This window comes from Gopherus flavomarginatus, chromosome 2 (genome assembly GCF_025201925.1).
Source record: "Gopherus flavomarginatus isolate rGopFla2 chromosome 2, rGopFla2.mat.asm, whole genome shotgun sequence".
Taxonomy (NCBI): Eukaryota; Metazoa; Chordata; order Testudines; family Testudinidae; genus Gopherus; species Gopherus flavomarginatus.
In genome coordinates, this window is record NC_066618.1 from 131393195 (window position 1) to 131464674 (window position 71480).

The window sequence follows — 71480 nt, forward strand, 5'->3', positions numbered from 1 at the left end:
CTCCCTCATACTCCGTGACAGACCTTAAGCCCCTCCGAGACCCCTGCAGCCTGGACGTAGGTATCTGTGCCTCCGACCAAACACCTAGGACACTCAGAGACCCTTCCAGCCTGAACTTAGGTATCTGTGCCCCGCACAAACTCCCTAAGCCCCCGAGGGACCTATACAGCGAGAACATTGGTATCTGTACCCCATATAGACACCATAAGCCCCCTGGGACACTCCAGTGTGCACGTACGTATATGTGCCCCTCAGAAACCCTCTAAACCCCCAGGAACCCCTACAGCCTGGACATAGGTATTTGCACTCCCACAACCCCCCTAACCCCCCCCCCCCAGGACAACTACAATCTGGACGTAGATATCTGTACCCCTCATGAAACCTCTAACCCTCCCTGGGAACGATACAGCCTGGACATACGTATCTGTGCCCTCCCGAACCCCAAAAACCCACTGGTACCCCTACGGTCTGGACATAGGTGTCTTTGGCCCCCACAAATCCCCTAAGACTCCCAGGATGCCTCCATCCTGGACGTAGGTATCGTTGCCAACCACTAACCCCCTAAGCCCCCCTGGTAACCCTACAGCCTGGATGTAGGAATATGTGCCCCCCCACGAACCCTCTAAGCCCCCCTGGGACCCCTAGAGCATGGAGATTGGTATCTGTGTCCTCCCCAAAATCTCTAAGCCCCCCCGGGACCCCTATGGCCTGGACGTAGGTATCTGTGCACCCCAAGGCCCCTAAGATCCCCCGGACCCCTGCAGCCTGGATGTAGGTGTGACGGTGCTGCCCGTGGGAGCCAGCTCAGCTCACTCAATCAGAGTGAATTGCAAACAAAACAGGGCAGACAAATCCCAAACGCTGCTGGTTATTTCAATACTTAGATTTACCAAGCCAGCACAAAACAGCTTCTGTAGTATCTCACTGGTTACTTAGAAGTTTAAACCACGCAGTTCCCTTAAAGGACCCAGCCTCAGGCCTCCGTCCAGACACAGCTGTTAGATAAGATGATGATTCCTGAAAATCTTACTTCATCATATAAAAGAAAAGATTCTTCCGATCTCAAAGGATCAGCCACATAACCAGGTTCAATTATAACTTAGATTTTACCTAAAATACATGCTATAGCCAATTCTTATTAACTAAGTTAAAATTTATTAGAAAAGAAAAGAGAGAGAGTGGGTGTTGGTTAAAAGATTAATAGACATATAGACTTGAATTCAATTTTTGAGGTTCAGATACAAAGTAGAGATGAGCTTGTAGTTGCCAAAAGTCCTTTTAGAAATAGTCCACAGGTTATAATCCAATGTCCATATTCAGGGTGGCTCCAGTCAATGACTGGGGATCTCAATCCTTGTGGCTTAAGGTTTCCCCCTCTTGAAACCCAAAGCAGATCTGAGATGAACAAGGATCGTGTCCCAGGTTCTTATACATTTCCAGCAGCCTTTCCGCCTGAGAAAACAATAGGCTTAACTCTTCTTCCAAACATCCTGGCAATTAGTACATCCATCAAACAGTTCAGATACAGATTACCACAACCTTCAAAGAGACACAGACAATAATACCATTTCACTCAAGTATCATCATGAACGTTAATATTCTTTTTTTGATCTTTGAAATAAAACTATGGCAATAGACAAGACTTGATTGCTGACATCACAAGACCTGAGCAAACACCTCCCCTTCTACCTCTAACACTGCAGACTTGCATTTCAAAGCTCTGTTCATTTACATATCTTTTTAACCAGTTTTTAAGGTTCACCCACGGGTCAGGTCAGTCGGTGAGGTGAGTTAATTAACTCTTTCTGGCCCTGTCACCTTTCAATGAGATATTAGATTATACTTATAATGTCACAGTCGCGGTGAGTCGACTGCTGCAGCTCCCCGTAGACTCTGCCTGCACCTCTCACCGAGCTGGAGTACAGCAGGCAAGGGGAGAGCACTCAATGTATTGCATCTACACTAGACGCGATATATCAACCCCCGCTGGATCGATCGCTGTCTACCGATTCGGCAGGTGGTATAGACATACCCCGAATATCTGGTGATCGGAGCTGGACCCCCGAGGGGGACACATTGAAGGAACTCAGGGGTTAAGGTGCCTCTATTGTCAACTGTCAGGGCTGCTGTGGCTCAGAGGAGGGTGCTTGACTGCCTGGCAGGCTTAGGCGCCGCAAGCCTTGGAGGTGGGAGAAGTGAAGCGGTCACGGCGTGCTCGGGGTGCTCGTGCTCGGAGCAAGGGTGGCTGGGGCGAGGGGGGTGCCGCAGGGCAGAGCAGGAGAGTTGCCACAAGAGGGGAGCCTCAGGGTGGAGGGGGGAGCTGCCACGGGTGGGGCGCCTCAGGGCAGAGGTGCAGGGTGGGAGGGTGCAAGGTGGAAGTTTCGCCTAGGGCATGAAACTTCCTTGCACCGCTCCTGCACAATGCCCTGCCTGCAGTCAGCCTGCACCCCCTGCCCTGCCCTGCCAGCAGTCAGCCTCTGTCTCCCGCCAGCCCTGCACCTTCTGCTTTGCCTGCACCAGCCGCATCCTCCCTGCCCTGTCTCCAGCCAACCCCTGATGCACCCCCCTGCCTGAAGCCAGCCAGCCCCGCACCCCTTTCCCTGCCTGAAGCCACATCCTACCTCCAGCCAACCCCACATCCACTGGTGCCCTGCACTTCCCAGGGCAGTAACCCTGCACATCTGCTTCAATGAGGGGGGCAGGGAGCAGCTGGGACCCACACATGTGCACACCCTAGGGTGACCAGACAGCAAGTGTGAAAAATCGGGACGGCGTGGGGGGTAATAGGATTCTAGATAAGAAAAAGACCCCAAAATTCGGACTGTCCCTATAAAATTGGGATATCTGGTCAGCATAGCACACCCCCAGGACTCCTGAGTTCCATTGCTGGGTTTCCTATTGGTTCCTCTGCTGGTTGTTTTCCTTCTCCTGGGGACTTTGGGCAAGTTGCTCCCCACTCTAGGGCTCTGTCCCCAGCAGTCAAATGGGGATTTCATACTTTCCCGCTATTGGAAAGTGCTGGGAGAATCCCCCAGCAAAAACTGCTCTGACAGTGCTAAGCAGCATCTGACCAATCAAGGTCGGAGCTCACGGCCCAGGAGGAGTACTTGGCTCTGGGGTTTCACTTCAGCCCAGTGTAGAGAGAGAGCCCTAACCATGGAGTTTGGCTCAAGAAGACCAAGTCTCCAATTTGTTAAGGGTGTTTTGAATTTCAATCCTGTGCTCCAAAGTGCTTGGTGTCAGTTGTAAACTTTAGGAGCATGCTCTCCACTCCATTTTCCAAATCATTCATGAAAATATAGAATAGTACATGACAGCAGACTGATCCCTGCCAGACCCACTAGGTTCACCCTCCCCGTTGGGCAGCTAAACATTGAGAAGGGCTCCTGGAGTCTTGGCTTTCAACCAGCTCTGCACCCACATTACACTGATTGCAGCTGGACTACATTTCCCTCGTTTGCTTGTGAGAATGTCCTACGGGACTGTGTCAAAAGCCTTAGTAACACCAAGCTAGATCCCATCTATTGTTTAATCACCTATACCAGGCCCAGAACCCTGCCAAAGAAGGAAAGAGGATTGGTTTGGAATGATTTGTTCTTGACAAATCCACGCTCACTAGTCATAAGAACCAAATCATCTTGTAGGTGCTGCTGACAAACTGAGTGTTTAAGAATGTATTGCAGGCTCTCTCCAGCTATGGCAGTCAGGCTAGCTAGTCTGTAAGTCCCAGAGGTCTTTTTGTTCCCCTTTGAAAGATGGGTCCTGTCTTGTTCATGGATGGGAAGATGTTCTTTTTCAGGGGTCTCAGACAAGAACTGGGGCACAACACCTGGTTTGCTAAGGCCACAAAAAGGGGGGCAGGAACCTCTTCTCTCCTGCTGGCAAAGAACCCCAGGTACCTAAAAGATAGGGACTCATATCTTTGAATGGGCTTTAAAAAGGAAGTGGTTAATAAGTTTGGCCCCGACCATTTCTTGTTTCCACAGACTAGACATTTTAGCAAACTTTAGAATTCCTTGGTGCTAAACACTGTGAAACTCCCCTTTCTCCTTCACAGAGGGCTTTAACGCCCCTTATCTCACTTGGGCTCTAAACTGCCCATAGTTCGAGAACTGTTCCTGTTCCCATTGGACAGATGGGAGAAGGGAAGTGACCTACCCAAGGCCTACACAACAAGGCGATGGCAGAGCCAGAAAGAGAAGCAACCAGTTCTGACTCCTCTTCTAACAGATGAAAACACCCCAGAGCCCAGGAATCGAGATGGTGGGAAAATTTCATTCAAACCGTTTCTGTCCGAAAATCCCATTTAGACTAAACCAGTTTGTTTCTCAAAATCATAACAAGTGGGATGAAAGTTCTTTGCAAAAATATTTTGTTGCAAAACAAAAGCATCTCCTGTTTGTCAGAGTGTGTTAAATTGTCTCCTCGCACACAAAGAGGAGACACTTACATCTCAACCATTAGATAAGATGCTTCAATCTCAGCTAAACCGTTGCTACTATTAACAATTTCAAAATAAAAAAATACAAATAAAATAGACTATTTCAGCTAATCTATTATGTCAATATCTGCTCTGAGTAAACATGATGGGACTCTTCATATTATGCACTACTTCTAGTGACACTCCCAAATGGATCCGCATCCTTCACCCACCATGTGGTAGGTAAGAGCGGATCATTATTATCCCTACTTGAAAGAGGGAGAAGCTCAGGCTGAGAAAGGAGAATTGACTTGTCTTAGGTCATATAGCCCGTCAGAGGCAGTGTTGGGAATAGGTCCGAAGAGCCCTGATTTTCAAACAAACCATCGGATCTTGAATTTCAGACATTGAATGACGTGAATACTGTGCTCTCAGATGAGCTCCAGACCAACAACAGTGACAGTAATTATTCACCAAGTATTTGAGGAGAACTGCAATGTTAGAGAGAATCATCAACTGCTCAGATACAATTAATGCAGAGAAGCAGCAAAATTAATCAAAGATAGAACTGGTTCTGACTTATTTACTTGATCTTAAAAGAGAACAACAAGGACCTGAGTCTCCTCCCTATCAATAACCCCCTGCTCAGCAAATCAAGGTAGAGACTGAGGACGGGAGGCTGAGGGTTCTCACCAGAGAGCCCAGGTCACCGGTGGGGATCACTGCCCGAGCACTATTTCAGTCCCACATTTTTGGGTGGACCTTCCATAGTGGGAGCTGCAGAGGACTTCCCTGCAACACACACACACACCCCTCCGTCCTGTTGTTGGGAAGGGAACAGGAGAAAGGACAAAAGAAGCAAGAGAAGAAGAGGAGGGAGGGATGGAGGAAGAGGTGAAACGAAAAGGACAAACCCTAATGTCCCCAGTAATTCTAAGGGACAAAATCCCAGGTGCGCATTAAAATTCTGCCTCCTTAAGCTCGTGTTTTCCATGCCTAGAATTCACTTGTCACCAGATGGATCAGATTGAACAGGTTTCAAACCTCCAGGAGGTTCTTACCTTCTAAACAGGGACGGCTGTTTTCTAGTAAAATCACTAAAAGGGAAGGAGGAAACTCGAAAGAGGTTCCTCCTTTCACTCACGTCCATGACCCCAAATAATCTCTCAGTCCTCAAAGAGAGACTTGGAGAAGGAAACGTGCTGAAGCAAAGCCACAGAGGTCTCTGAGATTTCTCTGGCCCCTCGCCCCTGTCCTGCCTGGCTGATGTCAGCATCTCTCTGTGAGGTCACCACCTCCCCACCACCTTTGACCAATAGTCTGAGGTCCTGCAAAAGGCCTTTGTGATGTCACTGCCACACCCCTCCCTTGCTGGGCTAATGTCCTGCCCCTGTCTAGGCACTTTGGAGGTTTGAGCTTCTCCCTGTGGATCACCCCACTCAAGGAGCGTTCGTTCTAGGCAGCAAGCCGGCTAGACAGGAAAACATCAGACGCTGCTCCCAATGCTACACTCAGTTTTTCAGAAATTAGTCGACTTCATGGTCAGAAGAAACCATTAGAGCGTCTAACCTGCATATCACAGGCCTCCTGTATGACACAACAGCTACTTTGGGGGCAAACACATTCCAGAAAGGCATCTAGTCTTCATTAAATGACATCAGGAGATGGTGAATCCACCACTTTCCTTAGTAGCTTGTTCCTGTGGTGAATCATCCTCGCTGTTGACTATTGTACCTTAGTTGTAATATGAATTTGTCTCTTTTCACTTTCCAGCCATTGGGTCTTGTTATGCCTTTCTCTGCTCCATTCAAGAGTCTGTAAATACCCAATCTTTTCTCTCCATTAAGGCACTTCAACACTTCAGTGAAATCACCTTTCAATCTTCTTTTGATAAGCTAAACAGGTTGAGCTCTTTCAATAGCTCACTGGAAGGCATTTTTCTCCAGCCCTCAGAATATTTGGTGGCTCTTTGCTGCCCTAGCTCCAATTTCACAACATCTTTTTCAAATGAGGACACCAAAACTGGAGGCAGTATAAAAGTTGTATAAAAGGTCAAATTAAATAGGTTGCAGAGGAGTTTTTTTTAATTTCGGCTTTTGTTGCTAAAAATTTTGTCTCTCTGCAGTGAGAAAAAAACACTCCCCGAATGCCAAAATTTGAGCCATGAAAAGCGGCAGTGTGAACAGCACTTCATAGGTGGAGCTGTGCTCCCGGTGACGAAGCTCCTTCCCCTCATTGGAGGTAGTTTGGCTTTGTTGCCGGGGAAGCTCTCTCCCAGCAATAAGGACGGCCACACAGCGCACCTTACAATGGCATGGTTAGAGTGGCACAGCTGCACCGTGGTAAGGTGCGCAGTGTAGACACAGCCTCAGAGCTGGGGAAAACCGACAGGTGCTGAGGAGCACAGGGTTCAGACAGAGACATCCGGTAGGAGAGGAACTATTCACAGGGATTCTCTATGTCCTAGTAAGGTGGAGAGGATGGAAGATGATAATGTACAGGTAGGTTCTGATGAGAAACAGTGAAATGAAAGAGTCTCCCTCAATTACATCATGTAATAGCAGACAGCTAAAATGGGACACATTTTAGAAGTGCTTAAATACAAAAGCTAAATGTCTAAGTACTAAGACTGGTGAATTTGAGTGCCTGGTATTGAGTGACGATATTGATAGAATAGGCATCACAGAAACCCCTGCACCCCCTCCTGTACCCACATGGGGAGACTGACCTGTGTGCATGGAGCAGCTGGCATTGCTGCCCCCCACTCCTCCCTGGAACGCTGCTCATCTGGGCACCCCTACGGGCTGTGGGATGTGGGGGCAAGAAGTGAGATCATCCGAGCTCCCTGCATCCAGGTCACTTTCCTCAGCCGGGCTGCATAGCGGGAGGGCAGAGAGAAGCAGTTTCTGGTACTCCCCTCACAGCACAGCCCAAGTAGGAAAAGTGACCAGGACTCATGGAGCACATCGGGTTGCTCCTTACTCCCCTCAAACCTCTATGGACCCATGGAGGAGCATTGGGGCAGGGGAGAGCAGTGAGCTCCTTTGCACTGCCACATGGTGCCCTTTGACCCCTGAAGCCCTGGGCGGCTGTCGGGGGGCACCACCCCTAAGGCCGGCCAGGCTCCCCAGAACGAGCAGCAGAAAACACAGAGACTGGCCACACACTGAGCAGTGGTAGCCTGGGCGGCTCGTAATGGAGGCTCAGGGGGGAGGGGTGTCATAACATTTTTTCCCAGATTTGGACCTTAGCGTCCAAAATATGGGTGTTAGCATGAAAACCTCCAAGCTTAGTTACCAGCTTGGACCTGGTAAAGCTGCCACCAGCCAGGGATTTATACAGTGCCTGGCTCACTGTGGTCTCCCCAAAACCTTCCTCGGGGGACCCCCAGACTCAGATGCCTTGAGTCTCACAACAAAGGGGAATAAACCATTTCCCTTCCCCCTCCTCCCCTCCAGGTGTTCCCTCCCTGGGTTCCTGGAGAGATATACAGAAGCAAGCTCCGTGAATCTAAACAGAGGGACTCCCACCTCCCTGTTTCCAGTCCTGGAAATAGAAGTACCAAGATAGCTAATCTCTCTTCCCCCTCACCCAGAGGGTAAGCAAAGTCAGGATAGTAAATCTAACACAACGAGATTTTCCCCCTGACTTCTTCCCCCCACCAATTCCCTGGAGAGCTGCAGACTCAATTCCCTGGAGTCCCCACTAAAGAAAAAATCCAACAGGTCTTAAAAAGAAAGCTTTATATAAAAAGAAAGAAAAGGACATAAAAATGGTCTCTCTGTATTAAGGTGACAAAAATAGGGTTATTTGCTTAAAAGAAAAAAATGAATAAACAGCCTTATCCAAAAAGAATACAATTTAAACATTCCAGCAACTACACACATGTTTATACCAAAAAAAACAATATAAACTTATTGTCTTATTATCTTTGTACTTACAACTTGGAAACAGAAGATTAGAAAGGCAGGAGATAGAAAAATCACTCTCATAGCCGAGACGCCACAGACACAAGACAAAGAACAAAGAACTCACACACAAACTTCCCTCAACCCAGATTTGAAAAAGTCTTGTTTCCTGATTGGTCCTCTGGTCAGGTGTTTTAGGTTACTGGTGTTACCCCTTTATAGGTAAAAGAACTTAAACCCTTAGCTATCTGTTTATGATAAGGGGGCTCAGCCTCCCCAAACCTTGCACTGCCAAGGGGATAGTGGGGCCCATGAATAGGGGCAATGGCCAAGTTAGGTCCACCTGGAAAAATCTCCCCTATGTCAGCCCCAGGGCTGGAGGAGCTCCCACTCCCAGCTACAGCCCAGGGGCTGAGCAGGGGCACAGAGCTTCTCTGGTCTCAGGGCCACAGCGGGACAGGGGTAAAGGAGTGATAGGGTGGGGCTGGTGGGGGAAGGGGTGGAACAGAGGTGACAGTGGATGGGGCCATGGGTGGAAGGGGGTAGAGCCACAGACAGAAGGTAGGGGCATTGTTCTGGTGCTGGGGCCCCCACACTTGTTCTCCCTTTCCCGGGGGTTGGGCATCACTAGCTCCGGCTTAGCGAGTAGGGTTCAGTGGTCCCCATAATGTGGGGTGCGACTCCTAGGGGGACACTGAGGAACATTCCTGGGGGCACCTCAGGACCTGAGCCAGCCCACATGGAGGGCAGGGAGGGAGCACCACTCTGCCACAGCTCTTCCCCAACCCCACCCTCAGCCTGAGATTCTGGCTCCCAGCCCGGCGTCGACCCCTTTACCCCTGTCCGTACCCCTCTCCCCAGCAAGCAACAGCCCCACTCCTCCCAGCCCCGGTTCTTGACCGTGGCTTCCGAGGGGCCACAGCCATGGCTAAGAGGGCACAATGTGAAATGTTTGGGGACCACTGGTTTAGGGTGACGTCCTCAATCACTTCTCTGCAGTCCAATAAAAGCTATTCCTCACCCACTTACCCCTCCGTCAGGACGGACTAGGTATGTTCTGCTGCCCTTCACTCATACAGGAAGGAGAATAACATTTCATTCCACTCAATCCTAAAGTGATTTGTAACCCAAGACCATCCCAAACTGGTCATTTTGGGGAAGCGGCCCCACCATGCTGCATAGCTAGGCAGAGTAGGTGTGTCTATGCAAACACGGTCTGTTCCTGAAGTCTTTCCCCAGCTCTTCACTAGGTGAGAGAGGGGAGCTCATTCAGACCCTGCTTACGCTTAGTATTTAAAAACTCCTTAGTGTCCCTATCTCTACTGGCCTTAGATTTCTCCTCCTGTCCATTTTTTGACAGCTCAGATGAGGTGACCGAGTGGTTAAAATGATGGACTGCTATCCCATTTTTCTCTGCCTGCATGGGTTCAAATCCCATTCTCATGAGAGGCATTTAGTCTTCACTGTCCTTTATAGACAACCATCTCCCCCTTTGGTACAATAACAGATCAAACAATGTTGCTTGTGTTACCCAAAATTGGGTCAGTTAGTAAGCTTAGAGAAGACTAATAATGCTCCTCCCCCCCAGAGTTTGGCAGAAAGCAGCACATGTATTACCTTGATAGCTAAGCTCAAAAGAAGGGATGGGGGAGGGTGTCACACTCATACTCACGCTCCCAGGACAGGCCTGGCAGTGGAGATGTCAGGATCCTTTAAGGTAAGTGTCCCACAGCGCAGCGATGGACGGTGTGATGAAGATCAGTCTCCCTGAGGTACAATAGAATGTAACACAGCGAACCACTGGCCAGATGGGCCGGGTGAAGGGCATTCACTGGAGGTACAAAGGAGAGTGGGAAAGCCACTTCACAGGCATTCAAAGAGGGAAAGGACACAAGCTGGGGGAGGTGGGGCGTTTAACAGACCTTTTGAGCATACAGGTTATACAGAGCATACAGATCGCTCCTGCTCCTACAACATCATAAATTCTCAAGCAGCATGTTTCTTACTTTGCCCATCTGTCAATTTTGATGATTATTGATGGAAATATTTTGCCATTGGGTTTTGTGTTTACACAGAAATTGACATTTACCAACAAATACGCAATTCTTCCAAGCCTGCCTAGTCTGCAGGTGATGGGTTTAGAGGGACACATTCACTCTTCCAGGTCCCCATGCCAGGACTGTGCTCTCCAGGTTGTCAACTTCCCGCACTGCTGGACTCCTTCCCTCATCTCCCCCAAAACCACTGCCCCACCCCCACTTCTGGGGTCCCCTCCCCACACTGTCTACCTCCCCTGCTGGCAGGATCCCTTCCTGTTCCTTTCATTTCCTGCCTCCACTCTGGGCAAAAGCTCTGCATTCTTCCCACACCAGAAGTTGAACCCAGGCCACCTGGGTGAAAACCAGGAATCCTGACCACTAGCCCATATGGAACTATTGTTGCATCTGATGAAGAGGGTATTCACCCACGACAGCTCATGCTCCAATACGTCTTCTAGTCTATAAGGTGCCACTGGATTCTTGGCTGCTATTATTACTACAACTCAGGCCTTGGCTACACTGGAGAGTTACAGTGCAGGTGGTGGCTTTACAGCGCTGTAACTTACTTCCCGTCCACACTGGCAAGGCACATACAGCGTTGTATCTCCCTGGCTAAAGTGCTGCATGTGCTCCACCTCGATGAGTGGAATAAAGAGAACAGAGCTGGTGATGCAGCGCTGGGGTGCCAGTGTAAACAGTGATTAATCTTACTACTCTGTCACTTACCTCCGGAACCTTCCCATAATGCTTTTAAGTAGAGATAACGCTCTTTGTTTTGGTGTGATGCCTCTGTTTGTTTTGTTGTGAGCTCAAGGCTCCCGGAGCTGCTTATCTAAAAACCAAACACAGTTACTGTTTGCAGTGAATGAGCAGAGGCAGGGGGATCTCTTTGGAACCCCCACAGCTGGTGTTTGCTTGAGGAGAGAAGCAGCCGGGTGGGCACGGGGGGTGTCTGTTTTGGATCAGCGGCTTATCTGGTCTGTGAGGAAAAAAACAAAGGTGGCTATTTACATTTAGTGAATGAGAGAGGGGTGGGGGAGGAGGCTTGAACTTGTCAGGCAAGGAGCTCCAAAAATCCACTCGCTCTGTCTCCCACACGCTCCGTGTCACACTCCACCCCACCGTCCGCTTTTGAAAAGCACATTGCAGCCACTTGAACGCTGGGATAGTTGCCCATAATGCACCACTCCCAAAAGCGCTACAAATGTGGCCATGACAGTGTGCTGGTAGCTGTCAGTGTATCCAAACTGCAGCGCTTTACCTACACAGCTGTAGGAAGACAGCTTTAACTCCCAGCGCTGGACAGCTGCAAGTGTAGCCAAACCCTCTCTAAGCCGACCCCTTATGAGAACAGCAGGGACTAGCATGACTAGATGTCCCGATTTTTGGGTCTTTTTCTTATATAGGTGCCTATTACCTCCACCCCCGTCCCAATTTTTCACATTTGCTGTCGGATCACCCTAGCAGGAGTTGCACACAGGGCTGCATTAACCTTCAGGTGCTGAGGTTTCCCTCTCTCCATTCCCAGGGCCTGTGATCAGGAAACAGACATCAGGGCTCCCAGGTGCTGCACAGACCGTGACTGAGATCAGACCCCATATTATGCAAGGTGCTGTATAAACCCTGGCCAACACTGAGACACCGAGGGGGTTCCCCTCAATTTCCCTGAGCCTCTGCTGCCCAACTTCTTCTGACTCCATCTGGATCAACTCCCCTTGCAAAAAACCCACCTTTCTAAACAGTCCTTCTTTCCTTGCCCCCTGATTCTGGTTTCACACCCTGGGACCATCTCCTCTCTTTGTCTCTCCCCCTCCAGGTGAAGCAGAGGTAGAGGCAACTTCAGCCACTGGAGTCAGCCCCAGCAAGCGCTGCAGCCAGCCCCAGGGGGAGGGGGGTGTTTGCAGACACAGGAAGGGAGCAGCTGGAAGCAGAGGGTGCTGGGAAGAAGGCAGCAGGAGAATAAAGATCAGAGACCCAACATGGGGAAATTCCAAGGGGCGGGGCTCTGGCACATCCCAGGTGCAGGCCGATCCTGGGGGCGGGGCTCTGGCTCAGCTCGGGGGCGGGGCAGCACATGGGGGCGGGGCTCTGGCACAACCCAGGGTGGGGCTGCTCACGGGGGAGGGGCTCTGGCCCAGCCTGGAGGCGGGGCAGCTGCTGGGGGCGGGGCTCAGGCAGAGAGCAGGGGCGGAGAAACTCCTGGGGGCTCTGCTCTGGCTCAGATCGGGGGCGGGGCAGCTCCTGGGGTCGGGGCTCTGGCAAAGCCCAGGGGCGGGGCAGCTCCTGGGGGCGGGGCTCTGGCACAGTCCGGAGGCGGGGCAACTCATGGGGGCGGGACTCTGGCACATTGTGACGCTAGCCCGGGCTGAGCAGCTGTTCCCTGGTTCTCCATGTGCTGCCAGCAGCGCTGGAGCTGCCCGAGCTGGAGCGGAGCCACTGTTCTCAGCTGCAGCCAGGATCTGCCCCCGGCCCCGCTGGGATCCAGGTGGGGACAGAGACTGGGGCCCGGGAATTCCCTTTGGTGTGGCTGGCGGGGGCGGGAGGGGAGAAGCCGGAGCTGCACACAGGGGAAGGGCGGTGGGACATTGTGACCCGAAGCCCCTGGGGAATGAGAGGCGCTGGGGGGCGAGAAAGTGACTCTGGCCCAGGGAGCCTGGGAGAAGCCTTGGAGCCGCCTCGGCCCCAGTGGAGCTGCAGGAGGATCCGCCCGCCCCGCTGGGATGGGGGGGCCGGCGCCCGGCCGTCGTGTGGGGGGAGGGGCGGACCCCGGGACCGGCCCAGTGGGGGCGGAGCCTGGGGCAGAGCCCAAGGCCCGGCGAGGGGGCGGCGCCTAGGGACCGGCCGGGGGGCGGTGTATTAAATCGCTCCCCATAGCAATGTGCTACTCCCGGGCACTGCGCATGCCCAGCAACAGCCGCTGAAGCCGCTGTCCTTCCCCCTGCCCGGACCAACCATAACGTTCCGCCGGGAGCTGGGGGCGGGGCTGGAGCGGGGCGGGGGAGTAATGGGGGGGCGGGTGCTGAGCAGGAAATTGATGGGCGGGGGGGTCAGGCAGCTGGAGGCAGGGACGGGGGGGGCTAAAGGGCACAGTCCGGGATGGGGGGAGGAGCAGGAGTTGAGCTCAGGGGGAGGCGCTCTCAGAGCCCCCCCCTTTGGTGTGTGTGGGGTGTCAGGGCGGGGAGAAGCTGGAGTTGCAGGGAGGGGGAGGTCACTGGGGTGGAGGGGGGGTAGATCTGTCTCTGTGCAGCCAGGACATTCCCGGGGGGAGGGGGGAAGGTGAGTTAACTGGATCCTGTCCCTGTTTTTGCCACTTTCTCCCACACACACATTGTCTCAAGATTTCCCCTTTTCTCTCTCATTATCACACGTGGCAATAAAATCCAAGGAGATTCTCCTCCCCCCCCAATGATCAGCTTTCTAATTGCCTCCGATTTTCCCTTTTCTCTCCATACTTCTCAAATGTCAATTTAAAATCTCTTCGATGGGGGGTGGATTTTCCCACCCATTTTATCTGCAGCGATTTGTCCTTGTTTGGGTGGGAAATTGTTGCCCTGGGTCATTCCCCAGAACATGGCTGCCCCTGGAGTGGGATGGGATGAGGTTGCCGTTCTCTGCCAGGGCAGGGAAGGGAGGAGCACATCCCCCATGGAGACTGCCCAGACCCCATTTTCCAATCTCCCTGCTGCCCCCTTCCATTGTCCAGGGAGCCTTCCAGCTCCCCCCCCTTAAATCAGCTCCTCAAAGGGCTTTGAGCTGCTCACGTGAATGGTTGCCCCGGGGCCGAGGGGGACCATCACATTCTGTTTATGTATTCGACAGTCATATAAAATCCAGTCCAACAGTCCCCCTTTTCCACTAGTTATTTAATAGCGACATCAAATCCCCTCCAATCTTGGTGGTTTTCTCTCATGTTATCAAAGGACGTTTGTGACAGGTTCTCTCTGCGTTTCTCAAAGATTGATATAAAATACCCCAAACATTTGCCCCACTTCTCTCTAGTTGTTTTATTTCTAATTGAATATGATGGGTTGTTTCCCAATGTGCTAAGATGCAGCCGCCTCTGGGGTGGATCCATGGTGACCATTATTTGCTAGTGACAGCCCGTGGACCTTTCTTGCCCTCCAGGCCTTCCATTCTCCTGTTAAAGAAGCACCCCCCAGGCTCCCTCTGCCTGTGTGACTGGCCAGCAGGAGATGGTGTTAACTTTCTAGCCACTTCTCACACTCTGTGAGGTAACACTTGCAGGGGCTGGGAAGGTGTCTGTGTGGGGAGATTGCAGCTGAAGGGGCATTGTGGTAGAGGGAAGCCTCTGGGTGGCTGGGCAGGGGGTACCCTAGTCAGGTTGGTGGGTTGTGGAGGTTTGGGGTTTTGGGGGGGTGGTTGTGATGTGCCCATCCCTGAGGCTATGGGTCCTGGAGGTGGGTATCGCTGGGGGCCTGGTGGCTGCAGAACAGTGGGGGTGCGTGTCTCTTGTGGGGGTGGGACAGAGGGTTAGAGGGAGCCTGGTTCTGTGCCAGGGGCTCTGTCTGTGCTTCCCCTGCTGGTTCCTGGTTTTGTTGCCATGCCCAGTGCACAGAGCTGGAGGAGGGGATCCCTGGCACTAGGTCAGGGCATGCCAGGGAAGCAGAGTGAGGAGTCCCACTGTAAAGCATCAGGGGGTCACACTGGGCAGAGGAGGGGTTCCCAGGCAAATGTCAGGGTAGATCGTTCTGGAGGGTGGGGGAGTTCCTAGGCAGGCAGGGAGGGACTAAGTTCCCAGTGGGGGGGTCCCTTGAGGGGGTCCCTGGCTGCTGGGGGCTCTTGGTGGGGGGAACCCTTTGAGATTCCTAACCTGGCAGTCATGGTGTGGTGGGGGTTCTCTGGTCGGTGGAGCTTTGAGGGGTATCTGGGGTCCCTGGCCAGGGACTCTGGGGGCTGCGTCCCAGGGAATATCTGATGGGCCCCTGGCTGGGGGGTGTCTGGGGCCCCTGGCTGGGGGGTCTGGGCTCTGGGTACTAGGGGGTGTCTGGGGGCTGCTGCTAACCATGATCTTTCTCTCTGGTCAACTTGTGCCAGAGTCCTGGCCCCAAGTCACCAAGTCCATTCCCCAGTCACGTGCCCTGTCACTGGGATAACTTTCTGTCCACTTATCAAACACTGTTAGTGTTAAATCACAGATTTTGCTTTTCTCCTCTTTTGAAAACTGCAGGAACTTCCGGTTCAGTTTGGAAAATTTGTGCCCCCAGTCCTTGTCCTCGATCTGCGGGGGTGAGGGAGGTGGGAAGGGAGTCAGCACTGCCACACGATGGTCTTTTCCACAGCATTCTGGACTCATTCTTTCTGAAATCCGGTGTAATTGAGACCATTGTTAATCCAGAGTCACTGTATGGAAAGAAAAGGAGTGATTCCAGATGGACAGTGGGGCAAATGAGATCAGCAATTCTCCCTGTGAGGAGGGGCTCCCATTAGCTGCTCTCTCCAGAGAGCTAAAGGAGGGAAGCTGCTCAAACGCTCTGTCCCTCTCTGCTCAGGATATTGGGGTTCAGCTTCCTGGGTCAGATGATGCAGCCTCCATTGTGATCTGGGAGATCAGGCTTGGCAGCTTCTGCTCCCCCAGTGAGGCTCTGTGCTGGGAAGTGACCTTAATTAAAGCTTCTTCTCTGCCCGGCCCCAGGGGATGACTTTCTGCAGCTGGTCCTAGCCCCCTAGGGCAGCCCTGGGCCCTGTTACTACTAAATTCTGAGCCAGAGTCTCCAGGTAACTGAAAGACCTCAGGGAATGTCCTAGGGTGTGGCAAGAAAGTGACTCTGCACAAACAACCCCACCTCATTTCTCCTCCCATTAGCGGTTGTCAGGAGGAAATCCAGCCATGGGAGAGCAAAGCCCCCAGGAATGGGACTGTCCCAGCCAGAGGGGCAGGGAGAGAAGACAGGGGAAGGAGAGACTGAAAGGGGCAGTTGGAGAAATGAATGTGCGGGAGAGATTTTCAGCTCTCTAGTCCACCCAGACACATGTATTGCTGCATCCTTGGGCAGAACCACTTTCCAGTGAACAAAACAAGGATCAGACAGAGCAAAAGCCAGTTCCTGACTCCATATTCCCCCTGCTGGGGTGTGGCTGCCGTGGGGTCAGTGTCTGAGGGAATCCCCCACAGTGACTCCTTTGGTTCTGCTCTTTTCTAGCCTTGTGTTCAGAGAAGGGGTGAGGGGAGAGAGAAGGGAGGTTAAAAATGTGTCTGTGGACTTAGCCTGGCAGGAGGGGCCAGGTCTAAATTGTAATAACCAGATTGAGCATTTCCTAGCATGACACAATCTAGGGTGTCTGTCTGCAGGGAAAGGGCCTGGAGGAATTGTGATGTGAAATTAACTAAAACCGGTTCTGAAACGCCCACAACTGCCCTTCTCCCCCAGACAGGCTGCAGAATGACGTCCATGTTTTGCTCCAGCTCATCCCAGCCTGGCGTGGGACAGGGAAGAGAAATGGCTGCAGTGGAGTCAGTCCAGGTAGAGATTATCGGGGGGTTGCTGGTGGGTTCCTGCTGGAGGAAAGGGAGAGCAAATACACCAGAGGTGGGAAGGTTTGCAGAGTCTGGTTTGGAGGTTGGAGCGGGGCAGGAAATTCACAGAGTGGGGAAAGGAGAAGGCCAGGGTGTGGCAGACCTGCTGGGAGTTATTTACTAAGTGGCCTAGATTCTAGGAACAGACCCAGGAGGTTTGGAGGTGGAAATGCCCTAATTTGTGAAGAGAGAAAATAACCCACCTACATGGAGCTAGTCAAACTGACCAGACTCCTAATGCTGGAGCCTGACCTCACTAACCAGCAGCTGCTGTGAGATATGAAGGGGACACCCATGAGTCAGGCTTATTGGAGCTGCCTCTCCCTTCATATCCCTCTCCTCACAATGAGGAGGGTGTTGGGCGTCCTACCGGCGAGCTCTCCCTGGACCCTGCTAGGGGCTCCATCTCCTGTATCAGTCAGTGGCTAGTATGGGGGTGATGGATCTGCTGGGAGAGACAAGGGGCTCTCTCTTCATCCCCTCACCCTGGCATTTGCTGGATACTCTGAGCCAGGTTGAGGTGGGACTCTCCTGACTACGATTCACCCAGAGCTTCCATTTGATTCACTCCTCTCTGCCACAAATAGTGGGGCTGTGAGTGGGGCAGCAAGTCCTTAGTGTTGGACTCTTGCTCTTTCAGGAGCCGGTGACCTTCAAGGAGATGGCTATGTATTTCACCAGGGAAGAGTGGGCTCTGCTGGACCCCGCTCAGAGAGCCCTCTACTGGGATGTCCTGCAGGAGAACTATGAGACGGTGGTCTTGCTGGGTAAGAGTTCCTGTCCCTTCTGTTCTTGGAAGGGGAAATGAAGAGTGAAGGTTCATGCCACCCCCACAATGCCATCTGTACCCTGTCCTGTTTCAGTATCACCCCAATAGGCCAGTGACACAAATAATACCAGAGACCCTCCTCTGCTGCAGAACACTTTGGGAACAGAGCACAGGAGCCGTATTGCACAGTGTCAAATAGCTCCTGTTTGCTCAAGTGAAACTGGGGGTTAGGTCTGGCATAACTGTCCCATACCCCTAATCATTTCTGTTGCCCTTTTCTGAACCTTTTCCAATTCCAATATATCTATTTTTGAGATGGGGTGACAACATCTGCATACAGTATTCAAGATGTGGGTGTATCATGGATTTATTTGCTGTTTTTACAAATATGATCTATGAGATATTCTGTCATATCTATCCCTTTTTTAATTATTTCCTACGTTGTTCACTTTTTTTCACTACTGCTGCACATTGAGTGGATGTTTTCAGAGAACTATCCACAGTGACTCCAAGATCCATCTCTTGAGTGGAAACAACTAATTTAGACCCCATCATTTTGTATGTATAGTTGGGATTGTGTTTTCCAATGGGCTGCACTATGTGCTATCCTGTCATCTAGTACTGCTGAGATCCTGGATTCAGTAATATCCCTACCCTTCCTGTTCCCTTTCTCCACCGAACCCCGCCAGCCCATGCTTCCTGTTCCCAGCTTCCCCAGGATTCTCGCACTGTCTCTGAACCTCTCTGTCAGCAAGAAGCAGTGGCAGGGACACTTGCCCTCTGTCTGGAATCTTCGATTTCTGGGACATGGATTTACTTTCTCTGTGTTGTAAGAGGCTCTGTCATAATGAGTGGCTGTGATGTTACCCAGAGTACAATCTGGACTGTTAAATAGCTGTGTCCCCTCAGTTCTCCAGCCTGGGGTGCCTTTTCCACTGTTTTCCCACGAGAACAGCCCCCCTTCGCCAATTAACACACAGTCTCCAGTGTGTAACTCACTCCCAGCCACAGAGTATTGAGTGCTGATAGACAGCCACTCATGAACTACACCTCAGGAGAGAACCAGCAAATTCTCAAGTGCCCAACTTTCCCACAGAAATGTGCATCTTGCACTGTCCAGCACGCTACTGAACGACACAAGCTCGTATGAAGTCTGACATTTCATCAGTGGAAAATGACATGCACCAGCTTGTTATCCCAAACAGAGTTTCCAACACACTTCAATCCACACATACTGGTTAGATGAACAATAAACCAAGATTGTTAACTACCAAAAACTAAAACTAGGCCCAGTCCATGAAAGGGGCACTCCCAGGAGAGACTGTATAAAGGCTGGAACATGAAACACCTTTGTAAACCTGAGACAGCTGCCTTAGGGACAATGACAGGGAGAATCCCCCAAAGTGACTCCTTTGTTTCTGCTCTTCTCTGGCCTCCGATTGTTCCTTCCAACGTGGAGTACTTTGCACTTGTCTCTACTGAATTTCATCCTATTTACTTCAGATCATTTCTCCCGTTTGTCCAGATCATTTTGAATTTTAATCCAATCCTCCAAAGCACTTACAACCCCTCCTAGCTTGGTGTTGTCTGCAAACTTGATATGTATAAGAGAGAGACTGTTACTGGGAGGGTTTCCCCATGTGTAAGAGGGTTACACCCTGGTGGGAGGGGGCTAGACCTGTACTGGAATAAGGTCACTCTGTGCTTCACAGTGTGCCAGAACCTAGAATGTGCATTAGCAGGGGAAAAGCTGGGGGGAATCGGCTTGTGGAATGGACAAAAGCCTAGTCTGAATTCTCACACCTTGCCCTTTTCATCTCGTCCTCCCAGGGGCAAGGAAATGGCTGCAATGGAGCTGGCTCAGGTAAGAGATTATCAGGGTGGCGGGCTCTGCTTGGAGGTTGAAGAGCAGTAAATGCATAAGAGAGTGGGAATTGCTAGAGGTGGTGGGAAGCAGGAAATATCTCGGGTGGAGAAAGGGAGGGGACAGCATGTGACAAACCTGTTGAGACTTGTGTAGTGTAGGGCGTGATGGGTTGTCACCCCCAGGAGGCAGTTTGTGGAGCTTCTGGGAACTGCTGTGTCCTCTAACCCTCACGCTGGGCTGGCCCTTCTCACACTGCTTTGCTGGAGATTTCGCCAGCCTCTCCAGGGCCTGTTATCACCCAACACAACAGCAGGTGGCGCCATGCAGCCAACTAAGCTACCTGAGTGCGTTACCTAAGCCACTGAAGGACAGATAGAAGGCAAGAGCCAATTTCCCACTCCCCAACCTTGCACACTTGCTGTAGTATAAATCCAGAATTATACCATCTTATAGTGCACGGGGATCTCTATAATGCAAGCTCATTAATATAGTTCCCCTTCCCCTCGATATGGGACAGATGTGCACAACAAGCTGAGATTTTCCCCAGACACTTCACTCAAAATACGCTCGTTAAGATAAAGCATCAAACAAGTTTATTAACTGCAGAAAGATAGATTAAGTGATTATAAGTGATAACAAACAGATCAAAGCAGATTATTTAGCAAATAACCAAAACTCAGGCTAAGCCTAACATACTAGATGGATAGAATTTGAATTAGCAATTTCTCACCCTGACTGATGGTACAAGCAGTCCCCCAAGTTTCCATACACGAGCTACAAATCTCTTGATCCTGGGAGCAGCACTTCCCCCACATCCGTTTTTGTTTCTCAGGTGTTTCCAGGAGTTCTCTTTTGTGTGGAATGAGGCCAAGAGATGATGTCACACCCCACCTTATGTAGCTTTTCCATATGGTGGGAACCTTTTGTTCCAAACTCAGTTCCTAGTCCAGTTTGTGGAAAAATACAGGTAATAAAATGGAGTTTAGTGTCATGTGGTCTGGTCACAGGCCCTGCTGAGTCATAGTAGCCATGACTCCTAGGCTGGCTGAAACATTCACAGGAAGGCTAAGCTCTTCCACAGTCCATAGTCTTTGTTGAGCCATCAGCACTGTCTGGCTTCTTCATTGTTGTACCTGAAAGGCTCGTTGTGGGTGTTACCCAGAGTAAGCACATTTGAAATACAGATGCAGAGTCAATATCCATAACTTCAGATACGAACATGATATGTGCACACAAATAGGATAATCGTATTCAGCAAATCAGAACTTTTCCAGTGACACCACACATGATGCATCTTGTACAAAATAGATCATAATTATGTCCTAATCATATTATAATCATACCACTATGATGAATATGGGGGTGTAGTGTCAGATCCTAATTTCAAGGCACAGGAGTTGGGATGGAACTTCCCCTCTTTGTGGAACAGGAAATAACCCTCCAGCCAGGGCTGGGACAACTTCCCAGTCTCTCAGTGATGGAGCCTGAATCTACTGGCATTTCATTAATTACCACCAACCCCAATCTTTGTGGCAACTGTAAACTTTATCAGTGATGATTTTGTACTCTCTTCTAAGTCATGGATAAGAATGTTAAATAGCACAGGGCCAAGAACCAATCCCTGCAGGAACCTGCTAGAAAGAAATCCACTCGACCATGGTTCCCCATTTACTATCAGAGTTTTTAATCTATTTAATGTATGCCATATTTTGTATCATTCTAGTTTTTTTAGTAAAAATATTCTAGTGATCAAGTCATGTCCCTTACGGAAGTTTAGGTATATTACATCAATACTATTAGCTGCAACCAAACTTTTGATCTCATCCAATAAGGATATCCCGTTAGTTTGATAGGCTCTATTTTCTCTAAACCTTTGTTAATGGGCACTACAGTTCTGACTTTCTAACTTCTATTCTTTACTATTGACTTCCCCTTTCTTCCATATATTTTATTTGGAGAGTGCTGGGATTCCTACCAGGGAGCCACTATCAGGGTGCAGAGACAGCCCCATCTCCTATATTAAGCTCTGGCTAGTAGCTATGTGATAAATGTGAAGACCCTGCTTCTGTCTCTCAGCTGGGAGACACAAAGGTTCTCTCTTTCTACCCTCTGATGCCTCCTTGCTGCTGTAAGCAAGATGAAGTGGGACTCTGTTAACATGTGCCTCCCGGAGTTTCCATTTAACTGATGCTGCTGTTCCGTGAATAGTGGGGTTGTGAGTGGGTCAGCAGGTACTGAGTATTGGACTCCTACTCTTTCAGGGGCAGGTGACCTTCGAGGAGGTGGCTGTGTATTTCTCCAGGGAAGAGAGGACTCTGCTTGACCCCACTCAGAGAGCCCTCTACAGAGATGTCATGCAGGGGAACTATGAGACGGTGGTCTTGCTGGGTAAGGATTCCTGTCCCTTCTGTTCTTGGAAGGGAAAATGAAGAGTGAAGGTTCATGCCACCCCCACAATGCCATCTGTACCCTGTCCTGTTTCAGCATCACCCCAATAGGCCAGTAACATACATACTACCAGAGACCCTCCTCTGCTGCAGAACACTTTGGGAACAGAGCACAGGAGCAGCATCACACAATGTCAAATATCTCCTCTTTACTCAAGTAAAACTGAGGGTTAGGTCCAGCATAATGAACAGAAGCTTCCTACCCCCAGCCTTCTCTCAAACCCTGAGCCTTCTCTACCCAAACCAGAATGTGCTTGGGGTGTAACAATCAGGCGGCTGGAGTCAGAGCTGCCAGTCCAGGGTTACTTATCATACAGACACTCAGTGCGTCCTTGAACGTTGGCTGGGAGTATCCAGACAGGGGAGCTCCAGCAGCAGAACATTGAATCTCACCCAGGATTACAGATGACACAACTCCTCACTGATCTAGATTGTACCCTAGCATGTGAAAATGGCCTAGGTTGGTAGTGACATTTCTTGAGACATGGAGAGTCTTGCTCCCATATCACCAGGTGTAATAAAAATAACAGGAAAGGCCAAATATGGAAAACTGATTGTTTAGCTTGCTTTTGACCTGCATCATATTTTGCAATATATTCCAAATAAGGAAATTAATGTGCAACGTATGTGTCATTGTTTGTGGTTTTAAGTTGTAAAAGGCTTGTGTGATTTTTAGCTCGGGGACAGTATTCCAATAGCTGTCGCCCCCTGCGTGCTTGTAACCAAGAAAAGAGCCTCATGCTGAGCTGATTCAAATATTAATCCTGTGGTCGTTTTCCACAACAGCCTCAATAGGTCCCTGTGATGGAATGTAAGGCTACATCTAGACTACCCACCGTACCGGCGGGTTAAAATTGATTGCTCGGGGATCGATATATCGCGTCTCATCTAGACACTATATATCGATCCCCGAGCACGCTTATATCAATTCCGGAACAACCCCAACCCCAACAGAGTTGCTGATTTGACAGGGGGAGCCGTGGACATTGATCCCGCGCCGTGAGGATGGGTGAGTAATCCGATCTTAGATATTCGACTTCAGCTACGTTATTCACGTAGCTGAATTTGTGTATGTAAGATTGATTTCCCCCCGTAGTGTAGACCAGCCCTTAATGTCTTCACACCTTCCCCCTGCAGGAGAATGGCTTTTTGACCAGCTGTTTGCCTTGCTGTCTCTGAGGAACTGGTCTGTGGGTGTTCCCCAGAACTGTAACTTTTTCAGTAATATCATACTGTAAAATCTCACCATTTTACATACAGTGTTACTACACATTTTAACAGGAGGATAATATTCAGTAGGTTATGCGTTTTCTAATGATACCTCACAAGCCATACTGGGTACAAAATTGATCATAATTTTCTAGAAGAGTGAACACAGGGGTATAGACTGACACAGTGTCTGTGTGTGTGTTCCCAGCAGATATGTGGGTATTTCAATCCCTCATAAGCACAATGTTTGGCATCTTCAAGGACCTGGGGAACTGGTCCTGGGAATTCACTAGTTTAGCAAGTGTGAGACTGCATGAAATTGTGAGACACTTTGGTATTAATAATAAAATAATATAATCTGATAAAATTGCAATGAATCATGCTAGGTATGCCATGTAAAGTGTTAGTGAAAATGTTATGATTTGCCAAGTATGATAATTTTGTTTCTATGTTTCTATCACCTTTGTATTCTGAGTTACAGATATGTAGGGTATATCTGTATTTCCAGACTTGTGCAGTTTTTCTGGGTGACATCCCCAGACATATTGGCATCAACATTGCCTAGCGTGTTTGATGGCCCATTGAGGGTCATCAGCTGTACAATGAACCCATGGACCAAGGGGATACACCTATTGAGTCAGCAAGACATGCCAGGGTTTGCCTGTGTAATGAAACCTCCAAAGCTTTTCCATGTCACGTGCTGTGAAGCTTGTGTTTGGGACACAGGAAGTACAAGCCACATGGCAAAAGGAATATAAAGCGTAGCTGCATCATCTCCATCTTGTCTTCAATCCCCCTTCCTACCTCTGGAGCAACTTCTCTACAAACTGAACCCTGGAACAAAGGACTGAATGACCCATTCAAGCTGTGGATGCGTTGCAGACAGACTTTCAAGCCAGCAACTCACCAATACTGCTAAGAACCTGATATATCCATTTTGGAATGTATCTGACTGCTTTTCCATTTAACTTCTTTCTGTCTGTCTTTCTTTTAAACCTTTAGTTTAGATGCTAAAGAATTGTCTGGAAGGATGGAATTTAACTTCATTCTTTCATTTGTTCTTTCTTCTAAACATTTAGTTTAACTGCTAAAGGATTGGCTGCCAGCATGATATTTTGGATGAGATCCAAACCTGGGTAATGTAGCTAACCTTCTACCCACCCACTTCCTGGATCCAATCAGGATCACTCTCCTGCTGCCCTCTGGCCATGCTGTATCACAGTGAGCAGAGTTTTTAAATAACCTCTCACTGTACGGGGCCTAGTTGCTGATTATGAGTCAGAGGAGGCCGTGTGATTTCTTTTTTCAGAGTCTCGTTAACCAGTGTGTGGGATCAGAAGCACAGTTTGTGACTGGTCAGTGAGTTTAACTTCAGTGTTAACCACCAGTTTGAGGAGCATCTGCTCTCCCTTTTTCAGCCTGCTCTGACCTTGGTATTTTCAGTGAGGACTGCCCCAGGCACACCAGGTCACACTAAGCACTGAAGATAAATTAATAGAAAGTTTTTGATGATCAAATTGTACGAAATCAACTGAACTCCTTTGTTTTCTTTCATCTGAGCAGAGTTTCTGGTTTTCCAACGTGATGTGATCTCCCAGCTGGAACAAGGGGAAGAGCATTGGGTCCCAGAGCTCCAGGGTTCAGAGGAAAGAGAGATCCTGAGATCTCCCCGCACAGATGAGGAAACATTAAACCAACTCAGAATCTGTAAGTGCCTGAAGGAAACATCTAGGATGCCCTACAAAGCTCTTGGGAAGTCTCTCAGTTCATTATTGTCCGTAGCAGGGGTCGCATCTGCAGAGTAAATATAGCTCAAGGCTTCCTATAGATGCTAGCAGACACCGGGCAGTAGCTTTCTCCCTTCCCCCTGTGAAGTTGGATGGGATGTGAAGGCTGAATTGATCCCCTCCTCTGTCCTGTTGGGGGGAGCTGAGTTCCTGATTTTTATTTAACCTCTCTCCAGCACTTGTTTTGGTTTGGCCTTCCCCTTTCCATCCCTGTTTGAGGTTTCTGTCTCTATCACAGCAGGTGATGCAATGACGTGTGAGGTTCAGCACAGACCAGAAAAAGAGCAGGGAAACCAGCTAGGGGAGAAAATGGATAAATTTATTTCCTGTCAGGGAACTCAGAAGGGCCTTAAGGAAACCAGAATACAGCAGGAAATCTGCAGGAAACAGCAAAAAAATACATGTGCTGAGGGTGGGAAAAACTTCACTTACAGATCAGGCCTTTCTCAACATCAGAGAATCCACACAGGGGAGAGGCCCTATTAATGCCGTTAGTGTGGAAAACTCTTCACTCAAAGATCAGCCCTTATTAGGCATCAGAGAATCCACACACAGGAGGGGTCCTATGAATGCAGTGAGTGCGGGAAAACCTTCAATCACAGCTCACACCTTATTCGGCATCAGAGAATCCACACAAGCGAGAAGCCCAGTGAATGCCGTCAGCAGGCCTGCACAACTCGTAAAGCGGTGATATAGAGAAATCTCTGTATTAACTATCTCTATAAATCTTTATAACGTTGCATTGTGTTATTTTGTATTAAGTATCTTTCTGTATTAAGTATCTTTATGACATTGCGTCCGGCATGATATTATTTTGTAATTCATATGACTTGGCATTATGCCTCTCCTTTTTCATACAACTTTGTATTAGATCCCTATATTGAAAATTGGTAGAAAACTTTGTATCAAATGTTATAGCCCCTAAGGATAGTATAGTTAAAGTAAAAGAAAACATGTGCCTTTTTGCTAGAAGTAGAATAAGATCTTCCCCCGCACTCTGTAATCAATTGCTCTATTGACTGAATGAGGTGTGAATGAGGCTTGGAAGACACCCACCTCCAGACAGCTACAACAGTTGAAGAGGGAATGGGAGCCAGAGCAAAGGACAATACAACTTGTCAAGTGGGCCCAATAAAGAAGAGCAGACATATTGATGGCCTCAGGTATTAGAAGCAAGCACCTTCTTTAGAAAACACCCTCTTTGAGCAGCATTGGGACAACACCCAGAGAAAAGCAGCACAAAGACCAACGGACGCAGACCCAGATTTTGAATCTGGTCTAGATTTGCATAAGAGGGAAGCTGCTATAAATGTGAGGTGCCTTGCAGAAGGACCCCGGATCTCGTCTTGTCACCATCGGACCATCGATTTGGATTGGTAGAAGCCGGCTCCACCCCTTCCCCATCTAACTCACCTGGCCAGTGCAGTTAAGAGGAGCAACTAGTTGGTAACAACAGCAAGATGGAGTGTGTTTATGTCTGTGTGTGTGCGTGAATGCATGACTGTGATATATATCTCATGTGCGTATCATAGGGTATTAATTGATACCTGTATTACTAATAAATGTGGCATTTTGCCTTAATCCCCCTGAAAAGTTCCTGTACAGTACTTTGAGTACAACAGCGAGGGCCACAATACTCCAAAGAAAACAGCTGAGGACCGAAACCCCCCTGCCCTGTGGAAACACCCCCCACTCAGGACCTCCCAGCCTGGCGGAAACACCCCGCCCAGCCCTGCAGAAACAAACCCTCCTTCCCCAGCGCCGCCCCACCAAAACAGCTGTGGGTCAAAAAGGAAGGCTGGTGGTGGGGAGGTGCTACTTGATGTTAAATCAACCAGGGACTCCCAGCTGAAGAGGTGGCTGGGAGCCCTCGGGGTCAAATTAAAGGGCCTGGGGCTCTAACGACTGGGGGAACCCGGAGCTTTGCAGAGCTGGGGCAGGGATTTAAAGGTCCCAGAGCTCCTACTGCTGAGGGGAGCCTGAGCCCTTGAAATCCCAGCCCTACTCCAGCCGCTGGAGCTGCCGCCTAGATTCAAAGGGCTCTGGGCTGCCTGCAGCCACAGGGATCCCTGAGCCCTTTAAATCTCAGCCGCTGCCGGGATTCAAAGGGCTCTGGGCTGCCCGTGGCGGTGGGGAACCCTGAGACCTTTAAACCTCAGCTGCGGCCGGGAATCTCTGCGAGCAGCCCAGAGCCCGTTGAATCCCGGCCGTGGCTGGCAGGCCAGCTTTAGGAAGTGCGGGGCCCAATTTGAACATTTTTGGAGGGGCCCCGCAGGGATGATTGGGGAAAAAGAAGCCTTTCAGTTCTTAACAACCAGTTCCCTATAAAAAGTTCTGCCACAGTATGTATTTTTTGTACCAGTAGGGTTACCATATGTCCGTATTTTCCTCCCGGATGGCGATTTAAGAACCAAAAAGCCTGACATGTCCGGGAAAGTACAGATGTATGTTAACCCTACCTAAAGTTCTTTTTTAAAAAGATGGGTCTGAACTAGAAATGAGCTCTGCCACTCCCTTAGGGTGTGCTAGGGTGCACATGTGTGGGTCCCAGCTGCTCCCTGCCCATCTCATTGAAGCAGGTGTGCAGGGTTACTTCCCTTGGAACTGCAGGGCACCAGTGAACATGGGGCTGGCTGGAGGTGGGGGATGGGGAGGATGCGAGAGTTAGGGTCTGGCTGCAGGCTGGGCAAGGGGTGTGGGGCAGGCTGGAGACAGGAGGTGTGGGATGGGCTGGTTGGCTTCAGGCAGGGCCACAGGGAGGGTGCGGCATGGGTTGGCAGGGCTGGAGACAAAGGAGTGCGGGTCTGGCTGGCTTCAGGAAGCGAGGTGCGGCAGGGGTTGGCTGTAAAGGGTTGGTGCAGGGCTGAAGGCAAGGCAGGGGGTGCAGGGCTGGCTGGAGATGGGCAGGCTGCAGGCAGGAACTGGTGCAAGCAGGGCAGGAGGTGCGGGGCTGGTGCGGGCAGGGGATGCAGTAGGGGCTGGCTGGGGACGGGCTGGCTGCAGGCAGGGCAGGGGGTGCAGGTACAGGGGGTACAGCCCATCCTCTATGGTGAGTGCCCCCTCCTCCTCCCCTCCCTCCCACTAGGGTAGCAGCAGCAGCCTGGGGCTTGGGGGCTATTTCAAGGGCCTGGGGCGCCCCTGCTTCAACTGCCCCAGCTCTGTAAATAGCCGCGGGAACCCTGGGGAAGCGGCGGGGCTCCAGTGGCTATTTAAAGGGCCGGGGAGGTAGAAGCAATGGGAGTCCTGGACTTTTTAAATAGCCCCCAGAGCCCCGCAGCCATACCCCAGGGCTCCAGCAGCAGGGCTCTAGTGGCAATTTAAAGGGCCTGGGTTCCAGCCCCTTCTGGGAGCTCCAGGCCTTTTAAATTGCCCCCTGGGGAAGCTGGGCCACCCTGGTACAGCGCATTGGCTTTTGCTGGTACTGGGGCTTGGGTGCGGGGTCCTCTTAGGAGCGAGGCCGATTCAGGGGAATTGGTTGAATTGGCCTAAAGCCGGCCCTGGTGGCTGGGATTTAAAGAGCTCTGAGCTCCCCGCCCGCCTGCCCAGAGCCCTATAAATCCTGGCCGAGGCTGAGATTTAAAGAGCTCTGGGCTCCCTGCGGCTGCGGGCAGCTCAGAACCTTTTGAATCCCAGCCGCGGCTGAACTTTAAAGGGCTCTGGATTCCCCGCGGCTACGGGCAGCCCAGAGCCCTTTGATTCCCGGCTGCGGGACGCACAGTGAGACTTCACGGGCCGCCCGTGGCCCGCGGGCCGTATGTTGTGCAGGCCTGGCATGGAGGGGCAAAATAGGTAAGAAATTTCCGTGGCCTATCACTAGCAAATAGTAACCACCATGGATCCTGCCAGAGGTGGCTACATCTTAGCACTGTGGGAAGCAACCCTTCACAGAGACCATTTGTCTTGTGGTTTGGGATACTTCTCGAGACATGCTGCACTCAGAGTGACCCCCTCATCCTGTGCCAGCTGGAGAAAAGAAAAGGGGCCAGCCAACTCTCCCACTACCAGCTGCGAACCGCTGATCCCCAAACAGGGGGAGGCCTCTGGCTTTGAAGTGTATTAAATATCAGGCTGGTCTCTTTCTTTGGCAAATATCTAACAGAGCTAAAAGAGGGAACAAATGATTCTCAAAGGAGAGGGGAAAAAGACAATCACTGGGAAATTTAATCCCCTGCAACATCCAGAATGGAGAGCGACTCAGGGCAACAGGTTCCCCCGAAGGAAGAAGTTTTGGGGATTTAGAAACAAGGAACAGCACAAAACTCGAGAGGATTGTTAATTGACATTTGATAATGACACAGAGGGAAAACCTTAGCTTTCAGATCAGTGTTCAGAAATGAAAGACAAAGGGTGGAAATCAGAGCTTTTGAATCCATTTTGCAAATTATAGAAAGGAAAGTGGAAAATCAGAGGGATTTTATATCAGTTGTTGATAGGAGGTAAAATCTGAGTGTTTCACATGAATACTTGATAAATGAATAAAGAGGAAATGGGCAATATTTGCAAACATTTTGTGTTCAATAATCTGAGAAAAGGTGTAAATCTGAGATTTTCTTAGTATTTTATAATTAGAGACAGGAAAATCTCAGGGCATATTCAATTAGAAATAGACAACTAGAGAGAAGTGCGGCAAATGTTTAGGTTATTTTAGTTGAATCTTGAAGGTTTGCAAAGAAATTGTGTCACAAACTGCATATTTGATAACATGAGAGGAAAACATCAAGATCTGAGGGGAGAGAGTCACTTTCCTGTCAGGGCCCAGTGCTCCCTCTCCCTCCCCCTCCCCCTCCGGGGTCTCTCACTCACTGGGGGCTCCAGGCGGGGCTGGTGCGGTCAGAGCCTGGGACTGCCTAGGGGGCAGGTCCCAGCTGGAGAAAGCCCCCCCGCACCCCGGTCAGGATAGGAATGTGCTACTGGTAGCAGCCTGGGGCTGGACCCTCTCTATGGGGGACACTTGCTCCCCCCTCCCCATCCGCGCCCTTTCCACGCCCTGTTGCCAGCAGAGAGTGGCCCCCCCAGCCCAGCCCAGAGGTGTCCCTGTCTCAGGCCCCCCCCAACCTCTGCCCATTAACCCTTTACCCAGTTCAGAAATCACTCGGGGGAACCATTTCCCACCTACACAAGGACAAATGACTGCAGGTGAAAATGGGGGGAAACACCCCAAACCTGAGATCTGAACTGGCCATTGGCAAAGGGGAGAGAAAATGGGGCATAATGGGGGGAGGGGAACAGGGAACTTCTCAGGGGTTTGAGGGAAGAGGGGGTCACCCTGGATGTTGCTTGTTGCTCTCTAGGGAGAAAGGGGGCAGGACAGGAGAGGAGGGGGGTTCCCACGGAGGGGGCAGTGGTAATTCCGAGGGGATCTCAGCCCCCCCTTTTTCTCCCCGCTCCTCGGGGGTCACCTGCTCTTCTCCCCTCGCCCCCCGGCCATGTCCCGGCTGCACAGAAGTTTTCCATCCATCCCTTTCCCAGGTCACCCCCCTCTGCAGCCCCCGCCCAACCCCACGCATGGGCTGCTAGGTGTAATGCATGGTCAGTAGGGATTTCTCCCCTACTAATCCTGGGGTGTCCTTCTCCTATAGGTTAGTCTACTAATCATCTCATCTTGGTGCCATGTGTGTCAGTTCATTGCCATGGCACTCGTGTGCTCAGACATCTGAGGATGCTCTATAGAAAAGCTCCTTGAGTGAGGTGATCCACAGGGAGTAGCTCAAAGCTCCAAAGTGCCTGGCCAGGGGCAGGACATTAGCACAGCAAGGGAGGGGTGTGGCAGCGACATCACAAAGGCCTTTTGCAGGACCTCACACTATTGGTCAAAGACTATTGGTGAGCAGGTGGTGACCTCACAGAGAGATCCTGACATCAGTCAGGGGCCAGGGAAACCTCAGAGACCCCTGTGGCTTTGCTTCAGTAAGTCTCCTTCTCCAAGTCTGTCTTTGAGGACAGAGAGAGTATTCAGGTTCACAGACGTGAGCGCCAGGAGGAACCTCTTTCCAGTTTTCTCCTTCCCTTTTCGTGATTTTACTAGAATACAGTCATCCCTGTTTAGAAGGTAAGAGCCTCCTGGAGGTTTGAACCCTGTTCAGTTTGATCCATCTGGTGACAGTTGAATTCTAGGCATGGAAAACACGAGCTTAAGGAGGCAGAATTTTATTCCGCACTTGGGATTTTGTCCCTTAGAATCATGGGGACATTAGGGTTTGTCCTTTCTGTTTCACATTTTCCTCCATCCACCTGTCCCTCCCTCCTTTCTCTTCATCTCTCCTTTTGTCCTTTCTCCTGTTCCCCTCCCAACACCAGGACGAGTGTGTGCGTGTGTGTTGCGGGGGAGTGCTCTGCAGCTCTCACTGTGGGAGTTCCACCCAAAAATGTGAGGCTGAAATAGTGCTCGGGCAGTCAGGGCTGGATTAACCTTTTGTTGGCCCTGGCACCAAACATATTTGTGGGCCCCAGTGTAGTCACTGTGGGCTCTGAGTGTGGGCCTGGTGGGGCAGTGCCATTGGTGCCTTCGTATACCCAGTACTGAACCTCAGAAACATTTTTCATTTTGATCACACACCTCTCCATGACTATATGCATTGCCATACACAGCTCCCTTAGCCCACGGGTTTTCTTATAGAGCTGTACACCCATGTGGGTTTACCAGTGTCCACAGTGAGCAGAACTTTCATAGTGACCAAGGAAACTCTCCACAGATTTATCTCTTTCCTCATTCAGACCTTCTCTAGCCATGTCTCCAGTACCCCCCCCATGTCACCAGTCACTGCATGTGGTCCTAGTCTCAGCTCAAAGTCCTAAAGCCAGCAGACACCTGATCAGTTCTGACAGATCCCTCCCTCAGCCCCCATCCTGCCATGTGAGCAAGCCACCTGCAAACACCATTTCCCCAAAGTGAGGACTTAGCCCTTGGGAATCTGAAGACACCAGCATCTCTCCCTCTGCTCCCATCTACATGCTAGTCTGCTACCTGGTCACCACCACCTCTCCCCATACTTGTTTCCTTTCTACTTTGGACATGCTCCCAACCAGCTGGAAGCTCCCTCTGCAAGCCTGACCTGCTCCCGCCTTCCCTGCTCCCCCGATATTCCTTTCCTACTGGTGACCTCTGTTCCTTGAGGTTAACTCCAGTGTCTTTAGGTGCTCTAGCTTAATGGCCCCAGGAGTCATAGAGCCACTTGTAGCTTCTCCAGCTACAGCCATGGGGCAACTGCCAGAGGCCAGCCTTAGACAGCTGCAGCTACTAGCCGCAGGAGCGGAGGCAATGCCAAGGCTGAGCATGCTTGAACCTTGCAAGGGCAGCACTAGGGACTCTAAATCCTCAGCACTGGCCCTAGGCAGCTGCAGAGTCTGGAGTTAGGCACTTTCCTCCTCTAGGTTTCTGCATGGTTACAGAACTGCAGTAAAGTGGAACAAATTTTCAGCTTCTGTGACTGGAAGAGGTCTGGATCCATCTAATAAGACTGTCCTACATAAATGAGGAAAGTTGAGGTGCCTTTATTATTCTTTTGTTCCATTCTTTGTTTCTATGGGGAATTTGCCTGTGCAATATCACTGTCTTAAACAAACAAAACTAAAAAAAAAAGTGTAATGGCTGTTGAAAATAGCAATTCCAGCCCTCGTTAGCACTGGGAAGACCCCAATGTTTGTTGCTCAATTTTCTCCTTCTTTTTCTACAGTAAATGACAGTGGATCAGCATATTTGATTTGGGAGAAATGAAGTAACAGCTGCCCAAATTGAGCTTGAACACTCTTGATTTTGAGGTGTTCAGATCTGGAAGGCAGGGGCTAGATTCCCTTTATGAATATTAGATACATCTGGAAAGGAAAAGTCAATTTCTATTTTCATGGCTCAGAAGTGGAAATCCTCCTGTCCTGTATCTGAAGCTGTCCAGGTCCAGTAGAGCCTCCCCTTCCTTCCTTACCATTTTACCTTCTGGTGGGATCCACATACCTCCCTTGCCCAGCTTCAGATAGAGAGGGGCCCTGTCCAGTTAGTCCACCCAGTTCCATCTTTGGGGGCTGCCAGGCGCAGTCACACCAGCATCCCTAAGCCCATCTGGGGTAGTCTCCTGAGGGTGCTACCTGGGCCAAAGCCTTCTACTCCTTGGTCACACCTCTTCCCTAGTCACATGTGGCACCCGCTTCTAGCAGCCAGCCCCCCAACCACAGCAAGCTGCAGCGCATGGAGTCTCACAGCTTCTCCCCTCCCTTTCCTGTTGATAGCAGCCAAGGGAATGCTGGGAAATGTTCCTTCTCTGCTCCAAGGCAGGGAGCTGGCCAAGGAACTACAACTCCCAGGGCCCTGTGAGGTCTCAGCTCCCCTACTAAATCCAAGCTGCTTTGAGGCTCCCTTTCTGCAGAGGGGAGGAAGTTACTGTTACAGGTCCCTTCAGAGCTTGGGCCTAGCACTATGTCAAATCCAGTACTGCTCCCAACTCTATACAGCTCTGCTGCTGGCATGATCCCTTCCCATTCTTTTTGTTTTCTGCCTCTCCTCCAAGGAGAAGCTCTGGGTTGTTCCTGTGTGGGGAATTGAACCCAGGTTGCCTGGGTGAAAACCAAGAATCCTAACCACTAGACCACATGGGACTTCCATAGCACATTTACATGTTCATATTCAATAACACAATTAAACGTAGCCATTCAAAGTAGCCATTTAAAAGAAGCCATTCAAAAAACTTCAAAAACAGACTTCAAAGAGAAATTGCAGAGTTACAACTGATCTGCAAACTTAACACCATTAATTTGAGCTTGAAGAGGGACTGGGGGTGACTGGCTCACTACAAAAGCAATTTTCCCTCTCTTGGTATTGACACCTCCCTGTCAATTATTGGGAGAGAGCCACATCCACCCTGACTGAATTAGCCTTCAACACTGGTTCTCCCCTTGTATGGTAACTCCCTTTACATCATGTTCCAATATATATTTATGCCTCTATCTGCAATTTTTACTCCATGCATCTGAAGAAGAGGGCTTTTTACCCACGAATGCTTGTGTCCAAATAAATCTGTTAGTTCTTAAGGTGTCACCGGACTCCTCGTTATTTTTGTGAAATAAAAGCAAAATGCACTCTAAGCTGATCTTAACCCTTTCAATGCCCTTACAAACTTAGATGCTTCTCACCACAGGCCGGCTGGTGGCTTTTCAGCCAGGCTCTCCCCTTTCGTCAGCGCTTCAGTTGCTTGGTGTGGGGGTGTCTGTAGATGTAGGTGGACGAGAGAGATAAAGCATGGCAAATGTCTCTGCTTTTATCATGTCCTTTCTTCCCTCTTGGCTTTGATCCCCCTTTAGAGTCAGGTGAGCATCACTGCGTCTCTCCAAGCAAGTCTGAGCAATTCCCCTGGGGTGTCCTCTTGCAGGTAAGTAATTGCACTGTAGCTCCCTTGCTGAACAATGGCTGTTGATGGGTTGTTTGACACCCTGTCCGGGTGTTGGTTACTTTCCTTGCTGTTGTCACTGAGGAGCTAATATTTGGCTGACTCCCCCACCTTACAGCATAGTGACAGCCACACTGCACAATTCTCATAACTTCATATGCATAAATGGTAAACATCTATGGGTAGAGAAATGACTTTCAGCAGATCATATCCTTTCCCCTGATGCCTTACAAGGCATGCTCTGTATATAAGATCACGATTATATGAAAATGAGGAATATGGGGGTTACAGCACACTCCCCCAAAGGTACAGAATGTCACACTGAGATTCTATTTTCATTTGTTATGTAACAGCATTAAAGAGATCCAATGACTGACCAATGGCATTTTCAAGTGCTAAAATAGCAAGCGCTGTTTGTCCCTCATTGGCCATCAGCGACTGAAGATACGGTTTAATGAGCCAGAGCTTCAAGGCGAGGGTGGCTCTTTCCACTGCCTTTGCGCTGCTGGGCACCAAGTCCCTGGCGGTCAATATGTGAAGCTGGGAGAAGAGAGTGGTGTAGCAAGCAGTGGTAGAACTTTTGCCACCAGGGTCTAGCTGTCTAACTTCCTCTTCGTACTGCTGGGCCCCCGTTGCCTTCAGGTAACACAGAAACTAAGGCAGGAATAGGGTGAGGAAGCAAGTAAAGCCGAGCAAGGAAGGCAAAAGTTAATCTTATCTTCATGGGCAGCTCGCAATGACGTCCTTTTTCTGTGCCACAGCTGACAACAACATCCCAGACAGAAAAGTAACAGGCCAAAAAGAAACCTAGCAGCTGCTGAAACAGTTCAGTTGGGAGCGTGCTAGACTAACAGGCTCTTTTAACCTCCTTTATGCACGGGAGGGATGTTTTCTGAGAGTGCAGCAGTTCCTTTAACTGCCACGAGTCCCTCATTTCAGGCTATGCAACTGGAAAAGACAGCATGGGCTTCTGCACCGAGTTGGCCCACCTGACCTTTCATTCTTCTCTTGCTCTTTGTCAGCAAGGAGAAGAAAAAGAAGCTCTCCCTCAAGCTTGAGTCACACGGGTGAGGTAAGGACGACTTCCTGAGTGCTGGCTCCAGTCCTCTGCCCTGCCAGCTGACCTATCGAGGGGCTACCACCACATTCTCTAGATTTGTCCATCGGTCTGTGCCAGAGTGAGCAACAGCTAAGTAGGTGGAGTTTCTGTAGTGTAGTGGTTATCTCGTTTGCCTAACACGCAAAAGGTCCCTGGTTCAAAGCCAGACAGAAACATGTTGGCTTCCTTTTCCCAGATCCCCTTGTTGTTCAGAAAGACCACTCCTCCTATTGGCCTGTCCCTGGGATAACTCCAACCCCTGCATGACAGAGGATGCTGACAGCAGTGGAGAAAACACCTTGGTGTCAGGCTGGAGAACCTAGAGTAGTTAGGCCAGTCACCCTTTGGAGGCTTGTGGCTTGGCCACCTCTGCTGTTGGAGGTTGGCCTATAGAGGCTCTCACTTCCTGCTGGGCTCCTTGGTGTGACTGGCCAAAGGAGGAAGTGAGGCAGGAATGGGGCAATAGAGGAAAGTTGAGCTGAGGACGGCAGGGAAGAAGCTGTGCGGCTAAGTGGGGTTAGTAGAGCACCACCCTTCATTCTGCAAAGCCTAGGGAGGTGTGGTTGGCTGCTGGGAGGCAGAATCCTGTGCCTGCCTCTTGGCTTCCCAAGGTTGGCTACTTGCAGCCCAGGAGAAGAAGGGGGGTTCTGGGTGAAAGGAAAACAAGCAAAGCTGAGTCCAAGTGGAGAATGGCGGCTCCTTTATACCCAACCTGGGAGCGTGACTGATGGTTTTAGAGGTGGAGGCTAGGCTGGCTGTGAGCAACTGGGATCCAGGAAACCCCCACCTGCCCTTCTGAGGGCTGAACCCATGGAGGTGCGGTTGGCTGCTGGGAGACAGACCCCTGTGGCTGCCTGTTGGCATCCCAGGGATGGGTTCTTGCAGCCAAGGAGAAGCGGGGTTCTGGGGGGAAGGAAAAGCAGCAATGGTGAGGCTGAGTGGGCTCCTTTCTGGCCGAGATGGTGGGCTGTGGTGAGTCTGGGAGTTGCCTGTAAGCCATAAGTGAACATAGTGCAGTGAAAACCGCTGCTCCATTCTGGCCGACCTGGGGGCACCATGGATGACTTCGGAGTGGGGGCAGGGCTCTGACTGTGAGCAAATGGGATCCAGGAAGCCCCAGCCTTCCCCTCCAGGGGCCGAGTCTTCTTCTTCTCTCCTGCCATGGGAGCCCGGCCTTAAGCCTGCCCAGCATGTGCAGCAGCTCGAGCATTAAGCCTTCCTGTGTGCATACAGCCTAGTGTAATAAGGTGTAAAGTTTAGATTGTGAATTTATCTTTAATTTCCATGGTAACTTACTTTGATCTTTTATTCCTACCACTTATAATCCTTAAAACTCCATCTGTCTGTAGTTAATAAATCTGTTTTATGCTGTACTTAAAGTGGTGTATTTTGCTTGAAGTTCTTAGGAAATCTCAGCTCCATTACAAGGCTGGTTAATGTAGTATTCACAGTGAGGGAGGGGTGGATCCTGCGTAATAAACTCACACTGATCAGGCTTCTGATTAAGGCAAGATGGTATGATCCAGGGGTGCAAGGCTGCAGAGCTGTGGGGGGGTGACTCTCTATCATTAGTGTTATGAGTGACTGCAGAAGCATTCATGTAATTCAGTTGGCTGTGTCCCTATCTACGGATGTCTGTGTAAGTGCAATATGTGCCAGAGATTCACAGCTTCTCTCAGCATCACATGTGTGAGAGGGAGTCCAGGTGGTGGGACAAAGGGCTCAGGGGTCCCACTGTTCAGGTTGCATCCCGGAGATCCCATCACAGACTTTCAACAACCACAGAGGATGCTCACTGAGAGAGAGAGAGAGATGCCAAAATAGTGATCTCCAGTGCCTGCAGACATCAAACTATCAGGAATTGTGTGCACAGAGAGGACCCTGCTAGTGGAAAATGGCTTTGAAAAAGACCCTTCTGTCCCCAGCTGTGGTCGTACAGTGCTCAGTGCTCTGCGTTGTGGCTTCAAGAGCTATGGATGCAAGTTGAGTTACGATGACCTTTTCCTTGTCTCCACGTTTCTTAGGTGCCTCCTTCCAACACTTGTCAGAAAAAATGACCGGTTTCTTTTACAAGCATTTGCATTGCAAGGCAGAGGCAGTCTTCTCTGCTTCCTCAAAAGATTGACCAAAAAGTGGGAGGAGTGGACACATTTGGCAAGGCACCACCACTGGGTTCTGCATCTCTAACCTCCACTTTACCTGGCAAGTGCCTCTGGGACTTTTCTCCCAGCTGCTCCATTTTTCGTCAGTGACAATCAAAAGGAAGACGACATGACATCTGTGTGTGGACATCCCCAGTGAATCACAAGGACGTGTTGTGCAGGCTTTTATGTTGCAGCAATTGCAGTCAAAGCAACCACCATGCCAATGCCAGTCACAGCAGCCTTTTCATCAACTCCAGGTTTGTGATTTGATTCTTTCCAACGTTTCTCTCCAAAGAAGCCTTTTCCTTAGCAAGCAATGACTTGGATACCAAGGGAGGTCTCTTCTGTTTCCTAGAAAGACACAGGAAAATGTGAGCAGAGGAGACAAAAGCCATACAACAAGGCACCACTAGGAGTTGAACCCAGGATCTCCTGTTTACTAGACAGGTGCTTTAGCCAGCTAAGCCAAGGTGCCTGCCTTGAGAAAGTACTTGCAACTGTTCCCTTTGATGGTCCAGGACAACACCTGCAAATTCCAAACTACAGACATTCCCCATTTCCCTCAAGACTTGCAAGGAAGAACTGGCAGGCCAAGCCAGGATCTCCTGGTTACTAGGAAGACACTTCAGCCAGCTCTTCCCAAAGATCACTATCTAGAGACCTTTAAACAGCCTCTGTAGATGTTCACTGACAAAGAGATGCCAAAATAGAGTTCTCCACTGCCTGCAGCCATCACACTACCAGGAGTTCTGTGCACAGAGAGGCCCCTGCTGGTGGAACAGGCTTTGGTAGAGACTCTTCTGACACCAGCCTGTGCTCATATACTGTTTAGCACTTTGTGTTGTGACTTCAACATCCACAGATGCCAGTTGAGTTGGAGGACATTTTTCCTGTCTCCACATTTGTCTAATGGCTCCTTTCAACACTTGCCACCAAAAAGACTTGTTTCTTTTGCAAGCAATGTACAGCTAGGCAAAGGCAGTCTTCTCCATTTCCTCAGAAGATCACCAAGTTGTGGGAAGAGAAGACACATTCAGCCAAGCTGGATGCTGAATCGCTTCTTTATTCAGCAGGTGTCTGTGAAGGACATAAATCTCCACTGTGTAGAGGGCAAGAACAGGAGTTTATTACACACAGCATTGGCAGAGTGTCACCTTGCTTATTAGGCTCAGAGACACTCTAAATTGATGACAATAGAATATATAGATTTTCCATGGGTGGGGGAAAGTGACGGGGTAGGGAGTTCCAAACTCTGGGATAGGTTTTGCTGCAAGACATGATAAGCAAAGTAGCCAAAGTTTAACAGGTTACATAATGTCTCCACCCATGGTCTCAAGTTAGCAAGTTAACATTTCATGAATACTTTCATAAAATGTTATTAGTATAAAATATCTATGCTGAATTCTGATTTGAGATCCATAGGAAAGGAGCAACTCCTTTGATTGTCCTCCAGGTACATTCCTAGGGGTTAAAGCAAAGAAACAGTGAAAGTATATGGCAATAAAGATTGTTTTCTGTGTGTCTTAAGGCAAGGCATTGGTCCCTGGGAAGGGAGGTGGAAGGATGCCATATCTTATACTGACATCTGCCAACTTTTCATAAACTCAAGGTTGGATCTCTGGGAAGAACGTCTCCCTACAGAAGAGACTTACGCAATAGGAACAGGGATTCTTTGTTCAATCTACAGCTGTGAATAAGACACAATGATTTAGTTCTTAGCTCCAACACCTGGCAAATTGCTGACCAAGCCTATCTCAGCAAGCAAGGCTTTCTGTTTACCCCAGCTTTCTTTTAGCTGGTCACTATTTGCTAGGCTTCTGGTCCCTTGATTATACTCTGGACTTTGGGTCTGGAAAAGAGCTGGCACAATCCATAGACCAGGTTGTTATATAAAATGCACATGAACTTTAACCCTTCACATACAGTAATCGAAAAGTTCTTGGTTCAGGCTTGTAGCAGTGATGGAATAAACTGCAGATTCAAATCAAGTCTCTGGAGTCCATCCACAACTGGGATGGGTCATTCAGTCCTTTGTACAGATCTTCAGTTTGTAGTAAAATCCCTTCAGAGGTACAAAGCAGGATTGAAGACAAGATGGAGACGAGGCATCAGCCTTTTACAATCTCTTGCCATGTGGTCTTTGCTTTCTTTGTCCCAAGGACACTCTATCCAGCACGTGGCATAGAAAAACCTTTGAGTTTTGTCCATAGGCAGGTCCCTGCATACCTTGCTGAGCCACAAGACGTATCTGCCTTCTCTCAATGGGTTGATTGTAGAGCTGATGGTCCATAATGGGCCATCAAGCAGGCTAGGCAGAACTGCCACCAACTTGTCTGGCTGGGGTGTTCCTCGGAAGCATAGCACAAGTTTGAATACAGAAAGCATAGAGCCAATATTCATAACTTCAACTACAAAATGGATACACATCTAGAGATAGCATAATTATAATCAGCCAATCAGAACCTTTCCATAGACCCCTTTCACGACAACCTTTCAATCATATAGGCTGCAAATACAGAACCGTGGTCACAATGGTGATCTATAAAGTTACAGATTATGTCAATAACATCACATGAGGTGACACGGCATCAATGAGACTGATATTGGAATACTACCTTCAGTTTTGGTGTCCTCATTTGAAAAAGATACTGTGAAATTGGAGCTGGGGCAGCAAAAAGCCACCAAAATGTTCTGAGGGCTGGAGAAAAATACCTTCTAGTAAGCTATTGAAAGAGTGCCACCTATTTAGCTTATCAAAAGAAGATTGAAAGGTGACTTCACTGAAGTGTTGAAGTGCCTTAATGGAGAGAAAAGATTGGGTATTAAAGGGCTCTTGAATGGAGCAGAGAAAGACATAACAAGACCCAATGATTGGAAGGTGAAAATAGACAAATTCATGTTACAACTAAACCCCAAATAGTCAACAGCGAGGATGATTCACCACAGGAACAAGCTACCAAGGAAAGTGGTGGATTCTCCATCCCGTGATGTCATTCAATGAAGACTAGATGCCTTTCCCCCAAAAGTACATATTATGTCATGCAGGAGGCATGTGATATGCAGGGGGTCTGATTAGATGCTCTACTCGTCTCTTTTGGTCATAAAGTCAACTAATTTCTGAAAAACTGAGTGTAGCATTGGGAGCAGCGTCTGATGTTTTCCTGTCTAGCCAGCTTGCTACCTAGAACGAACACTCCTTGAGTGGGGTATCCACAGGGAGTAGCTCAAACCTCCAAAGGGCCTGGCCAGGGGCAGGATATTGGCACATCAAGGGAGGGGTGTGGCAGTGACATCACAAAGGCCTTTTGCAGGACCTCAGACTATTGGTCCAACGTGATGGGGGGTGGTGACCTCACAGAGAGATGCTGACATCAGCCAGGCAGGAGAGGGGCGAGGGGCCAGGGAAACCTCAGAGACCCCTGTGGCTTTACTTCAGCAAGTCTCCTTCTCCAGGTCTCTCCTCGAGGACTGACAGAGTATTAGTGTTCATGGACGTGAGCGCCAGGAGAAACCCCTTGCAAGTTTTCTCCTTCCCTTGTAGTGATTTTACTAGAAAACAGCCATCTCTGTTCAGAAGGTAAGAGGCTCCTGGAGGTTTGAAACCTGTTCAATCTGATCTATCTGGTGACAGGACACTTCCCTTTCCTGTACCTCAGGCTCCTCCCCATCTGTCCAATGGGAACAGGGACAATTCTCGAGCTCTGGGCGGTCGTGAGCCTGAGTGAGATAAGGGGCGTTAAAGCCCTCTGTGAAGGAGAAAGGGGAGTGGTCCAAAAATATGGCAATTCGGTGCCCTTGCAATGCCCTATGGAGGCAGGACAGGGGCGAGGGGCCAGGGAAACCTCAGAGACCCCTGTGGCTATGCTTCAGCAAGTCTCCTTCTCCAGATCTCTCCTCGAGGACTGACAGAGTATTCGTGTTCACGGACGTGAGCACCAGGAGGAACCTCTTTCAAGTTTTCTCCTTCCCTTTTAGTGATTTTACTAGAAAACAGCCATCCCTGTTTAGAAGGTAAGAGCCTCCTGGAGGTTTAAAACCTGTTCAGTCTGATCCATCTGGTGACAGGTGAATTTGAGGCATGGAAAAAACGAGCTTAAGGTGGCAGAATTTTATTCTGCACCTGGGATTTTGTCCCTTAGAATCACTGGGGACATTAGGGTTTGTCCTTTTTGTTTCACCTTTTCCTCCATTACTCCCTCCCTCCTTTCTCTTCTCTTGCTTCCTTTGTCCTTTTACCTGTTCCCCTCCCAACAATAGGAGGAAGGGGGAGAGAGAGAGTGTGTGTTCTTATCTAGGATCTTATTACACCCCACCCCGTCCCGATTTTTCACACTTGCTGTCTGGTCACCCTAGGGTGTGCACATGTGTGGGTCCCAGCTGCTCCCTGCCCCTCTCATTGAAGCAGATGTGCACGGTTACTGCCCTGGGAACTGCAGGGCACCAGTGGACATGGAGTTGGCTGGAGGTAGGGTTTGGCTGCAGGCAGGGAAAGGGGTGCGGGGCTGGCTGGCTTCAGGCAGGGGGGTGCATCAGGGGTTGGCTGGAGAAAGGGCAGGGGGTGCGGGGCTGGATGCAGACAGGGGGTTCTGGGCTGGTGCAGGCTGGGGAGGTGTGGGGTCTGGCTGGCTTTGGGCAGGGCCATAGGGGTGTGCGGCAGGAGTTGGCTGGAGACAGGGCAGGGGGTGTGTCATGGGCTGGCTGTGGGGCTGGCTGCAGGCAGGGCATGGGGGAGGGCCGGTGCAAGGAAGTTTCACGCCCTAGGCGAAACTTCCACCTTACGCCCTCCCCCCCGTGCCCCCACCCTGAGGTGCCCCACCCGTGCCAACTCCCCCCCTGGACCCTGAGGCGTCCCTTTTGTGACAGGATCCCCGTTCTGCCCTGCTGCACCCCCCTCGCCCCAGCTCCGAGCACGAGCACCCCGAGCACACCGTGGCCACTTCACTTCTCCCGCCTGCCAGGCTTGCGGTGCCTAAGCCTGTCAGGCAGTCAAGCACCCTCCTCTGAGCCACAGCAGCCCTGACAGTTGACAATAGAGGCACCTTAACCCCTGAATTCCTTCAATGTGTCCCCCTCCGGGGTCCAGCTCCGATCACCAGATACTCGGGGTATGTCTATACCACCTGCCGAATCGGTGGGCAGTGATCGATCCAGCGGGAATCGATATACCGCGTCTACTGTAGATGCAACACATCGAGTGCTCTCCCCTCGACTGCTGTACTCCAGCTCGGTGAGAGACCCAGGCAGAGTCTACGGGGAGTTGCAGCAGTCGACTCACCACGACTGTGACATTCTAAGTATAATCTAATATCTCTTTGAAAGGTGACAGGGCCAGAAGGAGTTAATTAACTCACCTCACCGACTGACCTGACCCGTGGGTGAACCTTAAGAACTGGTTAGCAAGATATGTAAATGAACAGAGCTTTAAAATGCAAGTTTGCATTGTTAGAGGTAGAAGGGGAGATGTTTGCTCAGGTCTTGTGATGTAAGCAAACAAGTCTTGTCTGTTGCTATAGTTTTAATTCAAAGAGCAAAAAAGGAATATTAACATTTATGATGACACTTGAGTGAAATAGTATTATTGTCTCTGTGTCTCTTTGAAGGTTGTGGTAACCTGTATTTGAACTCTTTGATGGATAAATTACCCTGTACTAATTGCCAGGATGCTTGGAAGGAGAGTTAAGCCTATTGTTTTCTCAGGCCGAAAGGCTGCTGGAAATGTATAAGAAGCCTGGACACGATCCTTGTTCATCTCAGATCTGCTTTGGGTTTCAAGACGGGGAAACCTTAAGCCACAAGGATTGAGATCCCCAGTCATTGACTGGAGCCACCCTGAATATGGAAATTGGACTATAACCTATGGACTATTTCTAAAAGGACTTTTGACAACTACAAGCTCACCTCTACTATGTATCTAAACCTCAAGAATTGAATTCAAGTCTATATGTCTATTAATCTTTTAATCAGCACTCTCTCTCTTTTCTTTTCTAATACTTTTTAACTTAGTTAATAAGAATTGGCTATAGCATGTATTTTGGGTGAGATGTAAGTTATAATTGAACCTGGGTATGTGGCTGATCCTTTGGGATCTGAAGAATCTTTTCTTTTATATGATGAAGTAAGATTTTCAGGAATCATCATCATATCTGACAGGTGTGTCTGGAAGGAGGCCTGAGGCTGGGTACTTTAAGGGAACTGCGTGGTTTAAACTTCTAAGTAACCAGTGAAGTACTACAGAAGCTGTTTTGTGCTGGCTTGGTAAATCTAAGTATTGAAATAACCACCAGCATTTGGGATTTGTCTGCCCTGTCTTGTTTGCAGTTCACCCTGATTGAGTGATCTCAGCTGGCTCCCACGGGCAGCACCGTCACACCTACATCCAGGCTGCAGGTGTCCGGGGTATCTTAGGGGCCTTGGGGTGCACAGATACCTATGTCCAGGCCGTAGGGGTCCCGGGGGGGCTTAGAGAGTTTTGGGGGGGACACAGATCCCAATCTCCAGGCTTTAGGGGTCCCAAGGGGGCTTAGGGGGTTTGTGGGGTGCACATATTCCTAAATCCAGGCTGTAGTGGTACCAGGGGGGATTAGGGGGTTAGTGGGGGCCATAGATACCTACGTCCAGGCTGGAGGAATCCTAAGAGTCTTAGGGGATTTTTGTCCAGGAGCTGCAGGGGAGGGTTGGTTGAAGGGGGGGAGGAGCCACCATGGGGCAGGGAGGAGAAGCCCTGGACCCTGGCAGAAGATGTGGGGCTGAAGTTCCCATCTCGGAAGCTTTTTAACAGGTCTGTGCATTTCATCATTTGATTTCTGTCTTATGATTAAATTGAGTTCTTTGAGTAATGAGTTCTAAAATGCCTCAACTCTCCTGGCTGCAGTAATTATCATTATTACTGTTACTACCATATTGTATCGCTTCTCCTCCCCATAACCTCCCACCCCGAACCCTGAGGCTGTTTGTTGGGGGGGACTCACTCAGCCCCCGCAGGAGCAGGAAGAGGGGAGCAGTTGAGTGGAGCCTGCCCAGCAAACAGCTGACCGCAGCTGCCCACAGGCTGCCCTTAGGGTAAAGCTCAGCTGGACGTAGGTATCTGTGCTCTCATGAACTGCTAAGCCCTCCAGGGACCCCTCCAGCCTTGACATAGGTATCTGTGCCCCCCCCACAACCCCCTAAGTCCCCCAGGGACCTGTACAGGCTGGAAGTTGTCATCTGTGCACCCCATAAACCTCCTAATCCCCCTGGGACCCGTCTAGTCTGCACGGAGGTATCTGTGACCTCCAGAAACCCCCTAAGCCTTCCAAGACCCCTACAGCCTGGACTTAGGTATCTCTGACCCACAAGAACCCCCTGAGGACTCCTTCAGCCAGGATGTAGGTATCTTTACCCCCACAATCCTCTAAGCCTCCCAAGGGACCCCTAAAGGCTGGACATAGGTATCTGATCCCCCCTACCTCTTAAGCACCCCTGGGACCCCTATAGCCTGAAGTTAGGTTTCTGTGCCCCCCACGATCCCCTAAGGCTCCCTGGGACCCCTACAGCCTGGACGTAGGTATCTGTGCCACCCACAAACCCTATAAGCCCCCCAGGGACCTCTCGAGGCTGGATATAGGTATTTGGGCCCCCCACAAAGCATCTAAGCATCCCCAGCGACCCCTAAAGATGGGAGATAGTTATCTCTGCCCCCCACAAACCCCATAATGCCCACAGGGACCCCTACAGCCTGGAGATAGGTATTTGTGCACCCCAGAAACTCCCTAATCCTTCCCAGGACATCTCCAACCTGCATGTAGGTATCTGAGTTCCCCACGAACCCCCTAATCCCCCACGGGACCCTGACAGCCTGGATGTAGGGTTATGTGCGACCACAGCCCCTCTATGTGCCCCAGGAACATCTACAGCCAGGACGTTGGTATCTGTGCCCCCCCATAAGCCCCCTAATCCCCACAGGAACCCCTACAGCCTGGACGTAGGTATCTGTGCCCCCCACGAACCCGCAAAGACCCCCAGGGACCTTTACAGCCAGGACATTGGTATCTCTGCCCCCCATAAATCTCCTAAGCCCTCCGGGATCCCTCCAGCCTGCACATAGATATCTGTGACCCCCAGAAACCCCCTAATGCCCCAGGAACCCCTACAGCCTGGACATAGGTATCTGTGACTCCAACAAACCTCCTAAACCACCCAGGACCCCTCCAGCTAGGACGTAGGCATCTGTTCCCCCCTCTACCCCCAATCCACTCAGGACCCCTAGACCCTGGACGTAGGTATCTGTGTCCGCCCCGATCCCTTAAGCACCCCCATTACCCCTTTAGCCTGGACATAGGTATCTGTGCTCCCAGAACCCCCCTAAATGCCCCAGCCACTCCTTCAGCCTGGATGTACCTATCTGTGACCCCCACGAACCCCCAAGCCCCCAGGGATCCCTACAGTCTGGACAAAGGTGTCTGAGCACCCCACGAACCCCCTAAGCTCCTCGGGACACATCCTGCCTGGATGTATCTGAGCCCCCAGTGAACCGCCTAATCGCCCCGGGACACCGACAGCCTGGACCTAGGTATCTGTGCCCCCACAAGCCCCTATACCCCTCAGGGCCCCTCCAGCCTAGATGTAGGTATCTGTACCTCCACAAACTCCACCAGAGAGGTCCTTTGGGGCCATCTGCCTCTCCCAAGTCAGCCTAAAGGAGGAGGGTTGGGCGTGGGGCTAGCAACTCCACCTCGTAAAAAATCAACCCGCTACAGAAATGCCAGCAATAGAGACAACAGAGACTTTTACAATGGAAAAAGAAGAGTCTTCAATTCGAAGATGCATGACGCTGGGTGGTAAAAGCCATGAGGAAGCCACTAAGCCGATTACTCTTCTTGCAACCAGGGGGATTACCATAGGCACATGGAACGTGAGGCACCAGACAGGAACTGCGGTGGAACTCCCAAGACAAGCGGAAAAGAGGCCGTCCAAGAAACACCTGGCGACGTGACCTTCAGGCTGATAGCAAAAAAATGGGCTATACCTGGAAGCAGTTACAACGAATGGCCCAGGATACAGGACTCTGGAGATCTGTTGTTGGCGGCCCATACCCCGATTGGGGTGACGGGCATAAGTGAGTGAGTGAGTACCCCCATTGCCCCCCTGGGACTCCTACAGCCTGGACATAAGTATCTGTGCACCCCACAAAACCATAAGCACCTGTAGGGACGCCTACAGCATGGACTTAGGTATCTGGGGCCCCCAAACCCCCCTAAGCCCACCAGGGACCCCTACAGCCTAGAGATAAGAATCTGTACCCCCCCGAACCCTATAAGACCCCCCTGGACCCGCCAGCCTGGACTTAGGTATCTGTGCCCCCCACGAACCCACTAAGCCCCCCAAGGACCCCTCCAGCCTGGATGCAGGTATCTGTGCCCCTCAGAAACTGCCTAAGCCCCCCCGTGGCCCCTCCAGCCAGGACCTACGTATCTGTGCCCCCTCAACCCACTAATTTCCCCTGGAAGCCCTATTGCCTGCACATAGGTATCTCTGCCCCCCACAAACCCCCTAAGCCTCCCAGGAACCCCTACAGCCTAGACGTATGTATCTGTGCCCCACAGAAAACCCCTAATCCACCGGGGGATCCCTACAGCATGGACCTAGGTATCTGTGACCCCCAGGAAACCCCTAAACCCCACAGGAACCACTCCAACCTGGACATAGATATCTGTGCCTCCCAAAAAATCCCTAAGCCCCCCAGGGACCCCTAAAGCCTGGAGATAGTTATCTCTGCTGTCCGCAAAAGCCCCTAATCCTCCCCAGAACCTCTCCAGCCTGGACGAACATATCTGTGCCCCCACAAACCGCCTAAGCTCCCCGGGACCCCTCCAGCCTGGATGAAGGTACCTGTGTCCCCCTGACGCTCTAAGCCCCCCCAGAATCCCTATAGCCTTGATGTAGGTATCTGTGTCCCCTATGATACCACTAAGCCCCCCCACTGACCCCTCCAAGACATACATAGGTATCTATGCCTCTCATCAAGTCCCTAAACCCCCAGGGACCACTGTGCTCATCACAAATCCCTAAGCCGTCCAGGGACCCCTCCAGCCTGGTCGTAGGTATTGGTGTCCTCCACGAAGCCCCTAATCCCCACCAGGACCTCTACAGCCTGGACACAAGTACCTATGCCCCCCACAATGCCACTAACTCCCCCAGGGTCCCGACCATCCTGGACGTAGGTATCTGTGACCCTATGAACCCCCTTAAGCCTCCCCAGGATGTCTCCAGCCTGGACGTAGCTATCTGTACCTCCCATGACCCCTAAGTCCCCCAGGGATCTCTACAGCATCTACATAGGTGTAATGCTCTGTGCATTACCCTGCGTGGCCAGACAGTGTCACTGTTGCTCCATGCGGGAAATGCTCTGTGCATTACCCTGCGTGGCCACATGGTGTCACTGTAGCTCCATGCGGGAAATGCTCTGTGCATTACTGTGATGGAGTGGGGACTGTCTGTGTGGGGGATGGGACAGCAGCGGGTGACTTTAGGTGAGGGACAGGACCTAAGCCTGTAACTCAAGCTAGGCAGCAGGGAGGGGGTCAGCACCTTTGCCCGGGAAGCTGGACAAAGAAAGGGGTCGGCTGAATGGAGTTAGTTCAGTTTTGGTTTGGAGCTGGGTTGTTGGAATGCAGGGAATCCCAAACTGGGAACTAAGCTTCCTGAACCCCCAGAAGGACTCGATTGAGGGGTCCTGGCTGTGCCCAAGAGTTCTGCTGTATCCTTCCTTCCTGTTGGCCAAAAAAACCTTCTGTTTTACTGGCTGGCTGAGTCAGTGTGTGTCCCAGGAAGAGGGGTGCAGGGCCGGATTCCACCACACTCTGTGACACCCCCTAAGCCCCTCTGGGACCCCTGCAGCCTGGACGTAGGTATCTGTGCCCGTCACCAAACCCCTGAGCCCCCCAGTGACCCCTACAGCCTGGACCTATGTATCTGAGCCCCGCAGGAACCCGCTAAGCCCCCCAGGGATCCCTACATCCTGGACGTAGGTGGAATCCTTCTGCCAGACTGAATTGATAGGAGTAAGGACGGGGTACAATACATAGGAGTCCCTTCCCTACAACGTAATGCAAACCAGCTAGAGCCCCCACCCAGTGACATGGGACAATTTTACATACGCACGCCTAGGTGCCTCTAAGAGGCAATACTTCCCCTCTCGCAAGCACAGAGTCTGGGTGTAGTAGAAAACGTTTGATAATGTGAGATAAACAACATAGCATTAAATTGGGAAAACACTCAACTAGGTCGTGTCCTTTTCCCTGAGCTCTTGACTCCAGCAATCGCCAAATCACCCCAAGACTCCAAAGTCCGATACCTCAAATGTTTCAAGAGTTCAGCAACCCCAAAATCACCCACGGTTCCGCAGCCCCAGAGTTCAAGAGCCTATCTTCAGGGTTTTCCCCCACCAGCCTGGGTAGAAAGGGGCACCTTACGTGGTCCACTGCCTACTGCCCTGCTTCTCCATGGGATTCTACTTCCGCCTTCCTCACCAGCTGCTTTGCTCTGCCAGCCAACCTGTGATCTGCTCCAGCTGTCCCTAAAAACTCCTGGACTCATATCACTCTATGGGCCACTCCAATCATCTCACAAACTGCTCCTTTTCATCAGCTGCTCTACTCTGCAATATAGCTCCAGACTCCTTCACTAATTAGCACAGCTTTTCAGTGATTTCAGTTCAGAAACCTAGAATTTCAACTCTTAAGAGAATGAAAAATCAGCTCTACTATTCACTTGTTAAAAGGGAAAAAGGTGCAATTGGTGTTTCTGGTTCATTCAAGGAGACCACTCCCTTGTCTAGCGAGTGCCACTCAATTGATGGTGAGAATCACTGTCTCCAAGCAGTTTCACAGTTCCTCATCCACACAAACAGGGTGATAACACTCCACATCTCATGCCCCAACAACAAATAAACTGGGGATACCACAGCTGCCAAAGCAACCATCCCAGGCTGCCGTGGCCATGTCAGGTGGAGTGGGTGTGCCAATGCAAACACGATCAGCCCCTGAAATTCTTTTCCACGCTCGCCATAATTCACCACCAGATGTCAGGGTAGAGTTCATCCTGCTTCTGCTTACATAGGTTGTGCTCCCCACAACTCCCTAATCCCACTGGGACCCATCTAGGCTGGATAAAGGTATCTGTGCTCCTCACAAACCCTTAAGCCCCCCCCCAGGATCCCTATAGCCTAGATGTAGGTATCTGTGCACTCTCACGAACACACTGATCCTCCTAGCGACCCCTACAGCATGGACGTAGGTATCTGTTTCCCAAAATGCCTCAAAGCAACCCCGGGACCCCTACAGCATCAAAATAGGTATCTGTGCCCCCCCATAACTCCCTAATACCCCCAGAACCCCTCCAGCCTGGACGTAGATATTTGTGACCTCCAGAAACCCCCTAATCCCTCCCCACGACTTCTCTAGCCTGGACATAGGTATCTATGCCCCCCACAAGGCCCCTAGGACCCATAGGGCCCCCACCAGCCTGGTTGTAGCTATGTATATGCCACACAAACCCCCTAAGCTCCCCAGGGCCCCCTCCAACCGGGACATAGGTATCTGCGCAACCACAACCCCTTAAATCCCCCAGGGACCACTCCAGACCATACATAGGTTTCTGTGCCCCTCACCAACTCCCTTAACCCCTAGGGACCACTACAGCCTGGACGTATGTGTCTGTGCTCACCACAACCCCCTAAGCCGTCCAGGGACCTCTATAGCCCGGATGTAGATATTTGTGTCCCCTATTAATCCCCTAATCCCCACTGGAATGCCTACAGCCTAGACGTAGCTATCTGTGCCCCCCACGACCCCTAAGCCCCCCAAGGATCTCTACAGCCTCTACATAGGTGTGATACTCTGTGCATTATCCTGAGTGGCCACACAGTGTCACTGTTCCTCCATGTAGGAAATGCTCTGTGCAATACTCTGTGTGGCCACACAGTGTCACTGTATCTCCAGTCAGGAAATCGATAGTGCCTTACCCTGAATGGCCACAAGGTGTCACTGTTGCACCATGCAGCAAATATTCTGTGCATTACCCTGTGCGGCCACATGGTGTCACTTATCAGAGGGGTAGCCAGTGTTAGTCTGAATCTGTAAAAGCAACAAAGAATCCTGCAGCACCTTATAGACTAACAGACATTTTGGACAATGAGCTTTCGTGGGTGAATACCCACTTTGTCAGATGCATGTAGTGGAAATTTCCAGGGGCAGGTATATATATGCAGGCAAGCTAGAGATAATGATGTAGTTCAATCAGGGAGGTTGAGGCCCTGTTCTAGCAGTTGAGGTGTGAAAACCAAGGGAGCAGAAACTGGTTCTGTAATTGGCAAGCCATTCACAGTCTTTGTTTAATCCTGAGCTGAGAGTGTCATATTTGCAGATGAACTGAAGCTCAGCAGTTTTTCTTTGAAGTCTGGTCCTGAAGTGTTTTTGCTGCAGGATGGCCACCTTAAGGTCTGCTATAGTGTGGCCAGGGAGATTGAAGTGTTCTCCTACAGGTTTTTGTATACTGCCATTCCTAATATCAGATTTGTGTCCGTTTATCCTTTTCCGTAGCGACTGTCCAGTTTGGCCAATATACATAGCAGGGGGGCATTGCTGGCACATGATGGCGTATATTAAATTGGTGGATGTGCAGCTGAATGAACCGGTGATGTTGTGGCTGATCTGGTTAGGTCCTGTGATGGTGTCGCTGGTGTAGATATGTGGGCAGAGTTGGCATCGAGGTTTGTTGCATGGATTGGTTCCTGAGCTAGAGTTACTATGGTGCAGTGTGCAGTTACTGGTGAGAATATGTTTCAGGTTGGCAGGTTGCCTGTGGGTGAGGACTGGCCTGCCACCCAAGGCCTGTGAAAGTGTGGGATCATTGTCCAGGGTGGGTTGTAGGTCCCTGATGATGCATTGGAGAGGTTTTAGCTGGGGACTGTATGTGATGGCCAGTGGAGTCCTGTTGGTTTCTTTCTTGGGTTTGTCTTGCAGTAGGAGGCTTCTGGGTACACGTCTGGCTCTGTTGATCTGTTTCCTTATTTCTTCTTGTGGGTATTGTAGTTTTGAGAATGCTTGGTGGAGATTTTGTAGGTGTTGGTCTCTGTCTGAGAGGTTAGAGCAGATGCAGTTGTACCTCAGTGCTTGACTGTAGACAATGGATCGTGTGATGTGCCCGGGATCGAAACTGGAGGCATGAAGTTAGGCATAGCAGTCGGTAGGTTTTCGGTATAAGGTTGTGGTAAAGTGACCATCATTTATTTGCACCATGGTGTCTAGGAAGTGGACCTCCCATATAGATTGGTCCAGGCTGAGGTTGATGGTGGGTTGAAAGCTGTTGAAATCATGGTGGAATTTTTCCAGAGACTCCTTCCCATGGGTCCAGATGATGAAGATGTCATTAATGTAGCATAGGTAGAGAAGGGGCGTGAGTGGACGAGAGCTGAGGAAGCGTTGTTCCAGGTCGGCCATAAAAATATTGGCATATTGTGGGGCCATGCGGGTGCCAATAGTTGTGCCACTGATCTGGAGTTATATATTGTCATCAAATTTGAAATAGTTGTGTGTGAGGATAAAGGCACAGAGCTCAGCAGCCAGTTGTGCTGTGGCATCATTAGGGATACTGTTCCTGACAGATTGTATTCTATCTGTGTGTGGGATGTTCGTGTAGAGAGCCTCTACATCCATGGTGGCTAGGATGGTGTTTTCTGGAAGGCCACCAATGCATTGTAGTTTCCTCAGGAAATCAATGGTATCACAGAGATAGCTGGGAGTGCTCGTGGCATAGGGTCTGAGTAGAGAGTCCACATATCCAGACAGTCCTTCAGTGAGAGTGCCAATGCCCGAGATGATGGGGCATCCAGGATTTCCGGTTTGTGGATCTTGGGTAGTAGATAGAATAACCCTGGTCGGGTCTCTAAGGGTGTATGTTGATTTCTTCCGGTGTTAGTGTAGGGAGTGGCCTGAGTAGATGTTGCAGTTTCTTAGTGTATTCCTCAGTGGGAGCTGAGGGAAGTGGCCTGTAGAATTTGGTGTTGGAGAGTTGTCTGGCAGCCTCCTTTTGGTAGTCAGACCTGTTCATGATGACAACAGCACCTCCTATGTCAGCCTCTTTGATGATAATGTCTGGGTGGTATCTGAGGCTGTGGATGGCATTGCGTTCTGCAGGACTTCGGTTATGATGCAAGCGATGTTGTTTTTCCACAATTTCTGCCTGTGCACGTCGGCAAAAGCATTCAATGTAGAAGTCCAGACTGTCGTTTCGACCCTCAAAAAAAGTCCGTGTGGGTATTCACCCACAAAAGCTCATGCTCTAAAACGTCTGTTAGTCTATCAGGTGCCACAAGACTCTTTGCTGCTTTTACTGATCCAGACTAACATGGCTACTCCTCTGATACAGTGTCACTGTTGCTCTATGCAGGAAATGCTCTGTGCATTACCCTGCAAGGCCACACGGTGTCACTGTTGCTACACGGGAATTGCTCTGTGCATTACCCTGTGTGGCCACACGGTGTCACTGTTGCTACACGGGAAATGCTCTGTGCATTACCCTGTGCGGCCAATGGTGTCACTGTTGCTCCACGGGAAATGCTCTGTGCATTACCCTGTGTGGCCACATGGTGTCATTGTTGCTCCATGCGGGAAATGCTCTGTGCATTACTGTGATTTAGTGGGGACTGTCTGTGTGGGGGATGGGAGAGCAGGGGGTGACTTTAGGACCAGACACATGCTCAGCCTGTAACTTGAGCTAGGTAGAGGGGAGAGGGTGGGCAACTTTCCCCGGGAAGCTGGACACAGGAAGGGGCCGTCTGGAGGGAGTTGGGTTGGTTCAGTTTCGGTTTTGGTCTGGGTTGTTGGAATTCAGGGATTCCCAAACTGGGAACTATGTTTCCTGAACCCCCAGCAGGACTCGATTGCGGGGTCCTGCTTGTGCCTCCAAACTCTGCTGTAGCCTTCACTCCTGTTGTCCAATAAACCTTCCGTTTTACTGGCTGGCTGAGAGTCACTGTGAGTCCCAGGAAGAGGGGTGCAGGACCGGACTCCCCCACACTCAGTGACAGACCCTAAGCCCCCCCGGGACCCCTGCAGTCTGGATGTAGGTATCTATGCCCCCCATCAAACACCTAAGACCCCTGGAGACCCCTCCAGCCTGAACTTAGGTATCTGTGCCCCCTACAAACCCCCTAAGCCCCTCAGGGACCTATACAGCCAGGACATTGGTATCTGTGCCCCATATAGACTCCATAAGCCCCCTGGGACACTCCAGTGTGCATGTAGGTATATGTGCCCCTCAGAAACCCCCTAAGCCCCCAGGAACCCCTACAGCATGGACGTAGGTATTTGTACCCCCCCCGGGACATCTACAATCTGGACGTAGATATCTGTGCCCCTCACGAAATCTCTAACCCCCCCCCGGGACCGATACAGCCTGGACAAACATATCTGTGCCCACCCGAACCCCTAAGACCCCCTGGTACGCCTACAGTCTGGACATAGGTATCTTGGGCCACCAAAAATCCTCTAAGACTCTCAGGATTCCTCCAGCCTGGACATAGGTATATATGCCCCCCACTAACCCCCTAATTACCCCTGGTACCACTACAGCCTGGATTTAGGAATATGTGCACCCCACGAACCTCCTAAGCCCCCTTGGGACCTCTAAAGCCTGGAGATTGGTATCTGTGTCCCCCCCCAAAACTCTCTAAGCCCCCCCGGGACCTCTACGGCCTGGACATAGGTATCTGTGCACCCCAAGGCCCCTAAGATACCCCGGACACCTGCAGCCTGGATGTAGGTGTGACGGTGCTGCCCGTGGGAGCCAGCTGAGATCACTCAATCAGGGTGAACTGCAAACAAGACAGGGCAGACAAATCCCAAATGCTGGTGGTTATTTCAATACTTAGATATACCAAGCCAGCACAAAACAGCTTCTGTAGTACTTCACTGGTTACTTAGAAGTTTAAACCACGCAGTTCCCTTAAAGTACCCAGCCTCAGGCCTCCTTCCAGACACACCTGTCAGATATGATGATGATTCCTGAAAATCTTACTTCATCATATAAAAGAAAAGATTCTTCCGATCCCAAAGGATCAGCCACATACCCAGGTTCAATTATAACTTACATCTCACCCAAAATACATGCTATAGCCAATTCTTATTAACTAAGCTAAAATGTATTAGAAAAGAAAAGAGAGAAAGTGCTGGTTAAAAGATTAATAGACATAAAGACTTGAATTCAATCCTTGAGGTTTAGATATAGAATAGAGGTGAGCTTGTAGTTGCCAAAAGCCCTTTTAGAAATAGTCCATAGGTTATAGTCCAAATTCCATATTCAGGGTGGCTCCAGTCAATGACTGGGGATCTCAATTCTTGTGGCTTAAGGTTTCCCTCTCTTGAAACCCAAAGCAGATCTGAGATGAACAAGGATCGTGTCCAGGCTTCTTATACATTTCCAGCAGCCTTTCGGCCTGAGAAAACAATAGGCTTAACTCTCCTTCCAAACATCCTGGCAATTAGTACAGGGTAATTTATCCATCAAAGAGTTCAAATACAGGTTACCACAACCTTCAAAGAGACACAGAGACAATAATACTATTTCACTCAAGTGTCATCATAAATGTTAATATTCCTTTTTTGCTCTTTGAATTAAAACTATAGCAATAGACAAGACTTGTTTGCTTACATCACAAGACCTGAGCAAACATCTCCCCTTCTACCTCTAACAATGCAAACTTGCATTTTAAAGCTCTGTTCATTTACATATCTTGCTATCCAGTTCTTAAGGTACACCCACGGGTCAGGTCAGTCGGTGAGGTGAGTTAATTAACTCCTTCTGGCCCTGTCACCTTTCAATGAGATATTAGATTATACTTAGAATGTCACAGTCGTGGTGAGTCGACTGCTGCAGCTCCCCGTAGACTCTGCCTGGGTCTCTCACCGAGCTGGAGTACAGCAGTCGAGGGGAGAGCACTCGATGTGTTGCATCTACACTAGACGCGATATATCGATCCCCACTGGATCGATCACTGCCCACCGATTCGGCAGGTGGTATAGACATACCCTGAGTATCTGGTGATCGGAGCTGGACCCAGGAGGGGGACACATTGAAGGAATTCAGGGGTTAAGGTGCCTCTATTGTCAACTGTCAGGGCTGCTGTGACTCAGAGGTAGGTGCTTGACAGGCTTAGGCAGCGCAAGCCTGGCAGCCGGGAGAAGTGAATTGACCACGGTGTGCTTCGGGTGCTCGTGCTCGGAACTGGGGCGAGCGGGGTGCAGCAGGGCAGAACGGGGATCCTGTCACAAGAAGGACGCCTCAGGGTCCAAGGGGGGGAGTTGCCACGGGTGGGGCACCTCAGGGTGGGGGCACTGGAGGGAGGGCTCAAGGTGGAAGTTTCGACTATGGCGTGAAACTTCCTTGCACTGGCCCTGCCCCATGCCCTGCCTGCAGCCAGCCCTGCACCTTCTGCCCTGCCCGTACAAGCTGCATCCTCCCTGCCCTGTCTCCAACCAACTCTTGCCACACACCCCTATGGCCCTGCCCAAAGCCAGCCAGCCCCCACACCTCCCCAGCCTGCACCAGCTCTGCACCCCCTGTCTGCAGCCAGCCCCGCACCCCCTGCCCTTTCTCCAGCCAACCCCTGATGCACCCCCCTGCCTGAAGCCAGCCAGCCCCGCACCCCTTTCCCTGCCTGCAGCCAGACCCTACCTCCAGCCAGCTCCACGCCCACTTGTGCCCTGCAGTTCCCAGGGCAGTAACCATGCACATCTGCTTCAATGAGAGGGGCACGGAGCAGCTGAGACCCACACATGTGCACACCCTAGGGTGACCAGACAGCAAGTGTGAAAAATCGGGAAGGGGTGGGGGGTAATAATATCCTAGATAAGAAAAAGACCCCAAAATTTGGACTGCGTCTATAAAATCGGGACATCTGGTCACCCTAGCACACCCCCAGGATTGCTGAGTTCCATCGCTGGGTTTCCTATTGGTTCCACTGCTGGTTGTTTTCCTTTTCCTGGGGGACTTAGGGCAAGTTGCTCCCCACTCTAGGGCTCTGTCCCCAGCAGTCAAATGGGGATTTCATACTTTCCCGTTATTAGAAAGTGCTGGGAGAATCCCCCAGCAAAAGCTGCTCTGACAGTGCTAAGCAGCATCTGATCATTCAAGGTCGGAGTGCACTGCCGAGGAGGAGTGTTTGGCTCTGGGATTTCACTTCAGCCCCGTCTAGAGTGAGGGGCCCAACCATGGAGTTTGTCTCAAGAAGACCAAGTCTCCAATTTGTTAAGGGCGTTTTGAATTCCAACCCTGTGCTCCTAAGTGCTTGGTGTCAGTTGCAAATTTTAGAAGCATGCTCTCCACTGCATTTTCCAAATCATTCATGAAAATATGGAATAGTACCGGACCGCAGACTGATCCCTGCCAGACCCACTAGGTACACCTTCTCCATTGGACAGCCAAACATGGAGAAGGGTTCCTGGAGTCTGGGCTTTCAACCAGCTCTGCACCCACATTACACTGATTACAGCTGGACTGCATTGCTTGTGAGAATGTCCTACGGGACTGTGTGAAAGCCTTAGCAATCCCAAGCCAGATCCCATCTACTGTTTACCCACCTCCACCAGGCCCAGAACCCTGCCAAAGAAGGAAAGAGGATTGCTTTGGAATGATTTGTTCTTGACAAATCCATGTTTACTAGTCCTAAGAATCAAACTATTCTGTAGGTGCTGCTGACAAACTGAGTGTTTAAGAATGTATTGCAGGATCTCTCCAGCAATGGCAGTGAGGCTAGCTAGTCTGTAAGTCTCAGGGGTCTCTTTGTTCCCCTTTTAGAGAAAGGTCCTGTCTTGTTCATGGATGGGAAGATGTTCTTTTTCAGGGATCTCAGAAGAGAACTGGGGCACAACACCTGGTTTGTCAAGGCCACAAAAATGGAAGGAGGAACCTCTTCTCTCCTGCTGGCAAAGAACCCCAGGTACCTGAAAGACAGGGACTCACATCCCTGAATGGGCTTTTAAAAAGGCACTGGTTAAAGATTGGCCCCGACAATTTCTTGTTTCCACAGACTAGACATTTTAGCAAACTTTAGAATTCCTTGGTGCTAAACACTGTGAAACTCCCCTTTCTCTTTTACAGAGGGCTTTAACGCCCCTTATCTCACTCAGGCTCACAACTGACTGGAGTTCGAGAACTGTCCCTGTTCTCATTGGACAGATGGGAGGAGCCTGAGGTCCAGGGAATGGAAGTGACCTACCCAAGTGCCTACACAGTAAGCCGGTGGCAGAGCCAGAAAGAGAAGCCACCAGTCCCGACTCCTGTTCTAACAGGCAATAAACCCCCCCAGAGGCAGGGATAGAGCCCAGGAATCGAGATGGTGGGGAAATTTCATTGAATCCATTTCTGTCAGAAAATCCCATTCAGGCTAATCCGGTTTTTTTCTCAAAATCATAACAAGTGGGATGAAAGTTCTTTGCAAAAATATTGTATTGCAAAACAAAAGCATCTCCTGTGTGTCAGAGTGTGTTAAATTGTCTACTCGCACACAAAGAGGAGACACTTAGATCTCAAACATTAGATAAGATGCTTCAGTCTGAGCTAAGTCGTTGCTGCTCTTAACAATTTCAAAATAAAAAAATACAAATAAAATAGACTATTTCAGCTATTCTATTACGTGTTAATCTGCTCTGAGTAAACGTGATAGGACACCTCATATTATGCCCTACTCCTAGTGACACTCTCCAATGGATCCCCATCCTCCACCCACCGTCAGGTCGGTGCAAGCAGATCATTATTATTTCTACTTGAAAGAGGGAGAAGCTAAGGCTGAGAAAGGAGAATTGACTTGTCTTAGGTCACACAGCCAGTCAGAGGCAGAGTTGGGAATAGGACCCAAGAGCCCTGATTTTCAAACTACCCATTGGATCTTGAATTTCAGACACTGAATGACCTGAATAAAGTGCTCTCAGATGAGCTCCAGACCAACAACAGTGACAGTAACTATTCAGCAAGTATTTGAGGAGAATTGCAATGTTAGAGAGAATCATGAACTGCTCAGAGACAACTAATGCAGAGAAGTGGCAAAATTCATGAAACATAGAACTGGTTTTGACTTATAAAGAGAAAAACAAGGACCTGAGTCTCCTCCCTGTCAATAACCTCCTGCTCAGCCAATCCGGCTAGAGACTGAGGAGGGGAGGCTGAGGGATCTCACCAGAGAGCCCAAAGGATGGCCCAGGTCACCGGTGGGGATCACTTCCCGAGCACTAGTTCAGCCTCACATTTTTGGGTAGACCTCCCACAGTGAGAAATGCAGAGCACTGCCCTGCAAAAAACTAAAAAAAACCAAACACACACTCTCTCTCTCCCCCTCCCACCTATTTTTGGGAGGGGAACAGGTAAAAGGACAAAGGAAGCAAGAGAAGAGAAAGAAGGGAGGGAGGGATGGAGGAAAAGGTGAAACAAAAAGGACAAACCCTAATATCCCCAGTGATTCTAAGGGACAAAATCCCAAGTGCAGAATAAAATTATGCCATCTTAAGCTCGTGTTTTCCATGCCTCAAATTCACCTGTCACCAGATGGATCAGACTGAACAGGTTTCAAACCTCCAGGAGACTCTTACCTTCTAAACAGGGACGGCTGTTTTCTAGTAAAATCACTAAAAGGGAAGGAGAAAACTTGAAAGAGGTTCCTCCTGACGCTCACGTCCGTGAACCAGAATACTCTCTCAGTCCTCAAAGAGAGACCTGGAGAAGGAGACTTGCTGAAGCAAAGCCAAAGGGGTCTCTGATGTTTCCCTGTCCTGTCTCCATAGGGCATTGCAAGGGCACCGAATTGCCGTATTTTGGGACCACTCCCCTTTCTCCTTCACAGAGGGCTTTAACGCCCCTTATCTCACTCAAGCTCACGACCGCCCAGAGCTCAAGAATTGTCCCTGTTCCCATTGGACAGATGGGGAGGAGCCTGAGGTACAGGGAAGGGAAGTGTCCTGTCACCAGATAGATCAGATTGAACAGGTTTCAAACCTCCAGGAGCCGCTTACCTTCTAAACAGGGGTGGCTGTTTTCTAGTAAAATCACTAAAAGGGAAGGAGAAAACTTGAAAGAGGTTCCTCCTGGCGCTCACGTCCGTGAACAAGAATACTCTGTCAGTCCTCGAGGAGAGACCTGGAGAAGGAGACTTGCTGAAGCAAAGCCACATGGGTTTCTGAGGTTTCCCTGGCCCCTCGCCCCTGTCCTGCCTGGCTGATGTCAGCATCTCTCTGTGAGGTCACCACCCCCATCACGTTGGACCAATAGTCTGAGGTCCTGCAAAAGGCCTTTGTGATGTCATTGCCACACCCCTCCCTTGATGTGCCAATATCCTGCCCCTGGCCAGGCCCTTTGGAGGTTTGAGCTACTCCCTGTGGACACCCCACTCAAGGAGTGTTCGTTCTAGGCAGCAAGCTGGCTAGACAGGAAAACATCAGATGCTGCTCCCAATGCTACACTCAGTTTTTCAGAAATTAGTTGACTTCATGGCCAAAAGAGACCAGTAGAGCATCTAATCAGACCCCCTGCGTATCACAGGCCTCCTGCATGACACAATAGCTACTTTTGGGGGAAAGGCATCTAGTCTTCATTGAATGACATCACGGGATGGAGAATTCATCACTTTCCTTGGTAGCTTGTTCCTGTGGTGAATCATCCTCGCTGTTGACTATTTGGGGTTTAGTTGTAACATGAATTTGTCTCTTTTCACCTTCCAATCATTGGGTCTTGTTATGTCTTTCTCTGCTCCATTCAAGAGCCCTTTAATACCCAATCTATTCTCTCCATTAAGGCACTTCAACACTTCAGTGAAGTCACCTTTCAATCTTCTTTTTATAAGCTAAACAGGTGGCACTCTTTCAATAGCTTACTAGAAGGTATTTTTCTCCAGCCCTCAGAACATTTTGGTGGCTTTTTGCTGTCCCAGCTCCAATTTCACAGTATCTTTTTCATATGAGGACACCAAAACTGGAGGTAGTATTCCAATATCAGTCTCATTGATGCCGTGTCACCTCCTGTGATGTTATTGACATAATCTGTAACTTTATAGATCACCATTGTGACCACGGTTCTGTATTTGCAGCCTATATGATTGAAAGGTTGTCGTGAAAGGGGTCTATGGAAAGGTTCTGATTGGCTGATTATAATTATGCTATCTCTAGATGTGTATCCATTTTGTAGTTGAAGTTATGAATATTGGCTCTATGCTTTCTGTATTCAAACTTGTGCTATGCTTCCGAGGAACACCCCAGCCAGACAAGTTGGTGTCAGTTCTGCCTAGCCTGCTTGATGGCCCATTATGGACCATCAGCTCTACAATCAACCCATCGAGAGAAGGCAGATACGTCTTGTGGCTCAGCAAGGTATGCAGGGACCTGCCTTTGGAAAAAACTCAAAGGTTTTTCTATGCCACGTGCTGGATAGAGTGTCCTTGGGACAAAGAAAGCAAAGACCACATGGCAAGAGATTGTAAAAGGCTGATGCCTCGTCTCCATTTTGTCTTCAATCCTGCTTTGTACCTCTGAAGGGATTTTGCTACAAACTGAAGCTCTGTACAAAGGACTGAATGACCCATCCCAGCTGTGGATGGACTCCAGAGACTTGATTTGAACCTGCAGTTTATTCCATCACTGCTACAAGCCTGAACCAAGAACTTTGCCATTACTGTATGTGAAGGGTTAAAGTTCATGTGCATTTTATATAACAACCTGGTCTATGGATTGTGCCAGCTCTTTTCCAGACCCAAAGTCCAGAGTATAATCAAGGGACCAGAAGCCTAGCAAATAGTGACCAGCTAAAAGAAAGCTGGGGTAAACAGAAAGCCTTGCTTGCTGAGATAGGCTTGGTCAGCAATTTGCCAGGTGTTGGAGCTAAGAACTAAATCATTGTGTCTTATTCACAGCTGCAGATTGAACAAAGAATCCCTGTTCCTATTGCGTAAGTCTCTTCTGTAGGGAGACGTTCTTCCCAGAGATCCAACCCTGAGTTTATGAAAAGTTGGCAGATGTCAGTATAAGATATGGCATCCTTCCACCTCCCTTCCCAGGGACCAATGCCTTGCCTTAAGACACACAGAAAACAATCTTTATTGCCATATACTTTCACAGTTTCTTTGCTTTAACCCCTAGGAATGTACCTGGAGGAAAATCAAAGGAGTTGCTCCTTTCCTATGGACCTCAAATCAGAATTCAGCATAGATATTTTATACTAATAATATTTTATGAAAGTTTTCATGAAATGTTAACTTGCTAACTTGAGACCATGGGTGGAGACATTATGTAACCTGTCAACCTTTGGCTACTGTGCTTATCATGTCTTGCAGCAAAACCTATCCCAGAGTTTGGAACTCCCTACCCCGTCACTTTCCCCCACCCATGGAAAATCTATATATTCTATTGTCATCAATTTAGAGTGTCTCTGAGCCTAATAAGCAAGGTGACACTCTGCCAGTGCTGTGTGTAATAAACTCCTATTCTTGCCCTCTACACGGTGGAGATTTATGTCCTTAACAGACACCTGCTGAATAAAGAGGCGATTCAGCATCCAGCTTGGCTGAATGTGTCTTCTCGCCCCACAGCTTGGTGATCTTCTGAGGAAATGGAGAAGACTGCCTTTGCCTAGCTGTACATTGCTTGCAAAAGAAACAAGTCTTTTTGGTGGCAAGTGTTGAAAGGAGCCATTAGACAAATGTGGAGACAGGAAAAATGTCCTCCAACTCAACTGGCATCTGTGGATGCTGAGGTCACAACACAAAGTGCTAAACAGTATATGAGCACAGGCTGGTGTCAGAAGAGTCTCTACCAAAGCCTGTTCCACCAGCAGGGGCCTCTCTGTGCACAGAACTCCTGGTAGTGTGATGGCTGCAGGCAGTGGAGAACTCTATTTTGGCATCTCTTTGTCAGTGAACATCTACAGAGGCTGTTTAAAGGTCTCTAGATAGTGATCTTTGGGAAGAGCTGGCTGAAGTGTCTTCCTAGTAACCAGGAGATCCTGGCTTGGCCTGCCAGTTCTTCCTTGCAAGTCTTGAGGGAAATGGGGAATGTCTGTAGTTTGGAATTTGCAGGTGTTGTCCTGGACCATCAAAGGGAACAGTTGCAAGTACTTTCTCAAGGCAGGCACCTTGGCTTAGCTGGCTAAAGCACCTGTCTAGTAAACAGGAGATCCTGGGTTCAACTGCCAGTGGTGCTTTGTTGTACAGCTTTTGTCTCCTCTGCTCACGTTTTCCTGTGTCTTTCTAGGAAACAGAAGAGACCTCCCTTGGTATCCAAGTCATTGCTTGCTAAGGAAAAGGCTTCTTTGGAGAGAAACGTTGGAAAGAATCAAATCACAAGCCTGGAGTTGATGAAAAGGCTGCTGTGACTGGCATTGGCATGGTGGTTGCTTTGACTGCAATTGCTGCAACATAAAAGCCTGCACCACACGTCCTTGTGATTCACTGGGGATGTCCACACACAGATGTCATGTCGTCTTCCTTTTGATTGTCACTGACGAAAAATGGAGCAGCTGGGAGAAAAGTCCCAGAGGCACTTGCCAGGTAAAGTGGAGGTTAGAGATGCAGAACCCAGTGGTGGTGCCTTGCCAAATGTGTCCACTCCTCCCACTTTTTGGTCAATCTTTTGAGGAAGCAGAGAAGACTGCCTCTGCCTTGCAATGCAAATGCTTGTAAAAGAAACCGGTCATTTTTTCTGACAAGTGTTGGAAGGAGGCACCTAAGAAACGTGGAGACAAGGAAAAGGTCATCGTAACTCAACCTGCATCCATGGCTCTTGAGGCCACAACGCAGAGAACTGAGCACTGTACGACCACAGCTGGGGACAGAAGGGTCTTTTTCAAAGGCATTTTCCACTAGCATGGTCCTCTCTGTGCACACAATTCCTGATAGTTTGATGTCTGCAGGCACTGGAGATCACTATTTTGGCATCTCTCTCTCTCTCTCAGTGAGCATCCTCTGTGGTTGTTGAAAGTCTGTGATGGGATCTCCGGGATGCAACCTGAACAGTGGGACCCCTGAGCCCTTTGTCCCACCACCTGGACTCCCTCTCACACATGTGATGCTGAGAGAAGCTGTGAATCTCTGGCACATATTGCACTTACACAGACATCCGTAGGTAGGGACACAGCCAACTGAATTACATGAATGCTTCTGCAGCCACTCATAACACTAATGATAGACAGTCGCCCCCCCACAGCTCTGCAGCCTTGCACCCCTGGATCATACCATCTTGCCTTAATCAGAAGCCTGATCAATGTGAGTTTATTACGCAGGGTCCACCCCTCCCTCACTGTGAATAGTACATGAATCAGCCTTGTAATGGAGCTGAGATTTCCTAAGAACCTCAAGCAAAATACACCAGTTTGAGTACAGCATAAAACAGATTTATTAACTACAGACAGATGGAGTTTTAAGGATTATAAGTGGTAGGAATAAAAGATCAAAGTAAGTTACCATGGAAATTAAAGATAAATTCACAATCTAAACTTTACACCTTATTACACTAGGCTGTATGCACACAGGAAGGCTTAATGCTCGAGCTGCTGCACATGCTGGGCAGGCTTAAGGCCGGGCTCCCATGGCAGGAGAGAAGAAGAAGACTCGGCCCCTGGAGGGGAAGGCTGGGGCTTCCTGGATCCCATTTGCTCACAGTCAGAGCCCTGCCCCCACTCCGAAGTCATCCATGGTGCCCCCAGGTCGGCCAGAATGGAGCAGCGGTTTTCACTGCACTATGTTCACTTATGGCTTACAGGCAACTCCCAGACTCACCACAGCCCACCATCTCGGCCAGAAAGGAGCCCACTCAGCCTCACCATTGCTGCTTTTCCTTCCCCCCAGAACCCCGCTTCTCCTTGGCTGCAAGAACCCATCCCTGGGATGCCAACAGGCAGCCACAGGGGTCTGTCTCCCAGCAGCCAACCGCACCTCCATGGGTTCAGCCCTCAGAAGGGCAGGTGGGGGTTTCCTGGATCCCAGTTGCTCACAGCCAGCCCAGCCTCCACCTCTAAAACCATCAGTCACTGTCTGAAGCCTGCATCCCGAGAAAGGGGAAAAAAACCATGGGCAGGAGTTGTAGGCCAAACTGGATGAGCAAACAACTCAGAGAGGGGATTAGACAAAAGCAGAAAGCTTACAGGGAGTGGAAGGAAGGCAGGATCAGTAAGGAAAGCTACCTTGCTGAGGTCAGAACATGTAGGGATAAAGTGAGGAAGGCTAAAAGCCACGTTGAACTGGAACTTGCAAAGGGAATCAAAACCAATAGTAAAAGGTTCTAGAGCCACATAAATAAGAAGAAAACAAAGAAAGAAGAAGTGGGGCCGCTATACACTGAGGATGGAATGGAGGTTAAGGAAAACCTAGGCATGGCCCAACATCTAAACAAGTACTTTGCCTCCATTTTTAATAAGACTAGTGAGGAACCTTGCGATGATGGAGGGATGATAAACGGGAATGTGGATATGGAAGTGGATATTACGGCAACTGAGGTAGAGGCCGTACTTGAACAGCTCGATGGGACGAAGTTGGAGGGCCCGGACAATCTCCATCCGAGGATATTAAAGGAACTGGCGCGTGAAATTGCGAGCCCGTTAGCGAGAATTTTTAAGCAATCGATAAACTCGTGGGTTTTGCCGTATGACTGGAGGATTGCTAATGTAGTTCCTATTTTTAAGAAAGGGAATAAGAGCAATCCGGGTAATTATAGGCCTGTTAGCTTGACGTCTGTAGTATGTAAGGTCTTGGAAAAAATTTTAAGGGAGAAAGTAGTTAAGGACATAGAGGTCAATGGTAATTGTGACGAATTGCAACACGGATTTACTAAAGGTAGATCGTGCCAAACCAATCTGATCTCCTTCTTTGAGAAGGTGACGGATTACTTAGATAAAGGAAATGCGGTAGATATAATTTACCTAGATTTCAGTAAGGCATTCGACACGGTTCTGCACAGGGAGCTGTTAGTTAAATTGGAAAAGATGGGAGTGAATATGAAAGTTGTAAGGTGGATAAGGAACTGGTTAAAGGGGAGACTCCAGAGGGTCGTATTGAAAGGTGAACTGTCGGGCTGGAAGGAGGTCACCAGTGGAGTCCCTCAAGGATCGGTTTTGGGACCGATCTTATTTAACCTTTTTATTACTGACCTTGGCACAAAGAGCGGGAATGTGCTACTAAAGTTTGCAGATGACATGAAGCTGGGGGGTATTGCTAACACGGAGAAGGACAGGGATGCTATTCAGGAAGATCTGAACCACCTTGTAAACTGGAGTAATAGAAATAGGATGAAATACAACAGTGAAAAGTGCAAGGTCATGCATTTAGGAATTAATAATAAGAATTTTGGATATACGTTGGGGGCGCATCAGTTGGAAGTGACGGAGGAGGAGAAGGACCTTGGGGTACTGGTTGATAGCAGGATGACTATGAGTCGCCAATGTGATACGGCTGTTAAAAAAGCAAATGCGATTTTGGGATGCATCAGGCGGGGTATTTCCTGCAAGGATAAGGAGGTGTTAGTACCGTTATATAAGGCGTTGGTGAGACCCCATCTGGAATACTGTGTGCAGTTCTGGTGTCCCATGTTCAAGAAGGATGAATTCAAACTGGAACAGGTTCAGAGACGGGCTACAAGGATGATCCGAGGAATGGAAAAACTGCCTTATGAAAGGAGACTCAAAGAGCTTGGCTTGTTTAGCCTGGCCAAAAGAAGGCTGAGGGGGGATATGCTCGCTCTATATAAATATATCAGGGGGGTTAACGTTAGGGAGGGAGAGGAATTATTTAAGTTTAGTACTAATGTAGGCACGAGGACGAATGGGTATAAACTGGATATTAGGAAGTTTAGACTTGAAATTAGATGAAGGTTTCTAACCATTAGGGGAGTGAAGTTCTGGAATAGCCTTCCGAGGGAAGTAGTGGGGGCAAAAGACTTTCCTGGCTTTAAGACAAAGCTTGATAAGTATATGGAGGGGATGTTATGATAGGATCGTTAATTTGGGCAATTGATCTTGAATTACCACCAGACAGGTCTGCTCAATGGTCTGCGGGGAGAAGTTGGATGCGATGGGTACTGAGTTGATGCAGAGATTTCCTTCTTGGGTGCTAGCTGGTGACTCTTGCCCACATGCTCAGGGTTTAGCTGATCGCCATATTAGGGGTCGGGAAGGAATTTTCCTCCAGGGCGGATTGGCAGGTGCCCTGGAGGTTTTTCGCCTTCCCCTGCAGCGTGGGGCACGGGTCGTTTACTGGTGGTTTCCCTGCAGCTTGAGGTCTTCAAACCATTTTTGAGGATTTCAATAACTCGGTCCTGGGATAGGGGTTGTTATAAAATTGGATGGGTGGGATTCTGTGGCCTGCCTTGTGCAGGAGGTCAGACTAGATGATCAGATTGGTCCCTTCTGACCTATGAGTCTATGAGTCACGCTCCCAGGTTGGCTATAAAGGAGCTGCCATTCTCCACTTGGACACAGCTTTGCTTGTTTTCCTTTCACCCAGAACCCCCCTTCTTCTCCTGGGCTGCAAGTAGCCACCCCTGGGAAGCCAAGAAGCAGGCACAGGATTCTGCCTCCTAGCAGCCAACCGCATCTCCCCAGGCTTTGCAGAATGAAGGGTGGTGCTCTACTAACCCCACTTAGCCGCACAGCTTCATAGCTGCCTTCCTCAGCTCAACTTTCCTCTATTGCCTCATTCCTGCCTCACTTCCTCCTTTGGCCAGACACACAAAGGAGCACAGCAGGAAGTGAGAGCCTCTATAGGTCAACCTCCAACAGCAGAGGTGGCCAAGCCACAAGCCTCCAAATGGTGACTGGCCTAACTACTCTAGGTTCTCCAGCCTGACACCAAGGTGCTTTCTCCACTGCTGTCAGCATCCTCTGTCATGCAGGGGTTGGAGTTATCCCAGAGACAGGCCAATAGGAGGAGTGGCCTTTCTGAACAACAAGGGGATCTGGGAAAAGGAAGCCAGCATGTTTCTGTCTGGTTTTGAACCAGGGACCTTTTGCGTGTTAGGTAAACGTGATAACCACTACACTACAGAAACTCCACCTACTTGGCTGTTGCTCACTCTGGCACAGACCGATGGACAAATCTAGAGAATGTGGTGGTAGCCCCTCGATAGGTCAGCTGGCAGGGCAGAGGACTGGAGTCAGCACTCAGGAAGTCGTCCTTACCTCGCCCGTGTGACTCAAGCTTGAGGGAGAGCTTCTTTTTCTTCTCCTTGCTGACAAAGAGCAAGAGAAGAATGAAAGGTCAGGTGGGCCAACTCGGTGCAGAAGCCCATGCTGTCTTTTCCAGCTGCATAGCCTGAAATGAGGGACTCGAGGCAGTTAAAGGAACTGCTGCACTCTCAGAAAACATCCCTCCCGTGCATAAAGGAGGTTAGAAGAGCCTGTTAGTCTAGCACGCTCCCAACTGAACTGTTTCAGCAGCTGCTAGGTTTCTTTTTGGCCTGTTACTTTTCTGTCTGGGATGTTGTTGTCAGCTGTGGCACAGAAAAAGGACGTCATTGCGAGCTGCCCATGAAGATAAGATTAACTTTTGCCTTCCTTGCTCGGCTTTACTTGCTTCCTCACCCTATTCCTGCCTTAGTTCCTGTGTTACCTAAAGGCAACAGGTACCCAGCAGTACGAAGAGGAAGTTCGACAGCTAGACCCTGGTGGCAAAAGTTCTACCACCGCTTGCCACCCCACTCTCTTCTCCCAGCTTCACATATTGACCGCCATGGACTTGGTGCCCAGCAGCGCAATGGAAGGCAGTGGACAGAGCCACCCTCGCCTTGAAGCTCTGGCTCATTAAACCGTATCTTCAGTCGCTGATGGCCAATGAGAGACCAACAGCGCTTGCTATTTTAGCACTTGAAAATGCCATTGGTCAGTCATTGGATCTCTTTAATGCTGTTACATAACAAATGAAAATAGAATCTCAGTGTGACATTCTGTACCTTTGGGGGAGTGTGCTGTAACCCCCATATTCCTCATTTTCATATAATCGTGATCTTATATACAGAGCATGCCTTGTAAGGCATCAGGGGAAAGGATATGATCTGCTGAAAGTCATTTCTCTACTCATAGATGTTTACCATTCATGCATATGAAGTTATGAGAATTGTGCAGTGTGGTTGTCACTATGCTGTAAAGTGGGGGAGTCAGCCAAATATTAGCTCCCCAGTGACAACAGCAAGGAAACAGGGTGTCAAACAACCCATCAACAGCCATTGTTCAGCAAGGGAGCTACAGTACAATCACTTACCTGCAAGAGGACACCCCAGGGGAATTGCTCAGACTTGCTTGGAGAGACGCAGTGATGCTCACCTGACTCTAAAGGGGGAGCAAAGCCAAGAGGGAAGAAAGGACATGGTAAAAGCAGAGACATTTGCCATGCTTTGTCTCTCTCGTCCACCTACATCTACAGACACCCCCACACCAAGCAACTGAAACGCTGACGAAAGGGGAGAGCCTGGCTGAAAAGCCACCAGCCAGCCTGTGGTGAGAAGCATCTAAGTTTGTAAGGGCATTGAAAGGGTTAAGATCAGCTTAGAGTGCATTTTGCTTTTATTTCACAAAAATAACGAGGAGTCCGGTGACACCTTAAGAACTAACAGATTTATTTGGACACAAGCATTCGTGGGTAAAAAGTCCTCTTCTTCAGATGCATGGAATAAAAATTGCAGATAGTGGCATAAATATATATTGGAACATGATGTAAAGGGAGTTACCATACAAGGGGAGAACCAGTGTTGAAGGCTAATTCAGTCAGGGTGGATGTGGCTCTCTCCCAATAATTGACAGGGAGGTGTCAATACCAAGAGAGGGAAAATTGCTTTTGTAGTGAGCCAGTCACCCCCGGTCCCTCTTCAAGCTCAAATTAATGGTGTTAAGTTTGCAGATCAGTTGTAACTCTGCAATTTCTCTTTGAAGTCTGTTTTTGAAGTTTTTTGAATGGATTCTTTTAAATGGCTACTTTGAATGGCTACGTTTAATTGTGTTATTGAATATGAACATGTAAATGTGTTATGGAAGTCCCATGTGGTCTAATGGTTAGGATTCTTGGCTTTCACCCAGGCAACCTGAGTTCAATTTCCCACACAGGAACAATGCAGAACTTCTCCTTGGAGAGGAGGCAGGAAACAAAAAGAATGGGAAGGGATCCTGCCCGCAGCAGAGCTGGATAGAGTTGGGAGCAGTACTGGATTTGACATGGTGCCATAGTGCTAGGCCCAAGCTCTGAAGGGACCTGTAACATTAACTTCCTCCCCTCTGCAGAAAGGGAGCCTCAGAGCAGACTGGATTTAGTAGGGGAGGTGAGACCCCACAGGGCCCTGGGAGCTGTGGTTCCTTGGCCAACTCCCTGCCTTGGAACAGAGAAGGAACATTTCCCAGCATTCCCATGGCTGCTATCAACAGGAAAGGGAGGGAGGAAGCTGTGAGACTCCATGCGCTGCAGCTTGCTGTGGTTGGGGGATTGGCTGCGAGAAGCAAGTGCCACCTGTGAATAGGGAAGAGGTGTGACCAAGGAGTAGAAGGCTTTGGCCCAGGTAGCACCCTCAGAAGACTTCCCCAGATGGGCTTAGGGATGCTGGTGTGACTGCGCCTGGCAGCCCCCCAAAGATGGAACTCGGTGAACTAACTGGACAGGGCCCCTCTCTATCTGAAGCTGGGCAAGGGAGGTATGTGGATCCCACCAGAAGGTAAAATGGTAAGGAAGGAAGGGGAGGCTCTACTGGACCTGGACAGCTTCAGATACAGGACAGGAGGATTTCCACTTCTGAGCCATGAAAATAGAAATTGACTTTTCCTTTCCAGATGTATCTAATATTCATAAAGGGAATCTAGCCCCTGCCTTCCAGATCTGAACACCTCAAAATCAAGAGTGTTCAAGCTCAATTTGGGCAGCTGTTACTTCATTTCTCCCAAATCAAATATGCTGATCCGCTGTCATTTACTGTAGAAAAAGTAGGAGAAAATTGAGCAACAAACATTGGGGTCTTCCCAGTGCTAACGAGGGCTGGAATTGCTATTTTCAACAGCCATTACACTTTTTTTTTAGTTTTGTTTGTTTAAAAGGAAGACAGTGATATTGCACAGGCAAATTCCCCATAGAAACAAAGAATGGAACAAAAGACTAATAAAGGAACCTCAACTTTCCTCATTTATGTAGGACAGTCTTATTAGATGGATCCAGACATCTTCCAATCACAGAAGCTGAAAATTTGTTCCACTTTACTGCAGTTCTGTAACCATGCAGGAACCTAGAGGAGGAAAGTGCCTAACTCCAGAGTCTGCAGCTGCCTAGGGCCAGTGCTGAGGATTTAGAGTCCCTAGTGCTGCCCTTGCAAGGTTCAAACATGCTCAGCCTTGGCATTGCCTCCGCTCCTGCGGCTAGTAGCTGCAGCTGTCTAAGGCTGGCCTCTGGCAGTTGCCCCATGGCTGTAGCTAGAGAAGCTACAAGTGGCTCTATGACTCCTGGGGCCATTAAGCTAGAGCACCTAAAGACACTGGAGTTAACCTCAAGGAACAGAGGTCACCAGTAGGAAAGGAATGTCGGGGGAGCAGGGAAGGCGGGAGCAGGTCAGGCTTGCAGAGGGAGCTTCCAGCTGGTTGGGAGCATGTCCAAAGTAGAAAGGAAACAAGTATGGGGAGAGGTGGTGGTGACCAGGTAGCAGACTAGCTTGTAGATGGGAGCAGAAGAAGAGACGCTGGTCTCTTCAGATTCCCAAGGGCTAAGTCCTCACTTTGGGGAAATGGTGTTTGCAGCTGGCTTGTTCACATGGCAGGATGGGGACTGAGGGAGGGATCTGTCAGAACTGATCAGGTGTCTACTGGCTTTAGGACTTTGAGCTGAGACTAGGGCCACATGCAGTGACTGGTGACATG

At 49.7% G+C, this 71480-nt stretch overlaps 2 long non-coding RNA genes and 1 other non-coding gene across 3 annotated transcripts; 2 read left to right on the forward strand and 1 right to left on the reverse strand.

Annotated features, from left to right (window-relative positions):
- Positions 1 to 12820: 12820 nt before the first annotated feature.
- On the forward strand, positions 12821 to 16904 carry LOC127043984 (uncharacterized). Its single transcript, XR_007772370.1, has 3 exons — positions 12821 to 12852; positions 14493 to 14599; positions 16757 to 16904. It is a non-coding gene; the product is annotated as an uncharacterized LOC127043984 (long non-coding RNA).
- A 4944-nt stretch (positions 16905 to 21848) lies between these two features.
- Positions 21849 to 25457, forward strand: LOC127043988 (uncharacterized). The gene is made up of 3 exons (XR_007772374.1): positions 21849 to 21926; positions 24758 to 24901; positions 25416 to 25457. It is a non-coding gene; the product is annotated as an uncharacterized LOC127043988 (long non-coding RNA).
- A 12542-nt stretch (positions 25458 to 37999) lies between these two features.
- Positions 38000 to 38073, reverse strand: TRNAT-AGU (transfer RNA threonine (anticodon AGU)). Its single transcript has one exon. It is a non-coding gene; the product is annotated as a tRNA-Thr (tRNA).
- Between the last annotated feature and the right edge of the window lie 33407 nt (positions 38074 to 71480).